The sequence below is a fragment of the Perca flavescens genome, chromosome 3, assembly GCF_004354835.1.
Source record: "Perca flavescens isolate YP-PL-M2 chromosome 3, PFLA_1.0, whole genome shotgun sequence".
In the NCBI taxonomy this organism is placed as follows: domain Eukaryota; kingdom Metazoa; phylum Chordata; class Actinopteri; order Perciformes; family Percidae; genus Perca; species Perca flavescens.
The window spans coordinates 7357727-7429815 of NC_041333.1; the positions used below are offsets into that span (position 1 = coordinate 7357727).

The window sequence follows — 72089 nt, forward strand, 5'->3', positions numbered from 1 at the left end:
GTTTGGTGCATATGCACAAACAACAGTCAGAGTTTTCCCCCCACAACCCGCAGGCGTGGGAGGCGACCCTCTCGTCCACCGGGTAAACTCCAACACAGCGGGCGCCAGCCGGGGCTTGTGAGTATCCCCACACCCGCCCGGCGCCTCACACCCTGGGCAACTCCGGAGAAGAAAAGAGTCCAACCCCTATCCAGGAGTATGGTTCCAGAACCGAGACTGTGCGTAGAGGTAAGCCCCACCAGATCTAACCGGTAGCGCTCCACCTCCCGCACCAGTTCCGGCTCCTTCCCCCACAGAGAGGTGACGTTCCACGTCCCCAGAGCCAGCGTCTGCCGCCCGGGTCTGGTCCGTCGAGGCCCCTGACCTTCACTGCCACCCATGTGGCATCGCACCCGACCCCAACGGTTCCTCCCACAGGTGGTGGGCCCATGGGCCCACCACCTGTGGGATGCACAATTCAGAGATTAGCCTTGATTATTCTTATCTATGGATGGAAATATTTGTGCTGTAGCCTGAACTATTTTAACACTTTACCATGCACACACAGGGGGAATAGTTTTTTCTTCATATTTTTGCATTAAAGTCACTAGGAAGCATACCAGTAGAATTATATATTCATATTTGTAGGTGGGATATATATATATATAGTACAGGCCAAAAGTTTGGACACACCTTCTCATTCAATGCGTTTCCTTTATTTTCATGACTATTTACATTGTAGATTCTCACTGAAGGCATCAAAACTATGAATGAACACATATGGAATTATGTACTTAACAAAAAAGTGTGAAATAACTGAAAACATGTCTTATATTTTAGATTCCTCAAAGTAGCCACCCTTTGCTTTTTTGATAGTGCTGCAAACCCTTGGTGTTCTCTCAATGAGCTTCATGAGGTAGTCACCTGAAATGGTTTTCACTTCACAGGTGTGCCTTGTCAGGGTTAATTAGTGGAATTTATTCCCTTATTAATGGGATTGGGACCATCAGTTGTGCTGTGCAGAAGTCAGGTTGATACACAGCCGACAGCCCTATTGGACAACTGTTAGAATTCATATTATGGCAAGAACCAATCAGCTAAGCAAAGAGAAACAAATTACTTTAACAAATGAAGGTCAGTCAGTCCAGAAAATTGCGAAAACTTTGAATATGTCCCCAAGTGCAGTCGCAAAAACCATCAAGCACTACAACGAAACTGGCTCACATGAGGACCGCCCCAGGAAAGGAAGACCAAGAGTCACCTCTGCTGCTGAGGATAAGTTTATCCGAGTCACCAGCCTCAGAAATCTCAAGTTAACAACAGCTCAGATTAGAGACAAGATGAATGCCACACAGAGTTCTAGCAGCAGACACATCTCTAGAACAGCTGTTAAGAGGAGACTGTGCAAATCAAGCCTTCATGGTCAAGTACAGTGGGGGAAATAAGTATTTGACCCCTTGCTGATTTTGCAGGTTTGCCCACTTACAAAGAATGCAAAAATCTACAATTTTAATCATATGTACATTCTAACAGTGAAAGACAGAATCCCAAAGAAAAATCCAGAAAATCACATCATATGAATTTATTAAAATTGATAACCATCTGATGAGGAAAAACAAGTATTTGACCCCCTGGACAAACAACATGTTAATATTTTGTAGAAAAGCCATTATTGGCCAGCACAGATGTCAAACGGTTTTTATAGTTGGTGACAAAGTTTGTGCACATTTCGGCAGGGATGTTGGCCCACTCCTCCCTGCAGACAGCCTCCAAATCATTCAGGTTCCGAGGTTGTCGCCTGGCAACTCGAATTTTAAGCTCCCTCCAAAGATTTTCAATCAGATTCAGGTCTGGAGACTGGCTAGGCCACTCCAGAACCTTGATGTGCTTCTTCTTCAGCCACTCTTTTGTTGCTTTGGTGGTGTGCTTAGGGTCGTTGTCGTGCTGAAACACCCATCCTCGACCCATCTTCAGCTCTCTCACTGAGGGAAGGAGATGTCAGTCCAGAATTCCACGATACATGGCCCCGTCCATCCTCCCCTCAATACGATGGAGTTGTCCCGTCCCCTTGGCTGAAAAACATCCCCAAAGCATGATGTTGCCACCACCATGCTTGACGGTGGGGATGGTGTTCTTTGGGTTGTACTCGGTGTTCTTTGCCCTCCAAACACGACGAGTTGAGTTGAGGCCAAAAAGTTCTATTTTGGTCTCATCTGACCACATCACCTTCTTCCAGGCCTCTTCTGAGTCGTCCAGGTGGTGAATGGCGAACTTCATGCGGGCCTGTACATGTTTCTTCTTGAGCAGGGGGACCTTGCGTGCGCTGCAGGATTTCAATCCATGACGGCGTAGTGTGTTACCAACCGTTTCTTTTGTAACTGTGGTCCCAGCTGCCTTCAGTTGATTCATCAGTTCCCCCTTGTGGTTTTGGGATGATTCCTCACCGTTCGCATGATCAGGGACACCCCACGAGGCAAGATCTTGTGTGGAGGCCCAGACCGAGGGAGGTTGGCGGTGGTGTGGTGCTTCTTCCATTTCCTGATAACTGCACCGACAGTTTATCTTTTCTCTCCAAGTTGCTTTCCGATTCTCTTGTAGCCCATCCCAGCCTTGTGCAGATCAACAATCTTGTCCCTGATGTCCGTAGAAAGCTCTTTGGTCTTGCCCATGGTAGTGATGTTGGATGCTGGTTGTTTGGGTGTTCACAGGTGTCTTTTATACAGGTAACGAGGTGAGGCAGGTATATTTGATGTAGATAATTGGTTCGGATTGGGACTGTGTCTTAAAGAAAGACTAACTGGCTTGTAGGAGCCAGAATACTTGCTGTTTGTCCAGGGGGTCAAATACTTGTTTTTCCTCATCAGATGGTTATCAATTTTAATAAATTCATATGATGTGATTTTCTGGAATTTTCTTTGGGATTCTGTCTTTCACTGTTAGAATGTACATATGATTAAAATTGTAGATTTTTGCATTCTTTGTAAGTGGGCAAACCTGCAAAATCCGCAAGGGGTCAAATACTTATTTCCCCCACTGTAGCTGCTAGGAAACCACTGCTAAGGAGAGGCAACAAGCAGAAGAGATTTTTTTGGGCCAAGAAACACAAGGAATGGACATTAGACCAGTGGAAATCTGTGCTTTGGTCTGATGAGTCCAAATTTGAGATCTTTGGTTCCAACCGCCGTGTCTTTGTCACAGAAAAGGTGAACGGATGGATTTTACATTCGTGGTTCCCACTGTGAAGCATGGAGGAGGAGGTGTGATGGTGTGGGGGTGCTTTGCTGGTGACACTGTTGGGGATTTATTCAAAATTGAAGGCATACTGCAACCAGCATGGTTACCACAGCATCCTACAGCGACATGCCATCCCATCCGGTTTGCGTTTAGTTGGACCATCATTTATTTTTCAACAGGACAATGACCTCAAACACACCTCCAGGCTGTGTAAGGGCTATTTGACCAAGAAGGAGAGTGATGGAGTGCTGCGGCAGATGACCTGGCCTCCACAGTCACCGGACCTGAACCCAATCAAGATGGTTTGGGGTGAGCTGGACCGCAGAGTGAAGGCAAACGGGCCAACAAGTGCTAAGCATCTCTGGGAACTCCTTCAAGACTGTTGGAAAACCATTTCAGGTGACTAACTCTTGAAGCTCATCAAGAGAATGCCAAGAGTGTGCAAAGCAGTAATCAAAGCAAAAGGGTGGCTACTTTGAGGAATCTAAAATATAGGACATTTTTTCAGTTATTTCACACTTTTTTGTTAAGTACATAATTCCATATGTGTTCCTTCATAGTTCTGATGCCTTCTATGTAAATAGTCATGAAAATAAAGGAAACGCATTGAATGAGAAGGTTTGTCCAAACTTTTGGCTTGTACTATATATATATATATATATATATAAGTGGGATTGCCTGGAATCTGGCAATATAATAACCATGGTGGGATACACTAGCTAAGCTGTGCTAACATAAATAGTTCACATGAGAATACATTATAATTTTGGTCCTTTGGCTGAATCTCTATCTGTCAGAGGGACAGCAGGAGTGCAGTTGTGAAGAAGTAGGTAATTTCATGGTGCAGATTAACACTTTTGCAAGCACTATATCCGTGTCACATTTTTATTAGGGGCTGAGCCCCCCTAAAGGTCTGATCCTAGAATCGCCCCTGCTGCTACTTCATAAGTACTCCACTACGCCTCAGAGGGAAATGTTGTAATGTTTACTGCACTACATTCATCTAACAGCTTTTGCTTTATTGCTTCACACTGGGCTTGTTTCTGCAACAGCTCATTCATTGAGTATCGGATCCAATTAAAACTATTGATAATATTTTCCTTTGACATTGGTCCAGTATTAAACGAGATCGCTGCAGTCGGCAACGGTGAAACAAGCTACAATGTAAGTTAATAGGACGTCAATTGTCCAGCTTGTATTTACGTTCATAAAAGTGCTTGTTTTGCCACTGGCAGGCTCAGATTAATATGTGATCTTATAATATATGATTAAAGTGTCTGACAACATTATGGAAAGGATTTCTAAGGAGGTCGATCTTTCTGTTAAAGAGTAAGATCCTTTTTTAAAACATAAAAAGTCAGTGAAATTGCGTTCGCTAAACCCACCAGACTCCATGTAAATAAACAGTAATTTTAGCATCGTAAAATGGGCATTCTAGAACATCTTTGAACGGAAACCGGGGACGTCTGGTCATCCTACTTAAAAGGGAGTTGTTCCTCACCACTGTTGCACTAAATGCTTGCACTTGGAGGATTTACTAGAATTGTTGGGTCCTTTTATGTTATACAGTGTGGTCTAGACATACTCTATCTGTAAAGCGTCTTGACATAACTCTTGTTATGATTTGATACAATAAAAAAAATTTAATTTAATTTAATTGAAATGGAGGGAGGAAAATGTGCCAAATGTAAAGCTCAGAGATATTAGAGAATTACTGGAAGCAGACAAGACTCTCGATATCACTAATGGAGAAACTATGCCGTATGCTGGCTGGGTTGAAGTCACTTTCAAATTAGCCTCTGAGTGAGCTCCAACAGCAGATGTGATTGTTCCTCCATTTGTCATGAAAGGTGCCAGTCTTGCCCGACCCATCATTGGCTCTAATGTAATAGGACTCATTGTTGATACAGAGCTAAAACAGTCCAATACAACCGACAAACACAACTGATCCAGACTGTTACTGCAGCTTTTCCTGGCAATGAGACAGATGATGTTCAAGCCTGTGTGGAACAAGTGAATACTGGCCAGAACCAAGAGTACATGGTTAGAACTACAAAAGAGAAATTAAAGGTACCAAAGCACACATCTGTTAAAGTAGAATGCCGTCTATAAGCATCCTCCTTTCAAGAAGACACCACTCTGATATTTGAGCCCAATGTAAACCCACAGTGGGCAGAGGGGCTAGAGTTCTGTGACACCCTTGTAAAACTGAGAAAGGGAGTAAAGGCATTTATTGTTGTCGATGTACAGAACCCCACAGACCATGATATTGTGCTAGCTGGGAAAACAATTATTGGAACAGTACAACCCATCCAAGCTGTTTACCCCGCCTCAGTCCTTCAACAGACTAAAGCTGACTCGTTAGCCACAGTGAGCACTGTACATGTGGACACAGAAGTCTCCAGTGATGTTTGGGATCCTACAGTTAACTTGAGCCATCTCTCTGAGTCTGAAAGTAAAGTGGTACGAACAATGTTAAGAGATAAATCAGCTTCCTTCTCAAAATCAGAAAATTATATTGGATGTGTTGAAAAGTTGCAGCTTTCCATCTCATTAAAAGAGACTGTTGCAAAAACGTACCTGTTTGTGCCCAAACCATTATACAGGGAAATGAAAGACTATCTGCACAACCTCATCGCACAAGGCTGGGTGAAAAAGTCAAACTCATACCCGGGGAGTATTGTATCAGAAGAGGGCAGTAGGATGGACCCAGCTGACACCATAGCAGTGAGGGCTCTTAAAGAGAAAAAAACACTAGGCTTCTCTACCACCTCCTGAGAACCTTGCCTGATAAACAGCAGCCTAAACACCAAGCACTAAAAACCAAAAAACTGAAAGGAAAATGCGTTGGGGTTCCCTAACCATCAGCCCCTTATATGGACCGAATCCCACCAACAGATACTTGAGAAGTTGATTGCCTGGTAGAGCCACCAATCCTTGCATTCCCAGACTTCAGTAAACCTTTCATCCTACACACTGATGCCTTGACTCAGGGCCTCGCTGCAGTTTTATATCAGGAGCAAGGAGGAAAAATGCGAGTCATTGCATATGCATCATGCACACTCACTGAGTCTGAGAAGAACTATCACCTACATTCTGGAAAACTGGAGTTTGGGGCTTTAAAGTGGGCTGTTTGAGAGAAATTCAGAGACTATCTGATTGGCTCTTCGTGTACTGTGTACACAGACAATAATCCACTTACTTATGTTCTGTCAACAGCAAAACTTAATGCTACTGGGTGTCGGTGGGTAGCTGAGCTGGCAGATTTCCACATCACTATCAAGTACCGTCCAGTTAGGGAGAATGGGGACGGCTGACGGCCTTTCCAGAATGCCTGTTGATATTGAGACTATGATGGAGGAGTGCACAGAGGAATTGTCATCGTGATCAGTTCAAGCCACAGTAGTTTATTGAAGTGCAGGATTCAAACTTTGTATGATCTATGGCCCTGTCAGCTCAGTGTGCATTGACAATTGAATCAGAGTCAACCTATCCCCTCTGAAGAGATCTGTCTCACATAAAGAGAGGATCAGTTCACTGGTCCTGTGGTGGAGTGTTTGCTATCAGGTGGGAGTCAACAACTGAAATCATTTAGCATGCAGAGTAGACGGCTGTTGCGTGAATGGGAGAAACTGATGCTGAATGATGATGGTGTTTTGCAGCGCAAAACAGCTGTCTAAAAAGCAAAAAGCCCAGCAGAGAAACCAGAGCACCCCTCACCAGCATCATCACGACTCAGCCCTTTGAATTGGTATCTGTTGATTTCCTGCATGTGGACAGGTGCTCTGGAGGTTATGAATACATAGTGGTCATAATAGATCATTTCACATGATTTGCACAAGCCTACGCCACAACAGCAAAATCAGGCAAGACATTGGCTGACAAGATTTTTTAATGACTGTGCCTTAAAGTTTGGGTTTCGGATATACCATGACTAAGGGGGTGAATTTGATAATCAGTTGTTTGCTTTGTTGGCAAAGAACTGTGGCATTGCAGGCTTGAGGACGACGCCATACCAACCAGAGGGCAACGGGCAAGTTGAGCGCGTCAACACTGCAAATGCTAATAACGCTCACAGAGAGTGAGAAAGTCAACTGGAAGGAGTCATTAAACAAGCTGATTAATGCCTATAACTGCACAAGAAGTGAGGTCACAGGGTTCTCCCCTTTCTACCTCCTGTTCGGGAGAGCTCCCCGACTTCCTATTCCGGCTAACACCAGAGACTGGAACCGCAGACCACCAGCAATACATGAAAAACTGGAAAGACAAAATGACATTGCCAGAAAAAATGCTAAAAAATATGCAGAGAGAGGAAAGAGGAGTTATGACAACAAAGTCAGAAGTTCTGTGTTGGAAGAGGGTGACCAGAAACAAGTCAGAAACAAGATTCCCAGGGGTGGAACAGGCAAGCACCGCAGCCACTGGGAAGACTGCATTTACAAAGTGGTGTGTCAGGTAAATAAAGACCGTTCAATCTATGAAGTTGTGCCTGAACAGGAAAAAAGGAGAGATAGCAGAATCTTACACTGGAATCTTCTGCTTCCATGCAACCACTTGCCATTAGAGATTCCACTTAAAGTAGCCAAGCAGCCAACGAGAAAGAGCATCAGAAAAGAAAAAGTAGGTGACAGTGCAACACAATCTGAGAGCAGCAGTGACGATGAAGATGACTGGCACAGCACAACCTTTACTAGTAATTCAGTTTCAGACAGATGAAAACACAGACCCAACTGAAAGAGAGTATGATAATGAAGCAGTCAATGTCCATGGAGGAACCAGCACCACAAATGGATGAAAGACAAAGCAAATCTCTCTTGCTTGACCAAAGGGGCACACCAAATCAAGTGGAAAATGTTCCAGATAAGGTTGCTTTGGAGGTCAGCATGGTGACAGCCTCATCACCTGGGCAAAGTGGAAATTACTATGAGGCAGTGCAGACCCCCGCAAGTCCAAGGAGAAAGAGAAGTGCACCAAAAGTCTTCACCTACAATGAACTTGGTGAACCAGCTTGTTACAGCATTGGACCATCAGCCCATCAAACATTCTGGTACCAGCCTCTGCCATATGGACAACAAACAGCAGAGAATCAATGGAGAAATGCTGTGTTGTTTTTTCCGTGTCAACCAGTGCCTTTACTTGGGTGCTAACCACAGAACAGCAGAACACACATATTTATTGGACTGTTTGCAGAACATCATAAAACATACACTATTTTATAGACTTTTGAAAAAGAATGAACAGAAGACAATCACTCACACGTCTTACGGACTTTTGAAGAATCCATCCATCCATCCATCTTCGTCCGCTTATCCGGTGTAGGGTCGCGGGGGGAGCAGCTCCAGCAGGGGACCCCAAACTTCCCTTTCCCGAGCAACATTAACCAGCTCCGACTGGGGGATCCTGACGCGTTCCCAGGCCAGGTTGGAGATATAATCCCTCCACCTAGTCCTGGGTCTTCCCCGAGGCCTCCTCCCAGCTGGACGTGCCTGGAACACCTCCCTAGGGAGGCGCCCAGGGGGCATCCTTACCAGATGCCCGAACCACCTCAACTGGCTCCTTTCGACGCAAAGGAGCAGCGGCTCTACTCCGAGCTCCTCACGGATGACTGAGCTTCTCACCCTTTCTCTAAGGGAGACGCCAGCCACCCTCCTGAGGAAACCCATTTCGGCCGCTTGTACCCTGGATCTCGTTCTTTCGGTCATGACCCAGCCTTCATGACCATAGGTGAGGGTAGGAACGAAAACTGACCGGTAGATCGAGAGCTTTGCCTTCTGGCTCAGCTCTCTTTTCGTCTGGCGGTGCGATAGATTGAATGTAATACTGCACCCGCTGCGCCCGATTCTCCGACCAATCTCCCGCTCCATTGTCCCTCACTCGCGAACAAAACCCCAAGGTACTTGAACTCCTTCACTTGGGGTAAGGACTCATTCCCTACCTGGAGAAGGCATTCCATCGGTTTCCTGCTGAGAACCATGGCCTCCGATTTAGAGGTGCTGATCCTCATCCCAACCGCTTCACACTCGGTTGCAAACCGACCCAGTGAGTGCTGAAGGTCACAGGCCGATGATGCCATCAGGACCACATCATCTGCAAAGAGCAGCGATGAGATCCCCAGCCCACCGAACTGCAACCCCTCCCCACCCTGACTACGCCTCGATATCCTGTCCATAAATATTACAAACAAGATTGGTGACAAAGCGCAGCCCTGGCGGAGGCCAACCCTCACCTGAAACAAGTCCGACTTACTACCGAGAACCCGGACACAGCTCTCACTTTGGTTGTACAGAGATTGGATGGCCCTGAGTAGAGACCCCCTCACCCCATACTCCCGCAGCACCTCCCACAGTATCTCCCGGGGGACCCGGTCATACGCCTTCTCCAAATCCACAGAACACATGTAGACCGGTTGGGCATACTCCCAGGCTCCCTCCAGGATCCTTGCGAGAGTGAAGAGCTGGTCCGTTTTTCCACGACCAGGACGGAATCCGCATTGTTCCTCCTCAACCCGAGGTTTGACTATCGGCCGAACCCTCCTTTCCAGCACCTTGGAGTAGACTTTACCAGGGAGGCTGAGAAGTGTGATACCCCTGTAAATGGCACACACCTTCTGGTCCCCCTTTTTAAAAAGGGGAACCACCACCCCAGTCTGCCACTCCTTTGGCACTGTTCCAGACTTCCACGCAATGTTGAAGAGTCGTGTCAACCAGGACAGCCCCTCCACACCCAGAGCCTTGAGCATTTCTGGACGGATCTCATCAATTCCCGGGGCTTTGCCACTGTGGAGTTGTTTCACTACATCAGTGACTTCCGCCTGGGAAATCGACGACAATCCCCCGTTATCCTCCAGCTCTGCCTCTAACAGTTGTCGGATTCAGGAGTTCCTCAAAGTGCTCCTTCCACTGCCCTATTACCTCCTCAGTTGAGGTCAACAGTGTCCCATCCTTACTGTACACAGCTTGGATGGTTCCAGAAGCACTTTGGTGCCGACCGAAAGTCCTTCTCCATGTCTTCTCCAAACTTCTCCCACACCCGCTGCTTTGCCTCTTTAACGGCAGAGGCTGCTTCATTGTTTGAGATATTGAGTATGAGAGCTTACAATTTATGAACTGTTAAGTAGGGATGCACCAAATTCAGGATTCGGGTTCGGATTCGGCCGAATATTGGGCTTTTTGACAGGGTTCGGTTTTTGCCGAACCGTAGAATTTTTTCCATCGAACCGAACCCTATGCTTGCACTACGCACGACCATTCAATGCAGTAGGCTGTGAGAAAGTGAAAATGGAACTTGTGAGCAGAAAACGTGTTGTTTGGCAGTACTTTCAGTCAAAAGAAGGCGATTCAAGTCAAGCTTTCATTCAATAAAATGATGGTACAAAAGGAGCACTATTGCCACAGGTCTTATGTTGACAACATGGACGCAGATATAGGAAACTCCGAAGGCAGTGTAATATTTACTTAGCAGGCTGGGCTAATGCTGTTGCGCTAACGTTAGCAAACATCGACGTAGCTGTCTAAACTTGTGAAAAGCCGAACAACATCCCTGTCCAACCTGTGTTACACTTTCCCTCCAATATTATTATGAACATAATAAAGACACCTGTATTCGGTCGAGACCAAAAGCCATATGACTATGGCAAGATCACAAGCATTTAGGTCAGTGGTTCTCAAACTTTTTCGGTCATTCCCCACTTTGGACAAGGTGGAATTTTCAAGCCCCACCTGCCCCCATCTGCCCAACACAATGCTAATGAAATACGCAACAAGCTTAAACTGTTCCAATTTATTGAACAACTAGTATCTGTCAGGGTCCCACCGTCACCAGCTCTCACTCCTCCCCCGTCACTCACTCCCCTCATCCGCTCACAATCTCCTCAGTACTGAATGCACACACCTGCACTTCATTACACCACATCATCAGTTCACCACCTGCACCTCATTAGTCCACCACCTTTATAAGCAGCACACACACACTCACTCCTTGTCTGGTCTTGTTTGTAGCATGACTCACAGACTCGCTCTCGCCAAACTACCTGTTATCCTACGAAGTACTTACCTGTTGAAGATCTGCCAGTTTGTCCCTGCCTCTGTGTTCCTCCTGTTGGATTTTGCAATAAAAGTCAAACTTCACTCACCTTCAGTCTGACTCCTGGTCTATCCGTGACAGAAGACCAGACCAGCATGCAAAACCCAACGGAACCCGTGGAGAATCCAGGTCGAGATCCATTCGCCGAGCTGGTGCCGGCGGTGCGTCAGTCACTCCTTCCTTCTCCGCCTGTTAATCCACCCACCGTTCCCGAACAGATTCTCGTCTCAGCACAGCGGCATCTACTTCCGCAAACACCCGCTGCTTCGGCTGCTGCTGCTGCTGCTGCTGCCGCGGTGAGTCCCATTGCTTCTGGAGAAGCGGAGGATTGCAGCGGCTTCCTGCTCCAAGTGTCGCTGTATTTCCAGATGCAAGCTCATCTATTCAACAACGATACGGCCCAAGTGACTTCCGTGATCTCTCTGTTCTCTCGGGCAGAGCTCTCCAGTGGGCCCAGTCGCTGTGGAATTCGAAATCCCATGTGGTGACATCCTTGTCGAACTTTATTCAACACTTCAAAGAAGTTTTCGGGCAGGTGGCGGCAGATCTCACCGTTCATGACCAACTCTATCGGCTTCGCCAAGGACAATCTTCAGTGAGTACCTATGCTCTTCAGTTTCGCACTCTGGGCGGCAGCTAGTGGATGGAATGAGATCCCTCTTATCACCGCCTTTAGACATGGACTCAACCCTGATGTCCGCCAGCTAGTGGTGGTATGCGATGACACAATGGGACTGGAAAGCCTGATTCAAAAGACTGTTCGTGTCTCCCAACGTTTGTCTGCCTGCGAAGATTCTGCCACTGCTGTTTCTCCTTCACCCATGGTACCGACTGCCGTTTTCCCAGCCACCGAGCCCATGCAGATTGATTCCAACCGTCTGTCACCTACTGAGCATCAGCGCCGTAGACGACTCAGGCTCTGTTTATACTGCACTTCATCGGAAACTGCCCCGTTCGACCCCAGCGCCCTACGGTGAGTTCCATTCAACTCCCACCAAGGATAGAAACTCTGATTCATACTCAAGTATAAGTGTTGACTGCGCGTATCTGTGTTACAGCGCAAGATCTCATTGACTCTGGCTCAGCGGGGAACTTCATCTCCACTCCACTCCTACAAACGTTAGGGGTCCGAAGACGTCGGAGCAGTCAGGAATTGAGAGTTCACACCATCCAAGGAAAACCGCTAGGCAAGGGACGGATTCGCCACTTCTCCCCCACTCTGACACTCCGTATAGGCAGCCTACACTCCGAAGAAATCACGTTTATGGTACTGGAGGACTCCACTGCTGAGCTCATCTTGGGAAGGCCATGGTTAGTGCAACATCAACCCACCATTGACTGGACAACCGGTGAGATCATACCTGTGTCACACCACTGCAGAGGATTCCCCAGTCCAGCCCTGTCATAAAACCCTGGTTTCCCGTTTGCTCCACCTCCATTGAAAGTCCCAAGGTCCAACACCAAGTGGAACTACCCGTTGACTACGAGGATTACGAGGATGTGTTCAGTAAACAGCTGGCTACTAAGCTACCTCCTCATCGGCCTTGGGACTGCGCCATCGACCTACAACCTGGAGCCATTCCTCCTAGGGGCCGGGTCTATCCCCTCTCCATTCCAGAACAGAGAGCCATGGAGGAGTATGTGAAGGAAGCATTTCAGCAGCAGTTCATTCGCCCGTCTACCTCTCCTGCCGCTTCCAGCTTCTTCTTTGTGGCCAAAAAGGATGGGGGCTTAAGGCCGTGCATAGACTACAGATCCCTCAACTCACAAACAGTGAAGTTCAGATATCCCCTTCCTCTAGTCCCTGCCGCACTGGAGCAGCTGCGTGGAGCCCGCATCTTCACCAAACTAGACCTACGCAGTGCATACAATCTGGTCCGCATTCGTAAAGGAGACGAATGGAAGACGGCATTTGTCACACCCTCTGGACACTATGAATACCAGGTCATGCCCTTCGGACTGGCCAACGCTCCAGCTGTCTTCCAGGGGTTCATGAATGAAGTTCTCCGGGAGTTCCTCAACAACTTCGTTGTGGTCTACATAGATGACATTCTCGTGTATTCCTCCTCCCTCTCTGAACATCGACGACACGTCCGTCTGGTTCTGGAGAAACTCAGAGAATACGAACTGTACCTGAAACTGGAGAAATGTGAGTTCCACACCCCCTCGGTGCAGTTCCTGGGCTACATCATCGACCAACAAGGTGTCCAGATGGATCAGAGGAAGGTGGACACCATTCAAAACTGGCCTCATCCCTCTACTGTAAAGGACCTTCAGCGGTTTCTCGGCTTCGCCAACTTCTATAGGAGATTCATCAACAACTACAGTCTCATCAGCGCTCCTCTAACCTCGGCCTTCAAGGGGCAGCCCAAAACCCTGTCCCTGTCTCCAGATGCCCTCTCCGCCTTTACACACCTTAAGGATGCCTTTGCTACTGCCCCAATCCTGGCTCATCCCAAACCAGAACTACCTTTTGTTGTCGAGGTCGACACATCCTCCACCGGTGTTGGTGCGGTGCTTTCTCAGCGCCAGGGGACAACTCCCAGACTCCATCCATGTGCCTTCTTTTCCAAGAAGCTTTCCATGGCAGAGCAGAACTACAATATCGGAAATCGGGAGCTGCTGGCCCTAGAAGAATGGAGGCATTGGTTGGAGGGAGCCAATCACCAGTTTGAAGTCATAACTGATCATCGCAACCTGGAATACATCAGAGAGGCAAAACGGTTAAATCCCCGCCAAGCTCGTTGGGCCCTTTTCTTCACTCGCTTCGACTTCCACATTACCTACCGACCGGGCAGTAAGAACGGCAAGGCGGATGCTCTCTCTCGTCTTCACCAGTCAGCATCAGAGGAGCTCCAACCTGAACCCATCCTCCCTCCAACCATGTTCGTCAGCCCGATCATCTGGGACATTGATGAGCAGATCACTCAGGCGAACCTTCTCCATCCCGCCCTGCCGAGTGGCCCCGAAGGAGTAACCTTCGTCCCTCGTCAGTTTCGGACCACTCTGCTAGACTCTGCTCACACTGCTCTGGGTTCAGGACATCCAGGTAGCAGGCGTACCCTCTCGCTCCTCAGCCAACGGTACTGGTGGCGTCTATCTCCCAGGATGTATCTCGGTATGTCTCAGGCTGCTCAGTTTGCGCCATAACCAACACTCCCAGACGGCTACCAGCAGGCAAGCTCATGCCGCTTCCTGTTCCACGGCGCCCATGGTCCCATCTGGGAATCGATTTCATGACCGACCTTCCCCGATCCAACGGCCACACCTGTATCCTTGTTGTAGTGGACAGATTCTCCAAGGGGTGTAAGTTTATTCCCCTACCCGGACTCCCTACTGCTCTCGTGACTGCAGAGGCTCTCTTCGGCCATGTGTTTCGGAACTTTGGCATTCCTGAGGACATCGTATCGGACAGAGGACCGCAATTCATCTCCTGTCTTCAGGATATCATCCCCAGACTAATGAACAAGCTGAACGGAAGATCCAGGAAATCGGATGGTATCTACGGACATACTGCCACCAGAACCAGGACAGCTGGAGTCGTTTCCTCCCCTGGGCAGAATATGCCCAAAACTCCCTTCATCAGACCACTACAGGACTCACCCCATTCCAGTGAATCCTGGGATACCAACCACCTCTCTTTCCCTGGTCGGGTGAGCCCTCAGAGGTGCCTGCCGTTAACTACTGGTTCCAGAACAGTGGAAAGGTGTGGGATTCGGCCCACGTACATCTCCAACAAGCAGTACGCCAGCATAAGACACAAGCAGACCGACGTCGGTCCGAAACCCCTCAATATCAACCTGGCCAAAAAGTGTGGCTTTCTACTCGGGACCTCCGCCTACCTTGCCGTAAGCTGAGTCCACGATACATCGGACCCTTCACTATACAGAGGCAGCTGAACGACGTCACCTACAGGCTAAACCTTGCACCTCATTACAGAATCTCACCATCATTTCATGTCTCTCTTTTGAAGCCCTTCACTGACCCTGTCTCTCCTCCTTCCACAGACCCTGACACCGAGGTGCCTCCTCCCGTTCCCGTCGACGAGGAGGCGATCTATTGAGTCTGCACCATCATGGACTCTCGGCGCGAGGTCCTCGCCTGAGGAGAGGTCGTGGGTACCGCGGTGCGACATCTTGGACCCCGTTCTCGTCGTCCAGTTCCATGCTGACCATCCTGATCGCCCCAGGGGTCGGGGCAGACCTCGTCGCCGTGTTCGCCCCTCTTCTCAGTCGTCGGGAGCCTCCTTGGGAAGGGGGGGTACTGTAAGGGTCCCACCGTCACCAGCACTCACTCCTCCCCCGTCACTCACTCCCCTCATCCGCTCACAATCTCCTCAGTACTGATTGCACACACCTGCACTTCATTACACCACATCATCAGTTCACCACCTGCACCTCATTAGTCCACCACCTTTTATAAGCAGCACATACACACTCACTCCTTGTCTGGTCTCGTGGTGTCGTAGCATGACTCACAGACTCGCTCTCGCCAAACTACCTGTTATCCTACGAAGTACTTACCTGTTGAAGATCTGCCAGTTTGTTCCTGCCCCTGTGTTCCTCCTGTTGGATTTTGCAATAAAAGTCAAACTTCACTCACCTTCAGTCTGACTCCTGGTCTATCCATGACAGTATCAGTATAGTAACACGTTGTATCTAAATACAATCTAACAATTTACATCCAATAACAGCAAGTTCAAAAATAAAGGAAATAAAAGTACAGCTGTGTCAAAATTTGTATCAAGTTCAAAAATAGAAAATAAATAAAAGTGCCACTTTGCAATCTGTTAAAAAAAGAAAAGAAGAGAAATCCATTTGGCAAGACAGGTCTATCTATCCCTGCATTAGTTCATTAATGAGCCTGTTTTGCATTGCACAATTTCTCAAACTGGGGTTGCAGGCTTGATACTGCCACTCTCAAGTCATGCTCAATGTTCAGCTGAGATCTGTACTTTGTTTTCAGTGAAGCAACAGCTGAAATCCCAGAGCCCATCTCACAGAGATATGATGTGGCATAATATAATATAATCCAATAATATAAGATATATTACACTGTATAATGAGCACTTTTACTTTTGGTAATTTAAGTACAGTATATTTTACTTAAGGACAATGTTGAATGCAGGGGTTGTAACTGACAAGTAATTTGTAACTCTACAACACTGTTTTTTCTACTTTTACTGAAATACATGATCTGAGTAAGTCTTCCACCTCTGGAAATCACCAATAACAGTTGTGCATGAATAGCTGCAGCAGTGTTTAACACTGAAAACACACAGCTCAGTTCAGCGTTTACTCAGGGCTCTTAAGTTTTAAGGACAGGCAGTGACAACGTTTGTTGAGGAAGTAAACTCCATAAATGTGCATATGACAATTATTCACCTCAATGATAAATTCATTCATTTTAATGAATTAATACACCCCTGGACTGTAATATTTCAGATGTGTTTTGAGCAAGATTTCTGCTCATGTTCAAAACTTTCAACATTCAAAATATATCTGTGTTCTCTGAGATTTGGGGGAGTCAATATATTTTGAGAAACATAAAATACCTAAAAAGAACCTATAAAATAATCTACCTGCTGTGCATTACGTGATTGCTGTGCTGATACGGTAGATCTCTGACCTTCTGACAGACACAGAGCCCTGTTTGGGAACGTTTAGGGAACTGTCTGTACGCTCCTCTATGCTTTTTTTCTCATTGGTTGTTGCGTTAAATCTTACCCAGATACAATAGTGCTATTTTCTGATTGGCTATTGTATAGCCCCTTTCTTTTTTTTTGATTGGCTGATAAGTGGCAGGCTTGACTAAGAACTCCAGGGGAGACACGCTTGATTCCTGTCAATTCCATAGTGAGAGCGGCGCACCAGAAAACTTATGGGCGCTGCAGAATATTAAATATGTTATAAATAGTTTTTCCGCGTGAGAAATACAATGTGTGGCGGGAGTGCGTGACAGTCACGCTCAATGTGTGACACTTGAGAGCCCTGGTTTACTTGCAGCTCTGCTATAGTAGCATCGAACCTTTAACTTTACCTAACGGTCACATTGTCTCTAAACAGTCCGCTCACAGTGAAGTCCTGTACGGATCAACAGCTGTTAAGAGTCTGGCAGCTGCTCGCTCTGTTAATCGCACCGAGCAGATTAATGGCGCCGCTCGGTGTTTGGCTAGCTAATAAGCCGTTAGCCTGTTATCTTGAGCTTTGTCTGAATATGCAGAGTGAAAGAAGAAAACTAAAATTGTCCGACAACGCCACTTGGGATAGGCCCAAGACCTTTAAGGCACACAGATCCGTTCACCAAAATCCGGGGTCAGAGACAATAAAGTAATTATAAAAGTGTACAGTTTTATTTAGTTAAATATTCTTTTTTTTTTAAATGGCAATATGTTCTCTGTTAAAAGTGAATAGATAAGTAATATTAGAAAACAAAATCAAAGAAAATAACAAGAACAAAAACCCACATGCAATATGTACAACAGTTAATATAATATATCCAGACCACTTTTTGCACTAGTATTCAGACCAGGGTTACTGGAATCCACAACAGTTTTACCGGAATCCACAACAGTTTCACCGGAATCCAGAACAGTTTCACGGAAACAGTTTTAGGGGAAGAACGCGCTGGGGAATACTGGCCCTTTAATTAGTTGTGGCACCACGATAGCCCCACAGTAGCATGTATAAGGCTGCAGCCCGGTCCAGCGAATTACAGGACAGGCCGCCCTCAGACTCCGGCGGAGGCACCCACCTCACGCACACACACAGCGGCCCACACACACAGGCTTAAATAATGTCCCTGCCTCTCCCAATCAATCGGAATGAGCCCCAGGTATGCTGATCCACACTCCTGTGTGCAGGTAAGAGGGAGGGGAAAACCTCATCCGGTCACATCTACCCCTCGCTTTTGTATCGTCGTCCCGACGGTAAAGAAGGCCTTTTTAGGTCACAACCAAGGCCGAAAAATGACCGATTGAAGATTTAATGTTGGGTCTGGAGGGCTCCCAACCAGACCACCCGCCGTACTACTCGCAGGCTGAGGAAGCCGATGAACATTCGAATGATGACCGGCAGTAGGGCGGGTGGTGCGACGCATAGCTTGCCCACTCGTACCAGGCTGCTCCGAGGCCAAGGACAATGGCACTTGCGACTGAGACTGAAAAGATGGAAGCAACAGGCCCGGATTTGGCCTAGTTGCTGTCGAAGGTTCCGAGGGACCAGGAGCTGGAGCACTTTGTGTAGTACTGGACACCAATAGCCACAAGTCACTATTTGATGATTCGTCCAGCTGAGCCACACCCAAAGGTGATGATGACTTAGTTGGAAGAGAATCAACCTCAACTGGCTGTACCACAGCCTTCAACATGTCGTGATGCACATTCCTTACTTTGTGCAGTGCGCTCACCGGTGCCACCGCATAAACTGCCCCTCCCGATGAAGCGCTCACCACCTGATGAACCTCCGAGCTCCACAGGTCTCGCAGCTTATGACGGCCCCTGGCACCATGATCCCTCACATACACCGGCTGGCCCACCAGCAGCGGCACATCTCTCACATGCTGATCATGCCGCTCCTTCCGACGACTTGCCACTGTGAGCAGCCGCTCACGAGCACAATCAAAGGCAACCCTCAACCTTTCCTGGTGCTCCGCCACCCATCCTTGCACCTCACCCGGCCTTGGTTCTTCCACACACCCCAAAAGGAAGTCAATGGGCAGCCTTGGTTCTTGACCAAACATCAAGTAATAGGGGGACTCCCCAGTACCCTGATGAGGTGTTGTATTATAACAGAAGAGGACATAAGGTAGACAAGATGCCCAATTCCGCTTCTGTGGCAAGGGCAATGTTCGAAGAAGGTTGTGCAGCGTATGATTGAAGCGCTCACACTGCCCATTTCCCGCCGGATGGTAAGGAGTAGTACGAGATTTGGTTACCCCATACATCAAGCAAAGTTGTTGGCTCAAAGTGCTTTCAAAACTCCTCCCTTGATCAGAGTGCAAGCAACTTGGCACACCAAACTTATAGAACCACTCGGCCACAAGAACCTGGCCCACAGTAGAGGCCGTCTGATCATGTGTAGGCACAGCTACTGTGAACTTGCTAAACACGTCTGTCATGACCAACACGTTTTCAAACCCATTTTGAGAAGGCTCCAACAATGTAAAATCAATGGGCAATATTTCATTTGGTCAAGAGGCAAGCAGATGGCCCATAAAACTATGTGGCACCTGTCGAGAGTCCTTAGCGACCTGACACCGCTCGCACTCTCGCACCCAATTGCGAATGTCAGCAGACGTCCCGGGCCAGTAACAACGCTACCGGACCAACTCTGTGGTCCTTTTGATACCTTGCTGATGAAGCAGACTCAGGGTTTCCCGCTTGAGAACTGCAGGCAGCAAAAATTGGAGGAATTCCTCCCCACCATCTGAGCGAAGGACCCGGCGGAACAAGACCCCATCCCGCTCCACCAGGCGCCCCCACTGGGTTAACATCTTCAAAGCTGGTTTAGAAAGATGCTGCCGTTCAACTGTGGTAGGTGGAGATTTATGGTGTTCGCCAGAACACCATAATCTCCTTCAACAAGGGATCATTCTGTTATAACAACCGGAGGTCAGAAGCTGGCCAAAGTGGCTACTACAGGCTGCTCCAACGGTTGACCATGCTGCAGGTCAAGAAGGGCTTGGCCTCCCGGCAACAACGGGACAACAGAATCTGAACCCGAAGCATACGGTCTTGAAAGGGCATCAGCATTCCGATTACTACGACCGGATCTGTACTTGATCTCAAAATCAAAAACTGCAAGCTGAGCCGCCCACCTATGTTCCGTAGCCCCCAGTTTAGCAGACTGGAAATGGCTTAACGGATTATTATCTGTGTACACTGTGCACTTGTGACCCAACAAGTAGTCTCGAAACTTTTCCGTCATACCCCACTTAAGAGCTAAGAACTCCAACTTCATGGAGCTGTAAGTCGCCTTATTGTGCTCCGTCGGCCAAAGTCCTCTGCTGGCGGAAGCCACGGGTCTTATCCCACTGTCAGTCTCCTGGGAGAGAACAGCTCCCAGGCCACTATAGCTAGTGTCTACCTCTAAAATGAAGGGACACGAAAAGTCTGCAAATGCCAACACAGGAGCAGAGACAAGCCGGTCTTTCAGCCCCTCAAAACTCTGCTCACATTGCGGAGTCCATACAGCCTCCAGAGCCTTACTGGCACCCTTCTTGGACTTCTTGCCCGACATCTCAGCCACCAAGCGATGCAATGGTCCCGCCAGCGGGGCAAACCCCTCGACAAATCGACGATAATAGCTGGCATACCCCAAAAATGAGCGCAGCTCAGACGCGTTCTGTGGTCGCCTACACTCAGCCACAGCCTCACACTTCTTGGGGTCAGTAGACACTCCCTGTGATGAGATGACATGACCTAAGTACCCCACTTCTTGTTGGAAAAAGGAACATTTCTCAAGTCTAGCCTTCAAGCCCTCGGTCTGAAGGCGCCTGAGCACCATCTTAAGACGCTGCAGATGTTGATCTACAGAGGATGAAAACATGATGATGTCGTCGAGATAAAGCAAGAGAGACTGACCCTGCTGATCGCCAAACATCCTCTGCATCAATCGCTGGAAGGTGCCCGGCGCATTACACCGGCTGAACGGCATACGATTGAACTCAAAAAGGCCGAAGGGGGTACAAAAGGCTGTTTTAGGCCTATCTTGCTCTGTAACAGGGACCTGATTGTAACCACTGGCAAGATTGAGAGTTGAAAACCAGCGGGCCCCTGACAGTGCATCAAGGCTTTCCTCTATTCGCGGAAAAAGAAATGCATCCTTCCGAGTCTTGCTGTTTAGCAAACGATAGTCCACACACAAGCGCAGACTTCCATCCTTTTTCTGCACTAACACAATTGGTGAAGCGTACGGACTACAGCTCTCCCGTATGACCTGGGACTCAAGCAGCTGATTGATATGAGTCTTCACTGCCTCATACTCAGAAGGCGGTATGCTGTAGGGCTGCTCGATTATGGAAAAAAATATAATCCCGATTATTTTTGGTCAATATTGAAATCACGATAATTTAACACGATTACTCGTTGAATTCTGGAAAGATTATTGAACTTAAAAAATCAGTGGAAAAAGTTACATAAATCAACAGTAAAAAAAACAACAACTGTGAAATTTGCCTTTTTAAACTTTATTTTTTCATTCAGAACAAAAGAAGAAATAAGAGTTTACTTGCAAAACGTAATGAGCTAAATTAATTGTTTTTCCTCGATTATTCTGTTTTTGTCATCATTATGAGCCAAAATCATAATCACGATTAAATTTTGATTAATTGCACGCGATCGCGACATCGTGAAATCCTGGAGGGACTGGCTAGACTGGTCCAATGCATACTGGGTATTTTTGATGATACAGATTTTGCTTTTGTTTGCATACTGCAGACAAGGCTACATTTCAGCCAAATCAGTACGTACTGCTAGTAGGCGGTTTCTAATACAATTTGCTGATTAGGCAGTGAAGCCACGGTATCCCACCAAATCAATGGCAAGTCAGTCACAGCCATAGTCACAGCTGTTAATCATTATGTCTCATCTCCTTTTTATAGCATCAAATAACTAATTAAAACCAAACCTATCAGAAAAATAAACACATACATCAGCGTGATAATAACTACCTAAAATGACAGAAACCATCTTTAGGAAAAATGTTTTTGATGTGTACTTTGATCTTTTAGTTTGGCCCATATGTCCTATGGCTCTGGAACAACCTGTCAGAGGAAATAAGGCTGGCTGATTTAGCAACATCTTTTAAATTTAGTTTATCCTAATTGTGTCTTTCTTTATTTGGAGTGTCTATTTGCACCCCCGGTACGAATAGCCTCAGCCACACAGCTGAGCTATTCACACCCTGTGACCTAACAACAAAAAAATGTTGCTCGCGTGCACCGAAATCATGGTGGACGTTCATCTTCCATGACCGCAGAAACTGATTTGGAAAGTTTTGTCTCTAAAGTTTGTAACAATTGAATTTCTAGCTTAAGATGGATACTACAGTTGCGCTTTCTGTCTTCAGTGAAAGCATACAACCGTTAGTTTGTTAGTTAGTACCTATTTTTTGTATACACTGTGCATTACTTTACACAGCTAAATTACTATATGGCAATGTTAGTTATCAATGGTCAGATAATTAACTAAAATAGAGTGGAGCTTTTTTCTCCTTTCGTCTGCTTTTTATGCATTTGTTAGCCATAGTGTTGAAGATTTTAAACAGTTTATTAAATACTTTTGATTTAGGCCCTGTTCAGCAGATATTACTAATTGATACAAAACTTGTATGATTGATGCTAATTATTAGTCATGGTTTTGTGTGGCATTGTAGGGGGGTCGATTAAATAGCTCATTTATGTGATGTCCTGTTGTGTTCAGGTTTGGTTGCGTTTCTCAAAAAAGTTACATCTGTCTCAACTTTAAGTGTTATTTTTCCAGGGCTTTAAATAAACGCCATCAATACTGAAACGTCTGTTGTCCGTGTACAGTTCGTATTCGGAAATGTCACAGGTTAAAGTGTATGTCCTTCTGGACAGGCGAATATGAGGCTGGGAGGGGAAAATCACAGTATACTCACTACAAAAAAATAGACTACACCACTGGTATACAGTATGGTTACCTAGCAACCGAGGCTTGAAGAGACAAATTGGTAGACAGTTGTACACCATTCTTTAAGGACTGCTAGGTGAGTGGTTAGAACACTGAACTTTGGTCTGGTAGTTTGGCGTTCGATTCTCTGGTGAAGTGATTTTGTTTTTTCATTTTGGATTGGATAATTTGCATGCAATTGCGCAAGTCAGAGCCCGCGAACGCGGAATTTTTTTTGCAGGGTGGTAAGGGAAGACTCATGAATATGCCTGCTCTGGTTGGGTTGGTTAGGTTTAGGCAAGAGGAGTGGGATTGGTTATGGTTAGGGTAAGAATGTCAGGGCAATACTATTCCAAAAAGGTGTAATACATGAGTAGTATGGATAACTGTGTGTAAATATATGCTGTAAATGCACAGGGGTGCAAATGGCATACATTGATATTTGTACCAGATGGGGTATTAATAGAACACATTGCTGTGTGCACCGGCGGGGTAAGAATAGCATTCATTTCTAATTTCACCAGGGTACGAATAGCACTTCTAATTGCACCTGGGTACAAATAGCATTACCAATAGTATACCATTTTATGGTAAGGTATGACTGTGTAATTACTTTTTCTCATTGTTTTCTGGTCCTGTCCAGTGAATATATTTTGTTACCTATAAGTTCTTCACTTCATTTTGATAATGTTGATTTTAATTCGTTGCCATGCGACCTGGGTTAAGAAAAGTGTTCTACAAACAAAGATGGTGATGAAGATGATTATTACACAGCACGCAGCGTTTTATTTTGGAGGGCAAGGCCGGAAGTTTTTATGTTTTCATGCTAGTAAACTTGAAAGCGGTATAAGCCTTTCCACTGACTGCCACGTCAAGGTCTGTGAGGAACAGCAGGTTTTTAACTTAACTGTACTTTATAATGTAACAAACCTGACGTCTGGGAGAAACACTGGAAGAGCGAGCCAAATCAAATTTCTCAGCGTGGAACCGCTGACAACTTGGAATCTGCCCGTAAGATAACGTTAACTCTCAATGACAGATTTATTGAATGGTCCGCAGTATTTTTTTCTGTGTTGTAACTTAACTAGCTCACATTTCCTAAAATTAGTACATGCTAACTAGCATTAGGAGCCACCGGATACAGGACCGTACTGTCCCTCAACAGCAGTATTATAACGTTACACATGACAAAAATGTGTATACATGTGGCTAACTGATTAACCTAACAGTAAAAGTTTAAACAAAATTAGCTAGCTAGCTAGGTTAACTCTGTAACGTTACTTAACGTAGTCACTGGCAAAGTCACTAAGTTAGCTACCTAATTTGTGTAGGGAGCAATGTTATGGCGTGTGTTATTAGCTTGACTGCTGCTGCTGGCGCCGCGGTAACGTTAGTTACTTTTCAGCAACGATTTGTCGACCAGCAACTGAGATTGGAAGTTAATGTTATGATACCGTTTTTTTGTTGTTGTATTTACAGTTTACTAGACTAACGTTAAGTTACGTTAGGTTATTTGTCTTGTCAACAGTATTTGCAATTTGTGTGGCACCAGTCAGTCGCAGCTTAAAATATACAGTAATATTAGTATTTGTATGGGTTGGAACTACAAATTTGACAGTAAACGTTAACTGCGTATACACCGTACAGAACCGCGGTGAAGATAGTTTAATATTTGACATTCGTCGGTTTTCGCAGATGTTACCTTCAATAGCTCCGTGTCAATACTTCGATTTCGCCCAGTTTCTGGGTATGTTGTAGAGCTTATTTACACAGACATTTCACACTTATTTTTAACTCAAAATCACCAAAAATATCGACACAGTTTTATAGCGCAAAGAACTGAATATCTGTCCAACGCGCCCATCACAATAGGCGTACTTAGGGGCCGTCGTAAAATTGCAACTCCACTAATTTTAATCTTCATTAACTTTTTTGTTTTACAACATAGACATCTCAAACCAAAGTTTGAGATAGTTGAAACTACCATATTTATTGGTAACTATAGCCTACATCTTTATTTACATTTATTTATTTTTACTAATTCACAAGTGTGAAATGTTTAATGGCTCTCCCTCTCTTTAATGGAAGTGGTTTGAGATTAGGGCTGCAACAACAAATCGATAAAATTGATAAAATTTGATTACTAAAAAAGTTGGCAACAAATTTCATTATCGATTCGTTGTGTCGCGCAACTATTACGCCACTCAGTCGCGGAGATAAAAAAAAATTGAGTTGAGCGCAGATCGGAGCAGCGCGGAGCGAAAGAAAAGAAAAAAGAGCAGAGTGGGGGTAGAGGAAATACAGAGAGAGACCGGAGAGACCCGTAACGTTGTTCTGAAACACACGGCGGAGGCAGAGAAATCAGTACGACCTAATTCATCCAAGGTGTGGGAGCATTTCACACTAAATAAATCAAAAACGTGTTAATTGCAAGATAAGCAAAAGCAACACGGCATGGCACAGGCGCACCACGGTGATGAGTCAGCACCTAAAACGTAAACATGTTGGAGTCCTTGATGAGGAGGAAGGGAGTTCAACAGCAGGGTAAAGTCACTACACTATCCTACTTCTGTTCCGTTCTGAAGTGAGGAACGTAACGTCCCTCCAGTAGCTCTTCTGGTGCTGCTGTTTACTCGTTATCCAGCTGACTAGCATGACAAGCTAGCGTTAGCTCGTTAATAACAGTAGTAAAGCAGGGGTGGTATAGTTTGCAAGACTAAAGACACGGTTTTATTCACCCGCCTTTTTTGGCCCATAATTTTTCAATCTGTTGTCATGTATATATTCTGTGCTTTGTCCCATATCAGTTACTATTGACAAATATATTAGCGTGTGGTGTATAAATGAACTTAACTTGCACTTACTACAATGATGGTAATAATTTAATGAATAAGTCTGTCTGTCTGTCTGTCTGTCTGTCTGTGTGTGTGTGTGTGTCTTGTCTGTATCTGCTATTTGGGTTACTTACCTTTACACAACTATTAACTAAAACAAGTATGTATTGAGTTGATGTAAATTAATGTTTTTTGTTTTTTTTATCCGATTCATCAATTAATCGAAAAAATAATTGACAGATTAATCGATTATTAAAATTATCGTTAGTTGCAGCCCTATTTGAGATGTCTATGTTGTGAAACAAAAAGTTAATGAAGATTAAAATTAGTGGAGTTGCAATTTTATGACGGTCCCTAAGTACGCCTATTGTGACGGGCGCGTTGGACAGACATTCAGTTCTTTGCGCTCTAAACTGTGTCGATATTTTTGGTGATTTTGAGTTAAAAATAAGTGTGAAATGTCTGTCTAAATAAACTCTACAACATACCCAGAAACTAGGGGAAATCGAAGTATTGACACGGAGCTATTGAAGGTAACATTTGCGAAAACAGACGAATGTCAAATATTAAACTATCTTCACTTCTTCTAGGTTAGGGACCGTTGTAAAATTGCAACTCCACTAATTTTAATCTTCATTAACTTTTTTGTTTTACAACATAGACATCTCAAACCACATTAAAGAGAGGGAGAGCCATTAAACATTTCACACTTGTGAATTAGTAAAAATAAATAAATGTAAATAAAGATGTAGGCTATAGTTACCAATAAATATGGTAGTTTCAACCATTTTCTAATTAATGAATATATTGACATCAAACCACCTGTAATACGTCTCAGACATCTTATCACAACTTTCACAGCTGTTAGTTTGTGAAAAAGTCTTTAGCAAATCCCGTAGCATCCTCATCAGTGACCTATAGTCTATAAATGCATATTTAAAGCTTTTCAATTCAATGGCTTGCTCATTTTTGACTATAATCACATCAAACCACCTGTAATATGTCTCTGGCATCCTATCACAAATTTCACAGCTGTTAGTTTGTGAAAAAGTCTTTCGCAAATCCCTTAGCATCCTCATCAGTGACCTATAGTCCATAAAATGCATATTTAGATTATCAATTTAACAAAAATGACTTGAAACAATATGTAAAAAAATATTTACAAAGAAAATTCACAGCACACCAAAGAGGCTAACCTGTTGTGCTTTTGGGACAAGACAACCTTGCCAGAGAGCCTCCTTGTGTACTGAGGCCACGCCCCTTCAGAATATAAAATTCTGTGTTCAGCAATAAACTGAACAGCGCAGACTGCCACGTCCCAGTGCCAGAATCCCCCACAGGGAAACACAGCCACACTCCACAGCTGCCAGCACCCCAACAACTGCGTCCAATCCAGCCACCAGCCAAAGGCAACGCAGCGCCCCGCGCATCGATGCCCCAGTCACCAAAACAAGGAAATGAAACCTCTGCCCCTATTTGGCCCTGCCACCACCGTCACCACACCCCGGCATATTACAAGTGTTTTGATGTCAATATATTAAAAAATGACCAACCTATTAAATTGATAATCTTTTTATATGCATTTTATAGACTGTAGGTCACCGATAAGGATGCTATGGGATTTGCTAAATACTTTTTCACAAACTAACCGCTGTGAAAGTTGTGGGAAGATATCTGAGAAATATCACAGGTGGTTTGATGTCAATACATTAATAAATGAGAAAACCATTGAATTTAAAAGCTTTAAATATGCATTTTAGAGACAATAGGTCACTGATGACGATTCTAAAGGATTTGCTAAAGACTTTTTCACAAACTAACAGCTGTGAAAGTTGTAAGAGGATGCCTGAGACATATTTCAGGTGGTTTGATGTGATTATATTCATAAATGAGAACGCAATTAAATTGAAAAGCTTTAAATATGCATTTCATAGACTATCGGTCCGTTAGGCAGATGCTAGGGGATTTGCTAAAGACTTTTTCATAAACTAACAGCTGTGAAAGTTGTGATAAGATGTCTGAGACATATTACAGGTGGTTTGATGTGATTATATCCATACATGACAAAGCCATTAAATTTAAAAGCTTTAAATATGCATTTTAGAGACGATAGGTCACTAATGAGGATACTACAGGATTTGCTAAATACTTTTTCACAAACTAACAGCTGTGAAATCTGTGAGGGGATGTCTGAGACATATTACAGGTGGTTTGATGTCAATATATTCATTAATCAGAAAGTGGTTGTAACTACCATCGTTATTGGTTACTATAGCCTACATCTTTATTCATCTTTATTTATTTTTACTAATTCACAAGTGTGAAATGTTTAATGGCTCTCCCTCTCTTTAATGGAAGTGGTTTGAGATGTCTATGTTGTAAAACAAAAAAGTTAATGAAGATTAAAATGAGTGGAGTTGCAATTTTACGACGGTCCCTAAGTATGCCTATTGTGACGGGCGCGTTGGACAGACATTCAGTTCTTTGCGCTCTAAACTGTGTCGTTATTTTTGTGGATTTTGAGTTAAAAATGAGTGTAAAACGTCTGTCTAAATAAGCTCTCCAACATACCCAGAAACTGGGGGAAATCAAAGTATTGACACGGAGCTATTGAAGGTAACATCCGCAAAAAACTTCTTTAAAATCTTCACCGCGGTCCGTACGGAGCATGGTGTAACGTTAGTGATTTACATTTTTAAAGTTTTTGTGTCTAAGAGCGTTTTCACTAGGGGTGCACTGATCCGATATTAGAATCGTATATCAGCCTGGAAAAAATAACAGATCTCCAGTTTTGTTTAGTTTTTTTCCTCCGTCGCAGTACGCCTGTTAACTGCGTACCCTTCTCACTCATGGTAGTAACTTTATAACACAACAATTAATAACCCACAACTAACTTTCTTTAAATGGATAAAACACCATAGCATATAGCAATTTGTGACTTAAACAGTTTCTAACACTAATAATTTTACATTTACAAACGTAGCTACACTGCCCAATGGCATGCTGGGTAACATTATAGCTGCTAAACTAGCTAGCCAGGTAGCATAACAGTCTGTTAAGCTGGGAGAGTCTCTGGTCACTACTGCAAATTCAAGAACCGAGAAGAAAGTTAGCTAGAATAGAATGAAGAATAGATGAAGAAAGACCGGCGATACACTAGAACAACGTGTGCTCAAGAGAGCAGAGTCCGTTGTTCCGAAGTTTTTTGTTTCTAAAAAATCGGACATAATTTAGCCACTGTTGTTGCCCGTCGCTCTAACGTTACTCGGCCGTGCTAACGTTACCGTGCTAACGTTAAAGACCTGTCACTTCAAGCATGCAGCAGAGCAACGTTATGAACGCAATCCACCTACGGTCCTTCTACAGACCGTTGAGAAAGACTGGTTGAGAGCAATGATTAAAACACTGGATTTAAGATACCTTGCCTCGCTAAAATACGTCCGCCAAACTACTAACATTATTCAAACAGCAAAGGAGGCTGACAGCGGAGCTACGTTCAGTCGCCCACTACAACCACACTAAAACCTAACTTACCGGTGGCCAAGGTAATGTTTATACAACTAGCTTACAACTATTGTTTTGAAAGGGAAACAATGTTAAAGTTGCATATGTAAGCTATTCATTCAATTTGAGTTTATTTTACTACTTTGCAGTTTGCATAATAAAAATAGTTTAGCTTCTGTAACTGTTTCATGGATTCTCTCCACATGGTGGAAGGAAGGTATAAGGTGGAAAGTATACAGTTTATTATTAATTCAGCAACGGTATCGGATCAGTATCGGGTATCGACAGATACACAAAGCCCTGGCATCGGTATCGGGACTGAAAAAGTCGGATCGGTGCATCCCTAGTTTTCACACCTGTAGTTCATTTGCTTTGGTCCAAATCAGTTGGTGAGTTTGTAAACTTGGAACAATTTGCCCTCGGTTCGGTTTGGTTTGGCTTTACACTTGGGGTCCGTTTCAGAAAGCAGGTTTAGTGAAAACTCTGAGTTTGTTAACCCTGAGATGAGGGGAACTCTGGGTTTTCTTTTTCAGAAAGGGAGGTAGCTTAAGCTTAAGTTACTATGGTAACTGGTCGGGAGCAGGTTTTCTTCAATAAACCTTGAGTTTCTCTCAGTCTCCTCCTCTTTCATTTCCTCATTCATTCATTCATTCATTCATTCATTCATTCATTCAGTCTGTATCAGGCGCAGTTTGTTTTTTGCATGAATGAAAAAAAACCTGTTGGTTTATGTGTGATGGTTCAGAATAATTTTACCCTAGGGTCCTTTGCACCATGACCTCGAGCCAAACACCCTCCCAGAAGCTTTTTTCACCTGCGTCGAACATTGGGAGAGTTAGCGTAGAGTAGCGCTATCAGCCGAATAGCTTAGCGCAGGGGCTAATGGATCCAGTCATGTATCTCGTAAATGACCCCACTAATAATGCCCGAAATGATACCAAACTTCTACACTAGTTCAAATAGGTTATGTACTCATAAAACAATGGATTGTAAAGTTTGTAAGTACACCAGAAGTTTATGTAAATAACACTTGCCTGCTGGCTTCTGCTCTCTGCTGTTGTTGTTGTTGCTGCCGGCATTTTTTCTCATAACATGGCATTTCCTTTTGTCGACAATCCCGTTGATGAAGAAGCTGTATTACTTCACAGGGAGTTAAACGTATGTCGGGAGATGATATTGAGGCCCCGACTATAGGTACATTTTCATTTCCAGATACTAGTCTACCTATTTGAGTGGCATCGTTTTTCTTCCTAGTCTATTGGTTATGTAGCCTACATAACCTTATCCGTCGTCCTATCCAGTGTTTCCTCTATGTTGATTTTGTAGTGGCGGCCCACCATGGCAAACTTTCTGCCACCACGGTATCAGAAATAGAGCTGTCCAAAAAATGTAGTTGCAGTTGCCTTTTAAATGATCCTGCCGACATAATGCCGCTCACATTGCAATTTAACAACAGTTAGAACTATTCAAAGGTTATTGGGCCCGTCCAATTTAACTCCACATACTGTTGTGTTGGTGTAGTTTATTGTCAAAATGTTCGCTTTCTTCTGAGTCGACTATTAAACGAACAGGCCTCCCCCCCCCCCCCTCCCAGTTCGTTGTTTGGACAGACCTGCCCCCACCGCTAAAAAAAAAATCCTAAAGGAAACACTGTGTCACTAACGTCACCCATCATAGACATGCTCTACATCCCAGCAGATTATTTGTGTCGCATTGCATTTTTTTGCAAACGGCAGTTTTCTTTACAACATTGGTGATGCGGAGCATATTAGTAAAGCCACTATTTCAAAGCGCGGTAAGAAGAGTGTGACTCACTCTGAAACGTGTTTTAAAAGTTTTTGTAGTGTTCTCTGGACACAAACCAGTAAGAGCCATTAAAAAGGAGTTCCACAGTATTGCAGGTGAATGATGTAAACCCTTTGAAATAAAAGATTATGAATTATAATTCTGTTAATGATGGTGCTGCAGCCTCAGAATGGGATTAGTAGGCCTAGTACTTTTTCGCCCGCAGGATTGCACCTAAATTAAATAATTATAGGTTCAATACCATTTACTTTACTTTTACTTTAGCAGCAATTTTCTCCCACGCAAATTCTCTCTCTTTTGCAGCAGCTGCTATGTTGCTTTTTTAACAAAATACATGTTGAAACTCGATGTGCACATGAGTATTTCTGCTGAACAATTTGTTTGTGGTTGTTACCATGGTGAATCTTAGTATCATGGGTCCATTCATGCTGACTTTTTATAGTGGTGGTGCACGCACTTATAACTTTTTACTATGCAGCCATACCCGACTCTAATAAAAAGGCAGAGTGCTCTCTCCCCGTGTGGCTGTTCCACTTAGCTGCTCCCTCTAGAGGCCTGGAGAACTTCCGTTGTGTAATCTGGATGCAGTGTTTTTTTTTGTTGCATTTGTTTTCGGGGTTTGTGTGCTTTTCTTTTTGAAAATCACTTTTTCTAACGTTTTTGTCTCTTTTGGCGCTTTTTTCAATGTTTTTGGCACTTTTTTGATTTTTAATGCTTCTTTTTACTACCACTAACACAAACTCATTACTAGATTTACACTTATTTTTGGAATTCATGGTCAACAAACCTCATTTAGAGGAAATTATACTTAATTCTTGAGTTAAAAAGCTGAAATTCTGAAGGATAATAATAATAATCACAGAATGGCATATGTCAACGTTCAGTCAAGAAAAAATTCTACAGTATTTCTTTTCAAATGCTAAATAATTGAACAAAATTCAATGAAAGTATAGATTTTTGTTGTACTTGTGATGCGCGTTGTATGGAATGATCCATGTTATTTTTGGGTAATCAAAATTAGATAGTTAAAAAGATATAGACATTTAGAAAACGGGTATTATTTTTCTAATTGTTCAGAACAATTTGTTTGCTAACTTTTGCTAAGTCCTAAGGGGTATGGCTGTTGATGGTTATTGTTGATTTCGTTTAGATGTGCCAAATTGTAATTATATAAGTGATTATTGGTTGGACTGTTGAGCTAAAGCTATGCTAGCGGCAGCTGTCACTTGTTGCGATAGTGGGAATAAATGTTCTATTTTAATTTTTTTGTTCATTTAAGCAAAAAATACAATGTTTTATTATATATAAATGATAATTGAGAGGTAGGGTTTACTTCGTAGGCTATGAACCTGCGTATCTGGGTCACACAACAGTAGGGTTGGGTACGAACCCGGTACTTTTACCGGTACCGACCGAATCACGTCTGTACTACCGAGTATTGGTTCACGTAAAGTCAAACAGTGACAAATTTCGGTACCTGAGAGTAAGCGCAAGCTTATCTGTCCTCTCTGCATGTTGACAGAGAGCAGAGGTCCGACATACGCGCGTGCAGAGGTGCGGACGGAGAAAACTACGTTGGCTCTGCAGTTTTGTTGAAGTCACAGTGAGTCACGGTGATGCCGATAAAGCGGTTTCAAGTGTGGTTACAGTTTTTAAAGACTTCACGGAGACACCTTTCACCGTGATATGATAATAATGGCGAGCCGAAAGTGGTCGCGGTGCTGTTGACATTACACTTCCTCTGACAAGAGCAGGCACAACGGCGGTTTCTTAGCCCTGGGGACTGACTGACAGGCTGAGTTTGCAAGGCAAGGCAACTTTACTTCTACAGCACCTTTCAGCAACAAGGCGATTCAAAATGCTTTACATGAAACATTAAAGAGCGATTACAAATGGTCATGATGAAAATAAAACACATAGAATAATATACAAATACAAGAATAAAAGTAGAATAATTATTCAATTTAATAGGTTGTAGGGACGGGTTTGGGAGGAGAGAGGGAGGGGTTTTATTTTTGTTTGCGTTTAATTTCTGTCAGTGTAAAATCCATCCATCCATCCATCTTCGTCCGCTTATCCGGTGTCGGGTCGCGGGGGGAGCAGCTCCAGCAGGGAACCCCAAACTTCCCTTTCCCGAGCAACATTAACCAGCTCCGACTGGGGATCGGCGTTCCCAGGCCAGGTTGGAGATATAATCCCTCCACCTAGTCCTGGGTCTTCCCCGAGGCCTCCTCCCAGCTGGACGTGCCTGGAACACCTCCCTAGGGAGGCGCCCAGGGGGCATCCTTACCAGATGCCCGAACCACCTCAACTGGCTCCTTTCGACGCAAAGGAGCACCGGCTCTACTCCGAGCTCCTCACGGATGACTGAGCTTCTCACCCTATCTCTAAGGGAGACGCCAGCCACCCTCCTGAGGAAACCCATTTCGGCCGCTTGTACCCTGGATCTCGTTCTTTCGGTCATGACCCAGCCTTCATGACCATAGGTGAGGGTAGGAACGAAAACTGACCGGTAGATCGAGAGCTTTGCCTTCTGGCTCAGCTCTCTTTTCGTCACAACGGTGCGATAGGTTGAATGTAATACCGCACCCGCTGCGCCCGATTCTCCGACCAATCTCCCGCTCCATTGTCCCCTCACTGCAAAACAAAACCCCAAGGTACTTGAACTCCTTCACTTGGGGTAAGGACTCATTCCCTACCTGGAGAAGGCATTCCATCGGTTTCCTGCTGAGAACCATGGTCTCCGATTTAGAGGTGCTGATCCTCATCCCAACCGCTTCACATTCGGCTGCGAACCGACCCAGTGAGTGCTGAAGGTCACAGGCCGATGATGCCATCAGGACCACATCATCTGCAAAGAGCAGCGATGAGATCCCCAGCCCACCGAACTGCAACCCCTCCCCACCCCGACTACGCCTCGATATCCTGTCCATAAATATTACAAACAGGATTGGTGACAAAGCGCAGCCCTGGCGGAGGCCAACCCTCACCTGAAACGAGTCCGACTTACTGCCGAGAACCCGGACACAGCTCTCGCTTTGGTCGTACAGAGCCCTGAGTAGAGACCCCTCACCCCATACTCCCGCAGCACCTCCCACAGTATCTCCCGGGGACCCGGTCATACGCCTTCTCCAAATCCACAAAACACATGTAGACCGGTTGGGCATACTCCCAGGCTCCCTCCAGGATCCTTGCGAGTGAAGAGCTGGTCCGTTGTTCCACGACCAGGACGGAATCCGCATTGCTCCTCCTCAACCCGAGGTTCGACTATCGGCCGAACCCTCCTTTCCAGCACCTTGGAGTAGACTTTACCAGGGAGGCTGAGAAGTGTGATACCCCTGTAATTGGCACACACCCTCTGGTCCCCCTTTTTAAAAAGGGGAACCACCACCCCAGTCTGCCACTCCTTTGGCACTGTTCCAGACTTCCACGCAATGTTGAAGAGTCGTGTCAACCAGGACAGCCCCTCCACACCCAGAGCCTTGAGCATTTCTGGACAGATCTCATCAATCCCCGGGGCTTTGCCACTGTGGAGTTGTTTGACTACATCAGTGACTTCCGCTTGGGAAATCGACGACAATCCCCCGTCATCCTCTAGCTCTGCCTCTAACATAGAGAGCGTATTAGTCGGATTCAGGAGTTCCTCAAAGTGCTCCTTCCACCGCCCTATTACCTCCTCAGTTGAGGTCAACAGTGTCCCATCCTTACTGTACACAGCTTGGATGGTTCCCCGCTTCCCCCTCCTGAGGTGGAGAACAGTTTTCCAGCAGCACTTTGGTGCCGACCGAAAGTCCTTCTCCATGTCTTCTCCAAACTTCTCCCACACCCGCTGCTTTGCCTCTTTCACGGCAGAGGCTGCAGCCGTTCGGGCCCTTCGGTACCCTGCAACTGCCTCCGGAGTCCTCCGAAATAACATATCCCGGAAGGACTCCTTCTTCAGTCGGACGGCTTCCCTGACCACCGGTGTCCACCACGGTGTTCGTGGGTTACCGCCCCTTGAGGCACCTAAGACCCTAAGACCACAGCTCCTCGCTGCAGCTTCAGCAATGGAAACTTTGAACATTGTCCACTCGGGTTCAATGCCCCCAGCCTCCACAGGGATGCACGAAAAGCTCCGCCGGAGGTGTGAGTTGAAAGTCTGTCGGACAGGGGCCTCCTCCAGACGTTCCCAATTTACCCGCACTACACGTTTGGGCTTACCAGGTCTGTCCAGAGTCTTCCCCCACCCCCTGACCCAACTCACCACCAGATGGTGATCGGTTGACAGCTCTGCCCCTCTCTTCACCCGAGTGTCCAAAACATACGGCCTCAGATCAGATGAAACGATTACAAAATCAATCATTGACCTTCGGCCTAGGGTGCTCTGGTACCAGGTACACTTATGAGCATCCCTATGTTCGAACATGGTGTTCGTTATAGACATTCCATGACTAGCACGGAAGTCCAACAACAAACAACCACTCTGGTTTAGATCAGGGAGGCCGTTCCTCCCAATCACGCCTCTCCAGTTGTCTCCATCATTGCCCACGTGTGCGTTGAAGTCCCCCAGCAGTACAATGGAGTCCCCCACTGGCGCCCCATGCAGGACTCCACTCAAGATCTCCAAGAAGGCCGAATATTCCGAACTCCTGTTTGGTGCATATGCACAAACAACAGTCAGAGTTTTCCCCCCCCTCAACCCGCAGGCGAGGGGAGGCGACCCTCTTGTCCACGGGGTAAACTCCAACGTGGCGCCAGCCGGGGCTTGTTAGTATCCCCACACCGCCCGGCGCCTCACACCCTGGGCAACTCCGGAGAAGAAAAGAGTCCAAGCCCTATCCAGGAGTACGGTTCCAGAACCGAGACTGTGCGTAGAGGTAAGGCCCACCAGATCTAACGGTAGCGCTCCACCTCCCGCACTAGTTCGGCTCCTTCCCCACAGAGAGGTGACGTTCCACGTCCCCAGAGCCAGCGTCTGCCGCCCGGGTCTGGTCCGTCGAGGCCCCTGACCTTCACTGCCACCCATGCGGCAGCGCACCCGACCCCAGCAGTTCCTCCCACAGGTGGTGGGCCCATGGGCTGGAGAGATGGGAGCCACGTAGCTTGTTCGGGCTGTGCCCGGCCGGGCTCCGTGGCAAACCCGGCCACCAGGCGCTCGCCGACGAGCCCACCGTCTGGGTCTGGCTCCAGACGGGGGCTCCGGGCTTCCTCCGGGCAGGGACACTCCATCTCTACCTCAATCACTCATAGGGTTTTTGAACCATTCTTTGTCTGGCCCCTCACCTGAGACCACTTTGCCTTGGGAGACCCTACCAGGAGCACAAAGCTCCAGACACAGCCCTCAGGTTCACAGAGACACACAAACCTCTCCACCACGATAAGGTGATGGTTCACGGAGAAGTCAGTGTAAAATATTCTAAATAAATAATTTATACTGTTTATTGATCCCCAGTGGGGAAATTACAATTTACACTGTTTGTAAGAAATCACTACACACAGACATGCTCAGGACCTATTCATGCACAAATGGAGAGATGTCAGAGTGAGTGGGCTGCCAGTGCTGGACCAGCACCCTGAGCGGTTGGAGGGGTTCGGTGCATTGCTCAAGAGCACCTGGCAGTGCCCAGTAGGTGAGCTACCAATCCACACTCTATACTTTGGTCCATACTGGGACTTGAACTAGCGACCCTCCGGTTCCCAACCCAGCGTGAGGGAAAAGAGATCACAAAGATGATGTAAAGTGAACAGTAAACACCAAGCTTCTAAAGACATGGACTTCATCTGTTAATACTGTCAGTAAAGTGAAGGGTGTTACAAAATGCAGACTGCAGTGTGAGTGTCTCACACAAACAGCAGACATTTTTTGTTTACTTTTAAATCGCACAGTGACATTGGCCCTCATTTATCAAAAGTGCGTACACCAACTTTCCAGCGTACACCCAAAACCACGGTGACTTTGAGATTTATTAATATGGACGTTGGCATACGGCACGCTCAAATCCTACGCCAGCTCAGGAGGTGGTGTACATGTACGCACGTTTTGAGTTCGTGCGGAAATGCGCAGAAAAACAATTCCTAACACCACAAAACGCACTGACAAACTAAAAGAAGACCTCTATGCGCCGGTATGCAACAGTGTTTTAGCCTGGGGGGGTTCTGTACAACATCTCTCAGGAAAACACGGTGCCATAAATGTAGCGATGGAGCCAGATGACCCGATGCCCGGAGAGCAGTGTCCAGAACAGCCCCAACTGTGGGCTATACGAAGGAGACAGGATATTATTCCTCGCTTTTAAAAAGGTAGCCTATAGTGTTATGTTTGGCAATGATATTCAATACAGGAAACATGACGATGCACAACATTTTTATTTATTCTACAGGTTTTTGTTTCTCTTTCAAGTGAATGATTTATTTCATTCATTTAAGTTATTTTGGCTTGTTTTCCCAGCCCCTCTGCTGTCAGGAGACAGGGTCCAGCACGGGGGGGCGGAGGACAAGCGCTCTCCCTCAGCTGTTGCCTCGTTCCGACTCATGAAAAAAAACACCAGTAAAATAAAAGACACTGTCTAAACTCCGCTACCGTGTGTTTATTTAAATACAAGTACACCTACATATGTAGGCCTAAGAGATTGCAATAGAAGCCTGTATATTACTATTAGGACTATAGAAAAATGTGTTGATGTATAAATTTAATAGGTTAAACTTCAGCTGGAGTCCGATTTACCACGGCAACACTGTTGACCGCATCAGTGATCTCCTTCCATTCCGCATTCTTTCTACAGCCTTTAATACCAGTCTCCAGGCTGCCAAATAGTACACACTTTAATGCAAATGAACCGGAGATATCAGGGTTTCAATCTCCACCTCTGTAAAGTGCCGCTTCTCAGCCGGATTACGTCTCGCCATGTTGTGAATTGTAGGGGCGAGGCCTCAAAACCGAGAATATATTGGGGCGTGTTATTCTAATGACGATCGTTTTCAGCCGCGGCATTTATCAAGGGCAAGTATTGCATACACCTGGATTTCAAAGGTACGCACAGCTTCATAAATCAGGCGGTGAGAGGAGTGTAAGCATAATCTTACGCCAACATATACGCCCGTTTCTACGCAAGAATGATAAATGAGGGCCATTGTGATTGCAATTAGATTAATCGTGCAGCCCTAGACAAAATACACACTGCGATAAACTGGTAAGAGCATATTACGTGTAACTATGTATCCAGCTTATTTATATAGCTCATGTTGTTTTTGAAAAGAAAAAAACTGATATATATCCTATATAATAAATACAAAATACAACCATTTAAAGTTGTATTTTACATACCACACAAAATAAAACTCCTCCCTACCTCCAAAACCTGTCCCTACAGCCTATTAAATGATTAATTTCTTACACTGTAACTTTTATTCTTTGTATCTTATTCTATTTTGGGGTGGCAGCAGTCCGTTCATAGGGAGTTATGTTGGGAACCGGAGGACCACTGGTTCAAGGCCCAGTACGGACCAAAGTATGGAGTGTGGACTGGTAGCTGGAGAGGTGCCCTTGAACAGGGCACCAAACCCCCAACTGCTCGGGGCGCACATCCATGGGCTCCATCCATTAGTGCATGTATAGGTCCTGAGCAGGTGTGTGAATTTTAGGCCTGTGTATAATGTGTGGAAAAACCTTTACCTAAAGAGTGAAAATGTGACTCTTTCATGACTGTTTTTGTTTGCCCTTTATTGTTATGTAAAGCATTTTGAATTGCCTTGTTGCTGAAATGTGCTATAGAAATATAAAGTTGCCTTACACATTATATTGCAGCTAGTGTTTTGGAAAGTGTAACCACACTCGTGGCCGCTTTTTTTGGCATTGCCATGACTCACTGACTTGCACTGCAGCTCTGTGTCGGAGCTGAGCTCTTCTCACTGTCAAACATGTAGAGGAGAGGACAGAGAAGCTTGCGCTTACATGCTCTCGGGTACCAAAATTTCAACAACAGCACAGATTGATTAAACGTGAATTGGTCCTCTGTAGTACCGATGTAATTTGGTCGGTACCCTAAAATGTACAGAATTCAGTACTCAACCCTAGTTGTCAGCAAACATGATGATGGTGTTGGAGTCAAAGTGACTAGTACAGTGGCTGGCACAGTTGTGTATGTACAGGAAGTACATGTACATGCCGGTTTATTGAAAAGGGAAAATGATGGGATTATTGTTTATTCACTTTCCAGTATGTATTTCACAAACTAGTTAGCAACTTACCATGGAGACCCCAATTGACTTCACAGTCGTGTACTCAGCTGTGATGCAATCTTCTACACGTGCTGCAGACAGTGCTGAGAGTATTGTAGACAGTATTCTTCCTTTTACTCTTTGGTGAAATTTTTGTGAATAAGACAATTTTGGTGCGTTGATTATTCTTACAATTATATTATTATTATTATTATAATTATAAATAATATTATATATATATATATATATATATATATATATATATATATATATATATATATATATATATATATATATATATATAATTTTTTTTTTTTTTTCTTTCTTACAAATGCAAACCTCCTCATTACCATGTGACATTCATTAGGCTGAAACTAACAATTTCTAACAAGTTTGTTTAGTTAAGAGAGATTAATAAATCTGACTTGGAATACGAAAATGTCCTGGTAGAGCGGTCCAATGTCTGATGTTCCAGGTAATGATGCTCAGCTGTCTACAACTTTACTTGAAAGTTGACTCATTGCGGTATGTTTCTGTCTCAGCCAGGTTCCTGTGAGCACAGCAAAGACACATTGAGCAGTCGTGGAGATATCATGAGGCAGCTCAAAGGCAAACCCAAAAAAGAAACGTCCAAGGACAAGAAGGAACGTAAGCAGGCCATGCAGGAAGCCCGACAGCAGGTGGCCACTATAGTACTGCCTACACTAGCTGTAGTGGTGCTGCTCATCGTTGTCTTTGTCTATGTGGCCACCAGGCCTGGTGCTATAGAGTAGACATTGAAGTTCTGCTAAGAAGACATGAACTCCTAAACTAACGGGCTTTGAAAACTGACAATGGCTATACCCAAAGGATTACCCCCATCATGTGACAACCTGTCTGAAAGCCGTCCCCAAAGTGTGTTTATTTTCTCTAAGAAGAATTCAAGCTGCAGAAAGAAGAAATCAAACTGAGCAGAGAAACAATTGCTCCTTAGTGCCTTCAGATAACATCATCATCAACATCCATTTAATTCTGTTCATTTTAGAGCAGCGCATGCATTAATGTTGTCTTACAAAATTATGCAATATCTTGCATAGCAAAGGACTCATGCACAGCTTGCCAAGTTTGACCAGAGGTGTTAAAAAAATGTCTAAACTTTTGACTCGGTGCTATTTTTAATATTTCAAGTCAATGCAACATGAGCCTGGTCTCTGACATGTACCACTCTTTGGACAGCACCCACGCCTATCTGTATGAATAGTATGTATGAAATGTTTTAGGGACAGGAGGATTCAGTCTGCTCCTGCATTGTTGAACATCTAAATGCAGCTCTAGAGTATCTTATTGAATGTAATTGTAAAATATGTTCTCTTAAGTCCAGTATGTTCAAACACACACAAATTTCTTCATCTTTAATGTGAATGTTACCCAATTTGTTTATATTAAGTTATTGACAACTATACCTTTTGAGTTACTCATGACATCTGTGCGGATGTAAAAAGGTGCCTTAACAGATTTGCAGCTATTATTTCAGTTAAATAAAAAAATAAAAATGTAATAATTTTGAGTTTGGTTAGTGTTTTAGAATTCTTGATAGATAAGCATTGAAGCCAGACCATACTCCAGCGTTGACACAGCACTGCTGAGATCTTGCGACACAAGACTAGGTAGTATTTAAATGTATTCACTGAGCTTTACTCTGGTTCTGATTACTTATATTTTTATTTGTAAGTACGTCCTGGTAAAATATGGTGTCTATCTGTTGCTTTAACTTATTCAGTCACATTTATGTGGGATTCAGTTGGTCCAGTGGAGGTGGGGTGTCAGAAGTGTTCGAATCTTAACACAGGGACTTTAAAAATGTCGTATTAACAGACAGGGTGGGATGACACAGGTAGTGCTTAGATACTACTAAGTATTGTACTGTGTACTTTTATTGTACTTCTGTTAAGTACAGCTATAAGCCTATTGGTTTACACTGAAGATGTACATTTTTTTAAAACAACAAAAGTATAGTTTAATTCTACTCCATTTTTTTCTGAAACAGCTGCCCACTGTAGAGTTTAACAAATGTTAACTTACTCAAACATTATAGTAATTGGGGCAGCAGGACAGTGTATGTGGGATTGAGTCAAAAATAAATTGTTGTTTCATGGCAATGAAGTTCAGTGGCTCATAAATGTGTTTTTGATATACACAACAAATTTTGTAATTAGGGGTGTAAGCATTAACGCGTTAATCGTTATGCGATTAAGGGCCGAGCATAACGCGTAAATTCTTTTTAATCTCATTAATCGCATGCCGCCATTTATTAATTTATTCGTGCCTAAAAGGCTACTATTTTGACCCTTTGCCGCACTTTGCCATACTTCCTCGTAACACACCCTGCTGCTGCAGGCTGCAGGGATGATGGAGAAAGACAGCAACAACACAATTCTGAATGGCGCCTTTTATTTTCCAAAACTTCCAGACGGGTCGACAGGGTTGGGTACCGAAATCCGGTGCTTATACGGCACCGGTGCCTTAACGACCGGTATCTACCGGACCGAATAGCAACATGGATTTTGGTGCCTCATTCCGGTTCCTACTGAGTACCAGGGACCAGTACCGTTTTAAAAGTACCGCTTTAGCACCGGTATCGAAAAAAAAAACAATACCCAACGCTAATATTGACTCTAGATTCAAATGTGTGACTACTTCACACATTTTTCTTTTGTTTACAGTAAATAAATAAATAATAAACAAATACAAACCTTAAAATCAAGTTCATAAAGTCACTTTTTTTGCATTCATTTGATTCCCAATCAAGATACACTGGTAAGAATTGCTTTTCATTGTTAATATGTACTTAAAAACAGTTCTGAAATGCAAAATAATAGAATTTTAATCATGTGATAAAACATGCGCTTAATCGCGATTAACTATAGAAATTCAGCGATTAATCGCGATAAAAATCGTTTGACAGCCCCTTGACCCTTTGCTAAGCCCCGCCCTCCTTAGTTACTGTTGCAACGCCTGACAAGCTTTCGTGCCTGGCACGTCTATTACAGTATGTATGCACCGGTGTCAGACATTCCCAAGGAGATAATTTGTATTTTTTGGCCAACAGGTGAAATATCTGAGAGAGCAAGACAAAAGGGACTGCAGTATGCATTCAAGGGATATATGCATGACATAATATGCAACCCATTAGCGAATAATGTCATCAAAATTGAATGTGTTTGTAGCTTGAAGCTAGCGCGACCGCTGATTAGCTTACAACGCTAGTATTCGGGGCACAGGGAAAGTAAAAACAAATCGCTATTTATACCACTAAAAAGGCTCAAATATCACCACACGTCAACGGTAGTATAATGAGGGTCCCTAGATGTTAACCGAAGCATTTAGGACATTGTAAGTGTACACTATACAGACAGTTTATTAAAAAGATAGATTAGAAAGACCATAGCTCCCAAGACGGCGGCCACCTGTATACGAGAACGCGACTGTCTTTATAATCTCTCTTTATTCAATCTATTTCTCAATGCTTCTGTTAACATTTAGGGACCCTCATTATGCTACCGTTGAAGTGTGGTGATATGTTGAGCCTTTTTAGTGGTATAAATAGCGATTCCCTGTGCCCCGAATACTAGCTAGCGTTATAAGCTAATCAGCGGTCCGCACTAGCTTGTTTCAAGCTACGAACACATTCGATTAGCATGAAAACATGTACCAGAGAGCGATCGAGTGGGTACACATCTGTTATTATCCCCTAGGTTCGTTTTGCGCCGGAATTGTCCTTTATTTTACGTTCAAATATATGCATTATGAACAAAGAACCGTAATTATTTCCAAGCAATGCTGTGCTGAGTTAGCTAGCTAGCTAACATTAGCGTGTTCTAGCCTTAGAGCAAACGTAGCTAGCTAGGTGTTTTTGTTAATCTTGTCGACATTTAGTTGAATGAATGGGGCCTCCCACACTGCTTGATACACGCCCGGCATTTCTCCCCTTGGGTTTCGGGAAGGGAACAAATTCCACCACCCTGTCCAAACTTTTAGGATACCGGGTATCGGTTTTGCACAACACTTCGGCGTGTTTCCCTCACTCGAAAGCTTGACAGACCTCCTGCGCCTAGTTACGGTTGCTAAGACACGATTGGCCTGTGGCGGTTTTCGGGCGTGGCTTAGCGAAGGGTCAATTATAATAGATCAATTTCTTCTGTGTGTGTGTGTGTGTGTGTGTGTGTGTGTGTGTGTGTGTGTGTCAATCATGCCGATGAGTGATGCAGTGTCGTCTGAGGGCCCGAAGACCACGGGCATCCAATAAAGGTCTCCGGCCTTGTCCCTTACGCACAGAGATTTCTCCAGTTTCTCTGAATCTTTTGATGATGTTATGCACTGTAGATGATGAGATTTGCAAAGCCTTTGCAATTTGACGTTGAGGAACATTGGCCCTCATTTATGAAACGTGCATACGACGTAAAACAGGCGTACGACGGGTGTACGCCGATTCCTACGCAAAGCTCGGCATTTATTAATTTGAACGTGAGCGTAGGCTGCGATCAAATCTCACGTCTGGTCTGAACTCGTGTACGCAAGTTTCTGAGTCAGTCTTGCGGTGCAGCATATAATCAGTTTAACAGGAGAAGGAGAAGTCATCAGTTGATCACTTATCAGCAATGGCAGATCTGGCTCTTTTAGAAGACCTCTATGAGCCGGTACAATAGTGCAGTACGCACACGTGCCACGGTGGAGCGCTCCATCGGATTGTTTAAGGGCAGATGGCTCGCATCAGTGGGGGGACCCAGTCACATGACCTTTTACGTCATCACACTCTTTTTCCAACTGAATGTCGCCATCTTGAGTACCTACCGGCCGGGCGGGGCCGTGGGCGGAGCGAGTACCAACCGTAACAACTGACAAGCTTGCTACAATTTACAGCTTCATACGGATACAGTGTACCTAAATGGCTACGAAAGGCAACATTTCGCACCTCGACTGCCATGAAAAGAAACGTTACTTTCAAAAAATATCCTCGTTAGGATGTGATCCCTACTCGATACTTGATACGTTCTTCCAGCCTCTGTCCGCTGCTACCGAACTACCAATCCTGGCATTCAATGACATATATATTTACCTTATACATAATCCGTCGCCATACACTGGTGAAAGCCTCAAAGCGTACAAGAGTACCGAGGCATATCGGTACTTTGTTGCGGGCTGGGTCCTTGACTCAAAGATATTCAATTCAATTTTATTTTCAATTCAATTTTATTTATAGTATCAAATCATAACAAGAGTTATCTCGAGACACTTTACAGATAGAGTAGGTCTAGACCACACTCTATAATTTACAAAGCCCCAACAATTCCAACAATTACAGTAATTCCCTCAAGAGCAAGCAGTGCGACAGTGGCGAGGAAAAACTCCCTCTTGGGAAGAAACCTCGGACAGACCCAGGCTCTTGGTAGGCGGTGTCTGACGGGCCGGTTGGGGGTGTGATATGGCACCTTCACAACAAGAAGATGTTTCTCGTGAAAGGAAAGGTAAGTGTTCTTTTAACCGAACTTTGTAAACAGCTGTTAGCAGCTAGCAAAACAACTCAAGGCTATCTAGACTAACTTCTAGCTGTTTTCTAGTGTATGTCAGCACAAGGGGTAGCTAAATCATCTTGTCATGGTTTCAAAACAAACTACAAGAACGAATGAAAAGCGTTGTGTTTTCATGTTTTGGGGAGGAAATAACAGGCATGGTCTTTTTTAAGAGCTCTCTCATAATTCAATTCAGGGTTGCTTTAACAAGTGTTTTTACTGTAACAATTAGACAGCATTAAGTGAAACAGTAACATGTAACATGAAATACACATACTCACTCTCTCTCTCTCCACTCCCTTAGTACACTATAAAAAAAACTGTTTTGTGTGTAACATGGCACTGTGTTGTAAATGCATTGATTGACAACTGAGTTGATTTTACTAGACTTTTTACTAGATTTTACTAGTCTGCTGTCTTCTCTTAAGGTGAACCACTCTCAGGCCGTCAACATGACCCCCACACAACCATGGATCGTGGTCCATGATGATGGGACAATTTTAATGGCCCACTGCACCTGCAAAGCAGGATTGGGTGAAGCATGCTCGCACTCAGCTGCTCTCATGTATGCTGTCTTAGCAGCGGTAAATCTTAAAGATGGACTGTCCAGTACAGAGATGCCCTGTGCCTGGGTTCTTCCGAGCAAAACTGGCAAGGTACAGTACGAGGAAATCTGCAACATCTCATTCATGAAGAAGAAGACTGTAACATACTCCCCACTACCCAGCATTCCTGTCCCTACAGAAGAGGAGTATATGGACTTCTACCAAAAGCTGTATGAATGTGATGTTCAGGAAGAAAGTACTAAGGGGACTGCTATCTTGTCTGTGATCGAGGGCCACTCTCACAGATACAAACCAAAGACCCTTCAACTGAATTTGCCAGGACCACTTTCTAAATTATATTCAAAGGCAAAGTTGCATGCTGATTTGTCGTCCTTACTAGTAGAGAGTGAAAGCATCTTTGACAATCTTCAGATAACAGAGCAACAGGTATGTACTGACAAATTGCAAGTCTTTAGTTTTAATGTTTACATTAATAGCTTTATTTTGTTGAAATAGAATTACATTTTTCAACTTTCAGTCCTTCAGTAGAAGAGGCAACCAGAGCACAGTCTGCCAGTAAGGTTTGGTTTGAGCAAAGAGCAGGCAGAGTAACAGCGTCAGTCTTCCACGAAGCAGGCAGGTCAGGCAGAGCTGCATCCTTGATTAAGAGGATTTGCTATCCCCGGTCCTGTCAGGTGTCTACAGGGGCAATGAGGTAACGATAGAAATGTACAAAGAGAGACTATCAAATCAAAGTATGCTGCCCAGGGCTGGTTTGCATTCTATTTGTCATAGCCATCTTTCAGAGGAACAATGATGTCCTTACAATCCCACTTAAAGGACTTAAATGATACAAGCTGAGAATATGATCCCAATCCTAAATATACAACGTTTCCATGTTTCTCAAAAGAGACTGCCATTACATGTACATAATGGTGTGTGCACTCCATAGAGAATAATGAATACATTATTCTGGATTTGCAGTGCATACTATATTGCTAATGTCCATCTTCGTCCGCTTATCCGGTGTCGGGTCGCGGGGGGAGCAGCTCCAGCATTGCTAATGTATTAAAGTATAAATTATTCTTTATTTTTCTAGATGGGGACATGTGAGTGAGCTAACAGCAAGGACACAGTACATCACAGCATTGCAAGATCATCACATTGATTTTCAAGTGCAGACAACAGGCCTAATCATCAACAAATCACTGCCATGGATCGGTGCATCGCCGGATGGAACTATTCATGTTTTAATGTTAAACATACATGTGGCACAGTGAATCCTTAGGATGAACTGTATCTGTGGATCTTAGTGGCTACCTTACTTATGGGTCAGTAAGCCTATCATCAGTGGGTTTTTTCACACTTTCAAAAAATTAACAATAATTTTGACCCCGTTGAAGATCTCTGATCTAGAGAATAAGACTTTATGCTTCAGATTGTATTAGTTCATTCCCTGTAGTCTTGACGGCACACACGCACGCACATACCTACACGGTATACTGTTACACTGTATCAAGTTTTCTGTGCATGATTCTCTTTGTTATTTTGCTTTCTTTGCTTTCTTTGATTTGTATATAGTTATTTTGGTGGGGAGGTTTCCTTTCAGCTGGTTTTGGAGTGTGCAAACTAGATTTGAGTGCCCTGTCTAGTTGTCTGGCAAATTGTAAATACTATTTATACGATTACTATATATACCATTTATATCTTGAAAATATATCCTATTTATCCAATTCCATATCCTGCTAAATTAATTAATAAGCAATGAGTTTTACTGATCTTGTTCTTCTGTTTTGAAGAAGTTTGACATTGAAATAAATATTTGTACTGTATCAGCCATTAACAGTTTCCTGTGTGTCTTATTAATGTCACATAAAAGACATAATAGACTAATGAATGACATGAAATGAATGTATTGACACAAATTTATTCACTCCTTTGGAACAACAGGGGGGCAAAGGTTACAGAGGGCACAGCACACTTTCACCATCTTGTCCAGAGGTGAGTAGCACAGAGTTATTGGTATAGTTCCTTGCAAAATGGTGTATTTATTCCGTACGAGGCCTATAACTCTCTCCACATGGACGCGCACTGCTGCCAGTCCCCGCGATGACTCAACTTCAGCTGGGTGAAGCTGCCGTTTTCCTTTAGTAAATGCTGGTATCTTGAGTCGAGCATTAACAAGACCCAAAGACTCTGCCACGTTAAACCCCCTGTCTGCGAGAACAACATCTCCAGGGGACAATAAGTCAAGAAATCCACTGTGCTCAGTCACATGCTTGTCACTTGTCCTCCCGCCCCAACCTTTCGAAACAAAGCTGATGTGGAGTTATGGAGATGAGGTATTTAACTGTGTTATGAGGCTTATACTGAGAATACGTTTGTGCTCTTGCTCTCATTTCCTTTGGTCTTTCGATACAAATTTCAAAGCAATCAATAATACTGGTACAATTTTCAAAGCCGTTTCTATAAACACATTGGGAGACTACAAAAGGATCTGATCTCTGCTTGGCCACTTTATGATATTACACAGCCTAACATTCATTACATTCAGTGTGTTGTTGAAAACCCGACCAGCAGTTGACATTGATACATGAAATACATGAGCTAAAAAGAAAAGTGGCAAGTTCATTCTCAGGCGCATTAATGTCAAAAGAAACTGCTGAAAAGGGGACAAACTGGATTTCAACTTTAGGAATGATGAGATAAAAGAGAAAACAACAATTAGTTTTACATATGAAGGAAGGCCAGTTAATTTATGTACTTTATAATCTTTGTCCTTCAAACTTTCTTGGTCGAAAGACAATGACTTTACTTGACCCTTGAGCTTCCAAATTTCTGTCTGTAATCTTACGCACTCCTCATTTAATTGTTTCATTGTGGCTTCACAAGAGGCATTTCCACAGGAACCTTGAGATAATCCTACATCACTGCTAGTCTCCATTCCAGGCTCCTCTCTGTCAATCTCCTGTCCCTCTTCTCCATCCAACTCATGTCCGTCTTCTCCACCCGACCTCTCTTCATCTCCCCCGTCAATTTCCTGTCCATCATCTTCATCTAACTCATGTCTGTCTTCTCTGTCAAACTCTTGCCTGTCATCTTTGTCCATCTCCACTCCCTCTTCTTCTTTTCCAGTCTCTTGTCTGTCCAAACTAACTGCTCTTTTTCTCTTCAGTTTTTGTGTTTGTTTGAATCTTGTCATTTGATTAATCCTCTTCCTCTTGTTGGGGGAGCTGAGATACGGAAATATTGTTGGGACAAAGTCAGGGTTCAGAGGGTTCTGGCTCTTCACACCTAGTGAGACAAATAATTCACAGTATAATTTAGATTATGAATAACTATCTCTAAACGTCAACAACGTGGAAGAAAGCTACAATGTCAGTGAAATAAACAATACTAGCTAGTATGTGAAGTTAATAAGGACTGAAGAACTCATATGTGCTATGCTTTGCAAAACGGTGACTCCAACAAATGCTCCAGGCTGCTAATGTTATGGTGTAAACAGATTAGCCAACCAGTTGGTAATGTCACCAGTTTTAGGACACACACACACACACACACACACACACACACACACACACACACACACACACACACACACACACACACTTCTAGACTACAATCTTAAACTGGTTCTAAGATTGAACGATTATCCTCAGTTTATGACTGATGTGATGTCTCTACCAGATATTGTAACAAGTTTGTATTAAAGGATAAACTGACCTTTGACGCTAAACTCATGCTGTTAGACAGTATATGAAACAATTTACCCTGACTGCTTAATACTGTTTGGAAAGATTCGTATGTTATTATCTTTAGGTTGGCAGTTGGCGATTAGCGACCGTTAGCCGTTAACAATATATTGACATCCACTTACCACAGACAAAATGAGCACTGCACAGACGAGTGTTTGAAGTTGGTGTCCAGTCTGTCCTCTTGATGGCTGCAAGCCACTGATGGCGTCTATTTTCGTCCTGAGGTAGTCTGTAAAAGGATATTTTGGGGTCTCCTTTGTTGTTGTTGCACCCTACCGCACAACATACTGAAGGCATAGCTAGTTCCTTTTATTTTTATTCTTCTTCTTCTCCTTCTTCTTTTTTCTTTTCTGCGTTAATGGCGGGTCGCAAACAACTTGTTTAGGTGCAAAGCGCCACCTATTGTACCGGAGTGTGTAATATCAAGGCTTAGCTAAGTACTTCACAAGTTCCTTCGGTCCAGCTGCGGCTTGCCTTCTCAGTTCCTTTTCGATCTCGCCGAATCAGGTACTCAATATGGCGGCCGACAAGTTTGAGATGTCCGTGACGTCAGTTGTGACATCATCTGATATTCATGAATACACAGCAGAAAAAGTCTGCATCATTGTTTTAGCCTGTGGGGTTCTGCACAACATCTCGCAGGGAAACTGGGTGCCATAAATGTAGCGATGGAGCCAGATGACCCGATGCCCAGAGAGCAGTGTCCAGCACAGCCCCAACTGGGGGCTATACGTAGGAGACAGGATATTATTATTCCTCGCTTTTAAAAGGTAGCCTATAGTGTTATGTTTGACAGTGATATTCATAGGCTACAGGAAACATGACGATGCACAACATTTTTATTTTTTATTCAGGTTTTCATTTCTATGTCGTGAACGATTTATTTCTGCAATTGACCAAGTTATTTCGGCTTGTTTTCCAAGCCCCTCTGCTGTCAGGAGACAGGGTCGTGGTGGTGGTCCAGCACGGGGGGGCGGAGGACACGCGCTCTCCCTCAGCTGTTGTCTCGTTCTGACTCATGAAAAAAAACACGAATAAAATAACACTGCATAAACTCCGCTACCGTGTGTTTATTTAAATATAGGTACACCATGTAGGCCTAAGAGATTGCAATAAGCCTGTATATTACTATTCGGACTATAGAAAATGCGTCAAGGATGTATAAATTAAATAGGCTAAACTTCAGCTGGAGTCCGATTTACTACGGCAACACTGTTGACCGCATCAGTGATATCTTTCCATTCCGCATTCTTTCTACAGCCTTTAATAACAGTTTTCAGGCTGCTAAATAGTACACACTAGTGCAAATGAACCAGAGATATCAGGGTTTCAATCGCCACCTCTGAAAAGTGCCGCTTCTCAGCCGGATTACGTCTCGCCATGTCGTAAATTGTAGGGGCGAGGCCTCAAAACCGAGAATATATTGGGGTGTGATATTTAAATTAAGATCGTTTCCAGCAGCTGCATTTATCAATGTACGACCATTCTTACGCTCTGATTGGTGTGATACGAACGTTTCATAAATCACACGTGAAGCCTGTCGTAAGATGATTTCTGCGCTCATATCTGCGCTGGTTTCTACGTTAGGTTGATAAATGAGGGCCTAGATGTTCTCCCAGCTGAATCTTTTCAAAACTGCTTGATTTTTAGCCATTTGTTGCCCCCGTGCCAACTTTTTTGAGACCTGTAGCAGGCATTACATTTTAAATGAGCTAATTAAGTGGATAAAATTGTAAGATTTCTCAGTTTAAACATTTGCTATGATTTGCTATGTTCTATTGTCAATAAAATATTGGCTCATGTGATTTGAAAGTCTTTTAGTTTTCATTTTATTAAAATTTAAAAAACGTCCCAACTTTTCTGGAATTTGGGTTGTACATGAAGCTTCTTTAGGACCTCCTGAATGATTTCAGTCTAGGAGCTGAAATATTGAAATTTAGTGTCAAATCACTTAAAAAACAATATTCATGAAAAACGTTTTTTTTTTCTTTCAAGTAAAAACTTTCAGGGTAATGGCCTTTTAAGACCACTTAATAAGCTTCATTTTGTTAATTTGTGCTCAGGCCACTAGATCTTCCAAATTATAAGTGTAAAATAGAGTGTCAAGACACCTTATACCTAAAAAAAACCTCAAAAAGCCCTGTATAATATAGGCAGAATTATTAAAAAAGGCAGCAAAAATGCTTAAATGTTAAGTGATCTTGGGTTTCTCTTTTATTTTTCAATTCAACTAGGTCATTTATATATCAGCATATGAATCAGCATTCACAGTATTGTTATTTTATTCTTTATTTTTATTATTCCGTTTGTTTTTTGGTCGTCTCTAACTTCTGCATACGTTCAGCTACAAAAAAACATTCAAATATCAAAATGTTCAGCTCTTTAAGCACATGATGGGACTTCTTCAACATTTATTCTGCTATTTATACTTTTTTAAATATTAAGCTTTTTTTTTACAATTAAAGTCAATGGCCCTAATTTATGAAACGTGCGTACGACCTAAAACAGATTCCTAGGCTAAGCTCGGCATTTATCAATTTGGACGTAAGCGTAGGCTGCGATCAAATCTCACGTCTGGTCTGAACTCGTGTACGCAAGTTTTTGAGTCAGTGTGGACTTGCAGTGCAGCATATACTCAGTTTAACAGGAGAAGGAGAAGTCATCAGTTGATCACGTATCAGTAATGGCAGATCTGTCTCTTTTAGAAGACCTCTATGCGCCGGTCTGCAACATTGTTTTAGCCTGTGGGGTTCTGCACAACATCGCACAGGAAGACACGGTGCCATAAATGTAGCGATGGAGCCAGATGACCCGATGCCCAGAGAGCAGTGTCCAGAACAGCCACCAACTGAGGGCTATATGAAGGAGACAGGATATTATTCCTCACTTTTAAAAGGTAGCCTATAGTGTTATGTTAGGCAATGATATTCAATACAGGAAACATGACGATGCACAACATTTTTATTTATTCTTCAGGTTTTTGTTTCTCTTTCAAGTGAATGATTTATTTCTGCCATTGACCAAGTTATTTTGGCTTGTTTTTTTTTCCAGCCCCTCTGCTGTCAGGAGACAGGGTCCAGCACGGGGGGGCGGAGGACACGCGCTCTCCCTCAGCTGTTTGCTTCGTTCCGACGAACACGAGTAAAATAAAAGACACTGCTAAGAAACTCCGCTACCGTGTGTTTATTTAATTATAGGTACACCTACATGTAGGCCTAATAGATTGCAATAGAAGCCTGTATATTACTATTAGGACTATAGAAAATGTGTCAAGGATGTATAAATTGAATAGGCTAAACTTCAGCTGGAGTCCGATTTACTACGGCAACACTTTTGACCGCATCAGTGATCTCTTTTCATCCCGCATTCTTTCTACAGCATTTAATAACAGTTTTCAGGCTGCCAAATAGTACACACATTAGTGCAAATGAACCAGAGATATCAGGGTTTCAATCTCCACCTCTGAAAAGTGCCGCTTCTCAGCCGGATTACGTCTCGCCATGTCGTAAATTGTAGGGGCGAGGCCTCAAAACCCAGAATATATTGGGCGTGATATTTAAATGACGATCGTTTCCAGCCGCCGCATTTATCAATGTACGACCATTCTTGCGCTCGGATTGGTGTGATACAAACTTTTCATGAATCCCACGTGAAGCCTGTCGTAAGATGATTTCTGCGCTCATATCTGCGCACAAAAAGCCTTTAGTTATCAGGCTGCTCTCCTATGGAACCAGCTCCCGATCTGGGTTCGGGGGGCAGAAACTGTAATTGCTTTCAAGAATGAACTTAAAACTCTTCTATTTGATAAAGCTTATAGTTAGGGAGTGAGGAGTTGCAGTGTTCACCTAACTGGCCCACCTGCTTCTCTTCATAATTGTTAGATTAATAATACATAACAAAGTAGAGGGAGGCAGGCCAGCCAAGCCCGATCCGGCAGGGGGAGAGTTCTAAGCCCGAAAAAGCTACCTCTCCTTATGACCTGTCTCTCTTAGTTACGCTGTTATAGTTACGCTGTTATAGTTCTAGACTGCCAGGGGACTTCCTTCCTTTGACACACTGAGCTGCTCTCTCCTCTCCCTTTCTATTACTATTACTATTTGTGTGTATCCAGTCCCAGCAATGCTTGTTACTAATCCTAGCTTCTGGGGAGTTTACTCCCCGGAGTCCTTATGTTTTTTCCCCCAGCGTATTTCCTTGGAGAACGTTGGCACCAAGATCCTGGTTCCAGCTGTCGCCGTGGTCCTGCTGCACTCCCTGCTGAGCTCAGCGGTGCCCTGCAATGTCATGCAGCTTCCTGTTGAACCCTGCTGCTTCCTGCTGAACCCTGCAGCTTCCTGCTACATCCAGTCACTGTTCCATTATTAATGTGACTATTATCGCCACTGTTCATCACACCCCCAACCGGCCCGTCAGACACCGCCTACCAAGAGCCTGGGTCTGTCCGAGGTTTCTTCCCAAGAGGGAGTTTTTCCTCGCCACTGTCGCACTGCTTGCTCTTGAGGGAATTACTGTAGTTGTTGGAATTGTTGGGGCTTTGTAAATTATAGAGTGTGGTCTAGACCTACTATATCTGTAAAGTGTCTCGAGATAACTCTTGTTATGATTTGATACTATAAATAAAATTGAATTGAATTGAATATCTGTGCTGGTTTCTATGTTAGGTTGATAAATGAGGGCCAATGAGAGCAGGCTTCAAATTCTTCAAATCCTCTTCTACTTCAAAATCTATCTTCTCCTTCATACTTTCACCTACAGACGTCATCCAAACTTTAAACCATTCAAGACAAATATCGGTTACTCAGGGTCTATTAAGCGTTTTGATATCTTTTACAGTTTTTGTGAAAAAACTGTTTAAGTTTAGTGTTCCTTTCAGGCATTTTCATCGATTATAATGGGTGTGTGATTTACAGTGGGTGATGCTAAAGCACGGAGCCTTAAAAAAATCATCTTAGTCTCTTCTATAAATTGCTCCCACAATTTTTACTTGTCATACATGATTTATATGTTAAAACATAGATATTATTGTCTATTGTCAGCAAATGTATTCATTTAAGCGATATGAGTTATAGTTTTTGAATTATCACAGCTGACATGGTTGTTAGCTGATTACAGAGATCAAAGGGATCTCAGCTGTGTTTAAAACCTGAAACCCAAAGTTACAAACATGAGTTTCAGCTGCTTTTTTTATGATAAATCTTTTTATTTTTTCATTTTAAAGAACAATAGAACAGACACACTTGAACCAGAACAACCACCCACTCCCACCCCCCACACTCCGCGGTCTCAAGGAAAAAAAAGCAAAAACAAACAAACAAAAACAAAAACAAAAATCACACCTTGCCTAGTCGCCCTCCTCTACTTCCTGTGATGCTGAGGTCATTAGGACTGATACCTGTGCTGCTGCACCTTTCCATAGGTCTATAGTAGATGATTTGGCTTTGTTAATTGTTAAGCATAACTGTCCAGAAAATACGCCTACAATAAAAAAAGCGAGCTAACCAAACTTTCTCCCAAGCAGATGTAATTTAGAGTTGTCATTAAGTAACAAAACAATCGGGTCAGTAGGAATTCGACATCCTATCACATCAGATATTATTGATGTTGTTTTATTCCAAAACTCATGCACCTGTTCACACTCCCAGACAATATGCAGGAAAGTTCCAGTTTGTTCAGGTTGACAGAAATGTGCAATAAGGAGTGGGAATGACTTTAGAGACCCATCTCTTCTGAGGTGTCCAATATGTCCTATGACATGCGTTGAAGTGGATCTGCTGGTGATTTGGGTTCTTGGAACAGTGGGAAATGTCCCAAACTGTCTCCCAATTAATTACGTTCCCCTCCGGGCTCAGCTTTCTTTACTATTGGGAGTTCTCCTACACATGCTTGCATGTATCATTTAATAATTGGGTGCATCTCAAGACTGTTCCCCCATCGTACTCCATAACATTTTAGGGCTGACCTTAAGCGAAGATAAAGGAAAAAGGATGTCCTAGGGATCTCAAAGCTAGTTCTCAGGTCCTCAAAACTCAACATACTTTCCCCATTGAATAACTTGTCTAGAGTATAAATACCTCTGTCACTCCACTGGTTACAAACAAAAGGTTTGTTACCAGACATTAAGTGCATGTTGTGCCAAATTGGGGTGCTCAAATGCCACTTATTGATGTAGTTGCTCCTCCACTTGTTTAAAGTCGGTCAATGATAATAGGGCCATAGGCAGTCTTAGTCTTCCGGTGAGGTTTTGCTCTATTTCTCTCCATGGGACTGTAGATGAGGGGTCCATCCACACTCTAAGGGCCCGTAGCTTAAAGGTTCTGTAGTACACTTTAAAGGGGTGATAGAATGCAAAACCGATTTTACCTTGTCATAGTTGAAAAACGACAGTTTGGAGGGTAAATAGGACATACATAGAACCTCAAAATTTCATTGACACCTCTTTCCTCTGCAAATCTCACAATTTGAAACTGCCTCTGAAAATGGGCGAATCTCAACAAAGCTAAAAGTTAACATCAACTCCTCAACTCCTACCTTTGTCACGCCCCAAAATTTACATCAGGTAGTGTTCTGAATCTAGGTTGCGCAGATCTCTCATCTGCTATTCCATCACGAAATTCACTTCTAAGACTTTTTTATGCAAGAAAACTTCAAGAAAACTTCGATGCATGTGATCCATCACATGCATTGAAGTACTCCACTGCATAAAAATCATGGTCTTCTTGAAAGATGCAGACTTTTTCCTGTACCACTGCTTGAAGAATATACCTTCTAAAAACTGGCAGTAGGTTTGGGAGTTCATTTTTTTTTTTTTTTTTTTTTTTATACTTTATTTTTTCCAGGTTTTTATACAGCGCACGGGTAGCAGCAAAACAGAAAATGCCAGTAAGTATGGTTACAATATGATGAGACAATATAAATCAAATGTTAGCCACATAGTACCTTTACTGGAGTAAAAGAAACGACAAAAAAAGGGAAAAGCGGGAAACAAAAACAGAAAAACAGAAAAGGCACACAAATGCATGCACATGAACACAGGCGGACACGTGTTCACTTACGCCGTATGCCCAAAAAATCTAAACATACTTCTATTTGCACACACGCACTTGCGCACATATACAGGAATGAAACATGAGAGAACTGTGGGGATGCGAGTAGATCGCCATTGATTACAGCTATATGGTCAATGTTTTTCTTAGCCAGAAAAAAATAAAAAAAATAATAAATACAAAGCATCAAGGCAGGCTATCCCCCCATCTTGTAACATAGACGTTCCATTTTTCCCAGAGGGCATCACTTTTGTCCCTTTGTAGTCTGAGGCTAAAAGTCAGTAGTTCCATAGTCTGGATGTCTTTAATTATGACTCTCCACTGGTTAACTGTGGGAGGGTCCGTGCTGAGCCATTTTCTTGTTATGGCTTTTTTGCTCGCAGCCATGAAGATTTTTAGGAGGTATTGGTCTTTCTTTGGTAATTTAGTGTCCATGTTACCCAGGTAGAATGATAAGCAAGTCAAGTTAAAATTATACTGAAAGACTTCTCTAATTATGCTTACCACTCCTCCCCAGAAGGGTTTAAGGATGGGACAGCCCCAAAATGTGTGTGTATGATCCGCCATACCATGTCCACATCCTCTCCAACATGTAGGTGGTAGTCCTGTCTGCCTAGATTTTTGCTTTGGTGTTATAAAGAATCTGATACAGTTTTTCCAGGAGAAGTTTCTCCACAATTGTGAGGCCGTAGTGGTGATTTGTGTGTTAATTATATTTGTCCAGTTGTCAGAAGTAATTACAGTTCTCAATTCTTTTTCCCATTTCGCCTTGATATAGTATGTTGAGTGGCCTCTTAATTTAGCTATATGTCTGTATAGTTCCCCAATGATCTTTCTGGGCAGTTTTGTATTATAGGCTTTGATGAACATTTTGGTAATGCCTGATGTATTTTCCTGTGTAAGTCCTTTAATGTTCTTATCGAAGTAGTGCCAGAGTTGGAGATACCTATAAAAATCCTGCCGAGCAAGGCCATATCTGTCTGAGATGGTTTTAAAGTCTAAGAAACTCATACCTGGTTTGAAATCCGAGTTGTGGGTTGGCCACATTAAAACTCGGATTTCTTTCTGAATGTTAAGTTGTTTCACCAGGTCAAACCAGGTTTTTATAGAGAATCGAACCCACTGGCTCGGGATATCATATTGTTTAGCCAACTTTGGGCATCCTAATAACCCCTGTATAGGTTTGTCTGACAGTGATAACTCCATCTCCTTCCATTTTGCAAAGTAGTCTTTATTGCACCAAAGCAAAAGTGGTCTTATTTGTGCTGCTAAATAATAATCTTTGAGTCTTGGTAAGCCCATCCCCCACTGCACTTTGGCAGTTGTAAAGTCTTATATCTCACCCTGGGGGCTTTGCCATTCCAAATAAAACGGGATATCATCTTATCCCATTCTCTAAACTGACCATCGGGGACACAAATTGGTAGGGACTGGAACAGATAAAGTAATCTGGGAAAGACATTTGTCTTTATTGTCAGGATTCTGTTGCCAAGTTCCAGGGGAAGGGAGGCCCATCCATCTAGGTCTTCCCTTATCCGTGAGTTAATACCGCTATAATTTTCCAAGAATAACTGTGATATGTCCTTTGTTAAGTTAACACCCAAGTATTTAATAGAGGTAGTGTCCCAGCTGAACTTGTACTTATCCTTAAGATCTAATTATGGTATAAAATTGAGCGTCAAGGCTTGCGTTTTATCAACATTAAGGTTGTAGCCTGACAGGGTTCCATACATCCGCAGGAAATCCATTAATCTCGGTATTCCCGACTCTGGATTCTTTAGGCTGACCAAGACGTCGTCCGCATAGAGGCATATTTTGTATTCTCTACCTTTTATTGTGATGCCCTCCAGGTCGGGGTTCTGCCTTACGGCTTGAGCAAGGGGTTCGATAAGAAGATTAAAAAGCGTTGGGCTGGCTGGGCAGCCCTGGCGGCAGCCACGTTGCAGGTGAATAAATCTTGACAGGCCTCCATTTACCTTGATTCTGGCTATGGGGGACGTATACAGTGTTTCGATGCCTTTAATGAATTTATCATGGAAGCCAAATTTTCCCATAACTGTATAAAGAAACTCCCACCCCACCGAATCAAATGCCTTTTCCGCGTCCATACTAAGTAGGATAGCTCCAACTTTCTCCTTTTTTATATATTCAATAGTGAGGAGGGTCCTCCTTATATTGTCCTGAGTCTGTCTACCTTTAATAAAACCGGTTTGGTCTTCATCGATTAGGAAAGGCATCACTTCCTCCATTCTTTTAGTTAAAATAGCTGCATATAATTTGTAATCTTGGTTTAAGGCGCTGATGGGTCTATATGATCCGCATTCCTTCGGGTCCTTACCCTCTTTTGGGATCACTGAAATAGTAGCCTCCCTCCAAGATGGGGGGAGGACCCCCTCCCTCAAGGTATAATTGAAGCTTCTATGTAGCATTGGTATCAACTGCTCCCTCAGTGATTTGTACCATTCTCCTGGAAATCCGTCTGTCCCAGGAGACTTAGAGGACTTCAGGGAGGAGATCGCCTTATCAATTTCTTCCACTGATATTTCTTTTATTAAGTTTTCATTTTGCAATTTCCCCAGGGAGGGCAGGTCCAATTGGCTCAGGAACTCTTCTACTCTAGCGGGATCAAACAGTGTGGGTTGGGTATAGAGGGTCTGGTAAAAATTCTCGAATGCTTTTTGTATACCCTCTAGTTTATGTGTAACTTTTTTAGTGGTAGGATCCCTAATCTTATAGACTGTGCTCTCTGATTGCTGTTTTCGCAGCCTCCAGGCTAGCAGCTTAGATGCTTTGGAGCCCGCCTCGTAGTATCTCTGTTTTGTAAACCTGAGATTTTTCTCTACTTCATCACAGTAAATCTTGTCTATTTCTTGTTTGAGTGGTCTCACCATTATGAGTAATTGAGGGTCTTTGCTCCTACTATGCTGTTGTTCCAATTCTGTTAGCTGTTTCTGCAGGTCTAAGAGTTTCTGAGTTTTCATCTTTTTAATGAATGCAGATTCTGATATGATCTTCCCCCGAAGGACTGCTTTGGCAGCGTCCCACAGCATCACTGGATTCACGTTCCCATCGTCGTTATAGTCCAAATATGTTTTTAGTTCCTTCTTTATTTTCTCTTTAAACTCAGGGCAATTTAGCCTGCTTACATTTAATCTCCACATTGTCAATTTAGGTCTAGTATCTAGATGTAATTTTAAGTGGACACTGTGTTCTGATCTGATATGTCTCTCTGACTTATCTCGCATTCCTTTAACCTGTGCCTCTCCGAGTTATGTATAAATAGATAGTCAATTCTTGAATATGCATTGTGACGGTTTGAGTAGAAGGTATACTGTCTATCTTGGTGGTGGAAGTCCCTCCAAACATCCATCAGACCAAGGTCTTGAATTCTCCTTCTGATCCACCTTTCAGTGGGGGTGATTTTCCTTTTTTGATTAGTTGTGTCCAATTCCGGGTTCATGATCATGTTGAAGTCTCCTGCACAGATTGAGACTCCAACAGATTGGAATGCTATCAAATCAAATATTATCTTGTAAAATGTTTTGTTGCTACCCGGGGGGGCATACACGTTCAACAGGGTCACATCCTTACCATCTAATTTGCCCTTTACCATGATAAACCTACCCTCTTTGTCTTTAATCTCTGAGTGGAGTTCAAAATGAGCTTGATTTGGCATCAAAATAGCCACGCCCCTCTTGCGTCCTGTTTTAGAGGACGAATAATAGGTATGTCTAAAACCCATTTTCTTTAACTTTTCGTGTTCCTGATCCGTTAAGTGGGTTTCTTGACAGAATATAATTTGTGCCTTTTCCCTCTTTATTTTTGCTATGACTTTACTTCTCTTGACTGGGGTTGACAGGCCATTGACATTTAGGGTGATAACCTTAAACATTTTGTTACTCAACTATAGACTGGCATTCTCCTAGATACGCACTCGCATCCCCTATGAACAGTAAAAAAGAACCATGAACAGTAAAAACAGAACAGTCACAGCAATAAAACGTGACAATGAACAGAGAATGGTCTTCCATGGAGGAGGCTATTCTTGGACCTCCTATGTAGGGGGATGCTTCAGCCGCTGAGTTGCGGGGCCCCCTCAAGTCATTTGTGTGGATGGCTGTCATTCAAACACCACCGACCGACTGCCTTATACCGTTATTAAAGATGAACTAAAAATCTTGGCCTATGAAAAGCAACCAGTATGCTGTATTATGATAAAGAGTACTGCGTGTAAAATAAACCTTTAAGGGGTGAGGTAGGTCCAGTCCGTTATGACACCGATATCATCAGGGTGATATCCCGTGGGTAATCTACCCTCTTTGAAAAGAAATGAGCTATATTGTATACTTAATCTACTTGCAACACTCACATATAGCTTTAAGGCAATACAGAAGCGCATTTCAATATGTATAAGGCACTAAGTTGTAGCACACCAATCAGAAGAGATAGCGGAGTGAAAATTGGTCAGATGATCTGAGAGATGTAGCCTACGGATAGAGACGGTCTCTATCCAGTGTAAGATAGTAAAGACGGAAATGTCACGCTGTGCTCAGAGAAGCTGGTGTTATGTCAAGGCGGTGTGGATTAACAGTTCTCTGCGTGCGTTCCGGTCTCAGGTTGAAATCCGCGGAGCTTGTCTCGGATCCTTTGTTGATATTCCCTGCCGTCTCTACGGCGGGGGTGTTTCACCTGTTCCCAGCTAGAGCGGGGCCGCGCCATCTCCCTCGGTCCGCCCACGGGTCTCGGTGGGATCGGGAACCCCTTTGCTCGGAGATCATCTCCGGCCTGATCCGCGTTATCATATGTAACTGTCCCAGAGTCTAGGAAGACACGCATTTTTGTCATCGGTGTGCGGAACTTGATTCCTTTTTCTTTTAGCACTTTCTTGATCGGGAGGTATTCCCTCCTCTTATCCATAACAGCTGATGCGTAATCGTGGTCGAAAAACACCTTATTCCCATCCACTGTGATGGTCTTTTTCCACGCCGCGCTGATAATCCTCTCTTTGGTTGAGTATTTTAGGAACCTAACGATCGTCGATCTCGGGGGACCATTGTCAGCTGATTTGGGCCCGAGAGCTCTGTGTGCCCGTTCAATACCAAGATCATGTGGACCGGTGCCCTCACCCAGTTCAGCTTGAATAAGGTTCTCCACGAAGCGGATCATGGATGTGCCCTCGACTCCTTCTTTAATGCCGTAGATCCGTATGTTATTACGGCGGGAATGCCCTTCGAGTTCGGTTAGTTTTGATTTCAGGTGGAGTTGAGTTTTCCGCATCTGGTTTAAGGTTTCATTAATTTCCATACTGAAAGTCTCCACCTCTCCTACCCGTTGCTCAGCTTCCCCCAGTCTCTGCGACACCGCCTCAATTTTCTTCACGGTCTCCTCCATCTTCAGATTAATATCCGATCTCATTTCGCCAGGTTGTTTTTTAATATCTTCTTGAACGTTGCTCCGGAAATCTGAGAGCTGTTTAGAGATATTATTCTCCAGCTCAGATGTAGCATTAGCCATGGCTTCACTTATGGCGTTCCGGATGGAAGCTAACGAGACCGTCTCACCTAGCATAGCCTCATCGCCACCGTCTGCATTTTCCGTGTCAGATTCCTTCTTGCTGTTCCTCAACGACATACTGGGGCCACGTTTGTCTCCCTCCGACATTAGAATCTACTACTTAACCAACGTAGGGCAAATATCCTGTATTATACGGGGGTTCACGGCAGTTCGGTCAGGAGCACAGTTCTCACGCAGTCATCCCCACCCTTGAGCTCACCGGAAGTCCGGGAGTTCATTTTGACTCCATTTTCAACCCGAAAAGGTCCAACTAGCTCATCTTTAATAATGCCAGCCCATACCATCACCCCACCTCAACCTTGCTCTTGTCTGAGTTGCAGTGGAGCTCTGTGCCCATTACTGATCCAGCCACGGGTCCATCCATCTAGTCCGTCAAGAGTCACTCTCATCTCATCAGTCCATAAAACCTTTGAAAAATCTGTCTTCAGATATTTCCTCACCCAGTCTTGACGTTTCAACTTGTGTTTCTTGTTCAGTGGTGGTCGGATTTCAGCCTTCCTTACCTTGGCCATTTCTCTGAGCACTGAACACCTTGTACTTCTGGGCACTCCAGGTAGGTTGCAATTCTGGAATATGACAGCACAAGAGGATAATGGGTTCCTGGTAGCTTCTCAACAAGTTTCTTGCGACTTTTTTGAGTATTTGCTACAAAACGTTTGATAGTTCTGTGATCACGCCCCAATATCTTAGCAATTTCAAGAGTGCTGCATCCCTCTGAAAGACTCTTTAAAATTTTTGACTTTTCGGAGTCAGTTAAATCTCTTTTTCTGCCCAATTTGCCTGAGGAGAAGAAGCTGCCTAATAATTATGCACACCTTGATATAGGGTGTTGATGTCCTTAAGCCACACCCTCCCTCATTAAACAAAAACACATCACCTGAAATGCTTAACTCCAATAAGCATTAAAGTTTATATAGCTTGGAGTTGGAAAAAATGTATAAAAATTATGATATGGGCCAAATACTCATTTGCCTAATAATTCTGCACACAGTGGCCCTCATTTATCAACCTAACGTAGAAACCAGCGCACATATGAGCGCAGAAATCATCTTACGACAGGCTTCACGTGTGATTTATGAAACGTTTGTCACACCAATCAGAGCGTTAGAATGGTCGTGCATTGATAAATGCAGCGGCTGGAAACGATCGTAATTTAAATATCACGCCCCAATATATTCTCGGTTTTGAGGCCTCGCCCCTACAATTTACGACATGGCGAGACGTAATCCGGCTGAGAAGCGGCACTTTTCAGAGGTGGAGATTGAAACCCTGATATCTCTAGTTCATTTGCACTAACGTGTGTACTTTTTGGCAGCCTGAAAACTGTTATTAAAGGCTGTAGAAAGAATGCTGAATGGAAAGAGATCACTGATGCGGTCAACAGTGTTGCCGTAGTAAATCAGACTCCAGCTGAAGTTTAGCCTATTTAATTTATACATCCTTGACGCGTTTTCTATAGTCCTAATAGTAATATACAGGCTTATATTGCAATCTCTTAGGCCTACATGGTGTACCTACATTTAAATAAACACACGGTAGCGGAGTTTTTGCAGCGTCTTTTATTTTACTCGTGTTTTTTTTTCGAGACACCTGACGGAGAGTGCGTGTCCTCCGCTCCCCCGTGCTGGACCACCACTTTGACCCTGTCTTCTGAACAGAGGGGCTGGAAAAACAAGCTGAAATAACTCGGTCAATGGCAGAAATAAATCGTTCACGACAGAGAAATGAAAACCTGAATAATAAATAAAAATGTTGTGCATCGTCATGTTTCCTGTATTGAATATCATTGCCAAACATAACACTATAGGCTACCTTTTAAAAGCGAGGAATAATAATATCCTGTCTCCTACGTATAGCCCCCAGTTGGGGCTGTGCTGGACACTGCTCTCTGGGCATCGGGTCATCTGGCTCCATTACTACATTTATGGCACCCAGTTTCCCTGCGAGATGTTGTGCAGAACCCCACAGGCTAAAACAATGTTGCAGACTTTTTCTGCCGTGTATAGGGTCCCCCCCACTGATGTGAGCCATCTGCCCTTAAACAATCCGATGGAGCGCTCCACCATGGCACGTGCGCGTACGTGTGCACTTAATTGTACCGGCTCATAGAGGTCTTCTAAAAGAGCCAGATCTGCCATTGCTGATAAGTGATCAACTGATGACTTCTCCTTCTCCTGTTAAACTGATTATATGCTGCACCGCAAGGCCACGCTGACTCAGAACCTTGCGTACACGAATTCAGACCAGATGTGAGATTTGATCGCAGCCTACGCTCACGTCCAAATTGATGAATGCCGAGCTTTGCGTAGGAATCGAGGTACGCCCGTCGTACGCCTGTTTTAGGTCGTACGCACGTTTCATAAATGAGGGCCCGTGTAATTATGAGGTCCAGCAGATTGCTGCATTATTTTGGAGTTGAGAAAGGCATTACGCATGTGTTAAACCAGATAGACCCTCTCCCAAAGTCCATTCATTTACAAGTGAATATTGATGGACTACCTTTGTTCAAAAGCAGCAATCAGAAGTTCTGGCCCATTCTAGGCTTGGTAGAGGAAGCCAAAACAAAGCAACCATTCATCATCGCTTTATATCTAAATCTAAAAAACCAGAGAATGTCAATCTATTCCTGGAAACATTTGTGAATAAATATGGAAAGCTTAAATTTCTAGGGTGTGGATGTAATTGGCAAATGTGTAGATATTTAAACTTCAAACTTGTTCGCAATGCAAGTGCAAGTGCTTTCGTAAAAAACATTAAAGCCCACTATGCATACCACGGCTGTGAAAAATGCACACAGGAGGGAAAATGGGCAGAAAATCGCATGACTTTTCCTGAAGTCGATTCACCTTTACGGACAGATACATCTTTTATTAATAAAGACGATGAGTTTCACCATAAAGGGACCAGTGTGTTGACAGGGGTTGGAATTGGTATGGTCTCCCAATTTTCATTAGATGTTATGCACCTGGTTTTTATTGGGGTTATGAGAAAGTTTATAGGGTTTTGGATAAGGGAACCACTTCCAACTTGTTTAGGTGCTCATCAGATAGGCCTAATTTCTGCAGCTCTTATGTCCTTTGCCATGATACTCCCCAGAGAGTTTCCCCGGAGATCACTTGTTGAGGTACATAGGTGGAAAGCAACAGAGTTCAGAACTTTTCTCCTGTATACTGGTCCAGTGACACTGAAAGACAATCTCCCGAATGTTCTATACCATGTAGCCATTCTAATTTTATGCTGCCCCTCACTGTGCCTCCAGTACTGTGATTTTGCTGAAAAGTTACTGATCACATTTATCGAGCATTTTCAATCTGTTTATGGTAATTACGTTGGGTATAACATACACGGGCTGACACATCTTGCCAATGATGCAAGGCGGTTTGGTGTGTTGCATAATTTCTCATATTTCCCATTTAAGAACTTCCTCTACACATTAAAAAAATGATTAGGACCCCTACCCAGCCCCTTTAACAGATCATCAGGAGATTGTCAGAAAAAGCAAGTGTCAGAACTAAAAGGATGTTTTTTGCACTAATGTGTTTTGTTTGTTTTCTCAAAGGGGGACCAGTCCAATCACTGTTTTCTACCATTATTTTACCATTTTGTTTCTTTTGTTTATTTGCCTTGGTCGATTCATTTTTGTGATTGCATTTATAAGTGGTCTGTAGAGAGATATTGTTGATGGAAGTTTTAACATAGGTTGCTCTCTTCGATTTGTGTATATTCACAGCTTGATCCTGTACAAGGTTGGGTCTGTGTCAACACACTGCCTACTCGTGGTGAGACTGCACTGGGTGACACTCTGTTGCAGTGTGTATGTAGCCTCGACATTGTATATTTTGTAGTGACTTGCGTGATATTTTGTATTGAATCTTGCATGATATTTTGTAGTGAATCTTGCATGATATATCGTGTAGAAATAAGTGTGTAGAGCATGTCCTTGTCGGTGCTGGGCCTTCTGTCTCCCACAATCATCTCCTGGAGTGGTGTGTGCGTGCTGACCCGACCTTCCTACTTTGAGGTGAGTAAGACCAAATGTATCTGCCATCTAATTTATTATTTTATTAATCTACCCTTGCTATTTTAATTGGGATTCTTTTAAAGAGTGGTTTTGTGTAGAATGTCCTATCCATAGGCAGCTAATACTACATAACTGGCAAACCATTGTTGATGGGTTTTGTACATTCCGCCATATGAGTCAGTGACCCTTACGGATGGGAAGTAAAATGTTTCTCTTTGTGCCTCTGAGCCAGCAGAGACATGATGTTTTTATGTTGTGCGTTCGTATGTCCCATTTTTGTCAATGTAATATCTCAGAAACACCTTGAACATTTGGCACAAACCCACTTGGACTCAAGGATGAACTAATTTGATTTTGGTGCTCCGAGGTAAAGGTCACTGTGACCTCACAACCTGTTTTTGGCCGAGAATTCATTCGTTAATTATGACAAAATTTCTCACAAATGTTTAATAAGATAAAATGAACTAATGACATGGCAATATAGTGATAACTTTAATTGTTGTTAAATTCCTTTACTACATATATTATGAGTCTGAAGTAGAACTATCGCCTCGCCGTTGTTTGCCAACCAGTCAAGTTGCAGTTTACATCCATGTCAGTCCAATTTGTTATCTATAATACTGTCTTGTGATGCAGATGTTCTTACAGACAATATTATGATCCTGCTTTCAGGGCGTTATGATCTTCATGTGCCACAAGAAACGTGCAGCCACTGTGAGTCAGTGGACTCCTGATGTGGCTGACTTTGTAATGAGTGGCTACTGGCCAACCACAATGCAGGCACAAACACTGTTTCAACAGGACCTGTAGATGAAGACAATAGCCAAAGGGATGTCCTGACATGCATTCACTGCAATGCTGGACCAGAGGACAAAGCACTTTGGAAGAGTGAGTCAAAAGTTACATTACAATCAATATTTATTACAACACTGTGTAACATTTGGATGTAATTAATGAAGAATATATTAAGTAAGGAAAGGAAGTGATCAAGAAACCAATATCTGTTTTATCAGTTATATGACTCATGGTTGATTTAATGTGTAACCAATACAGTAAAAGCGTTCACATTAGTTTCAAACTTGAATGTCAAATATCCTACAATTAATCACAACTTTGTTGTTGTGAATGAAATGGGACACAGACACCTCAGCATATTTTGTATAGTCTTATTTTATTTTTTTAAATGCATCTACTAAAATTAGAGCTGCAAAGATTAAGCGATTAGTTGTCAACTATTAAATTAATCGGCAACTATTTTTTATAAAAAACAGGTAAACTTGTGTGATGTCAGCTTGTTGATTGTGAATATGTTCTAGTTTCTTCTCTCCTCTTTGACAGTAAACTGAATATCTTTGAGTTGTGGACAAAACAAGATATTTGAGGACGTCATCTTGGGCTTTGGGAAACACTGATCCACATTTTTCATAATATTCTGACATTTTAGAGACCAAACCACTCATCCATTCATCTACAAAAAGAATCTAATCATTAATCAACAATGAAAATAATAGGTAATTACAGCCCTTATTAAAAAAAAAAAACTCTACTATTTTATTTGTATATTGCAAAAAGGCAAGGTTAATTCAGATGCCGTCCAAAGGAGCTTTTTGCAGTACATTTACTGCAAATTTGAAGAAAGGCAACTGATGGGATTTGTTGTGTGGGAGACAGAATTGACCCAAACGCTAGGCTCAGCACAAACAGGTTTATTAGGGAAAAAGAGGGATGAGTGGGGAGGCGGATGCCGAGGGTAGGAGTGAGGGCTTCTAGGATGGGAGGGAGCTAGCTGGTGACAGGATGACGAGGGAGCTAGGGGAGTGTGGGGAAACCGGGGCCGGGGAAGCCGAGGAGGAGGCACTGGAGTCCGGGGAATATGTGAGCCGAGGGAGGGACGTCTGGGAGAGGAGGCAGGGTGGAGCAGGGAGCAGTGAGGAGGGAACCGAATGGTGAAGCCAGCTGACTGGAGGTAACTGAGGGAGATGGAGGAGATAACTGCACAGGAGAAACACAGACAGGGTTAGCAACAGACAAGAACGGGTAAGTACAAAGTACCTTTTTTAGAGAGCTTGTATTGCCTGTCACCAAGGTGGCTGAAGCAACGATCAAGCGAAGATGATGAGTGGATCCGGTGTTCATATTAGTTATGCACCATCCGACTTTTTCAGTCCCGATACTGATGCCAGGGCTTTGTGTATCTGTCGATCGGCCGATACCGACCCGATACCGTTGTTGAATAATAATAATAAACTGTATACCTTCCACCTTATACCTTCCTTCCACCATGTGGAAGAGACTAAAGGCACCAGACTTTCCTAACTAAACATTACTTTCCTAACTAAGACAAAATAACATAGATGTAATGTATTGAATTCTTATTTATTTGTTATTTAAAAAACAATTGTGTATTCAAATCAATAAATAACAATAATGGGCCTTTATATAGGTTTATAATGGCCTTTTCTACTGTCAGTAGTATGTAGAATATCACAAAAACATGTTAATGTCATCATGTTTATTAATTTTTAGAAAATAGTCACACTACAACAAAACAACAAATAATACAGGTGCAAATCAGAACTGTCACAGTAAGGCTCATCGTCAATAAAATAAACAAACATGCCAGGGCTGAAAAAAGCGATAATCGGTACAGTAAATCAGCATATATCATCCTTAAGAATCACCGGTGGTCCAAATGTTAACTTATCCCGAAAAGAAAAGCACTTCAAATATAACGAAGCAAAGACAGACGTATATTAAATACATAGCAATATTCAATTGTTGATGGTTGACACACACAGAGAGCATGCCTCCAATGCTTTCCTCCCCTCTAAGAACACCATAAAGGATCTCCACATATTGTCAAAGATGAGATATTTACCCTTTAATGTAAAAGTGAGTTTTTCCAGCGCAAGACATTCAGACAGTCCTGCAAGCCAGACATTAACACCTGGTTTGATAGTGGATTTCCAAGGTTTGGCTATGGTATATTTAGCTTGTAAGATGCAGAAAGTGATCATAGATTTATCTACCTTGCTGAGATTATGATTTACGGGAAAGACGCCAAAGATACACAGTTTGGCATCTAATAATAGCTTTATACCTGTGACATGTAAAATCATATGCATCACTTCCCTCCAAAAAGCCTGGATTTGTGGGCAGTCCCATAGGCAGTGATATAATGTGCCCTTTCTACCACATTTGTAGCACATGTCGGGATTATTGGGGCTGAATTTATTTAGCTGAGTTGGTGTTACATATGTTCTCATTATCCACTTATACTGAAGTAATTTAAAATGGGTATTTATTGTTTGTGTTTGAGATTTTAAGCAAATCTTCTGCCATTCCTCAGTTGAGATTACAGAATTTAAATCTTCACACCATGCCAATCTCTTACTCTCTGAAGAAACCTTTGATCCATCCACGATTATTGCATAGAAACTTGATGTCAATCCCCTCTTAGGGTGTTGATTTGTTGCTATTTCTTCTACGCGGCTAAGAGTAAGTAGAAACAAAGATTTCTGTATCTTAAATATATAGCTTCTTATCTGCAGATATTTAAAAAAAAAAATTGGTTGGATGTCATACTTTTGCCTCAAATCTTCAAACGACATGAGAATGTTATTGTTAAAAATCCGCAATTTTACTTAAGCTTTTGTTTGCCCAAATTTTGAAGCCCATATCTTGTTTGCCAGGTGCAAAAGTGCTGTTACCCCATATTGGTGTAAATTGAGATAACACAGGTATCTCACCTGTATGTTTATGAACCTCATACCATACCATAATCGAGTTTTTAACAAAGGGATTATGTGTTAATGTATTTAATCCTTTTACTTTAGCTGAATATAAATATAAATTGAGAGGTAGAGGGGATGTCATGCTTCTTTCCAAACTCATCCAGGAACGTGGCGTTTCTTGTGAGAACCAACAAGAGGCAGTTGTAAGTTGGGCAGCCCAATAATACCATTGGAGGTTTGGGAGTTTCAAGCCTCCTCTATCATAGGGGAGATAAAGCAAAGATAAGCGAAGTCTAGCCCTTCTGTTGTTCCAAATGAAATTACAGAACATTCTTTTCATCCTTGAAAAAAAATGAACAGGAGGACCAAGAGGAATGGAATGAAAGAGGTAGAGAAATTTCGGGATATAATTTGCCTCTACTAAATCGTCAAATTTAGGAGTAATTCTAATACCAAGATAAATTAAGCTATCTCTAACTATTTTGAATGGTGTTTGAACTGGGGGATTTACTCTTTCAGAATGCTTAAGGAAAAGAATAGCAGATTTGCCTTCATTAATTTTGTAACCGGAAAGCTTACTAAAAGAAGTAATGGTATTAATCAAGTGATGTAGTGACTGTTCTAAGTGGGATAAAAAAAATCACAACATCATCCGCGAATAAGCCTATTTTGTTGTCATTCCAATTTATTTTAATGCCAGTAATATTCTGATTGCTCCTAATGGCAGTAGCCAAGGGCTCAATTGACAACACAAACAGAAGAGGTGAAATGGGACAACCTTGGCGTGTGCCTCTCAAAAGTTCGAAAGGTTCGGATATAGTATTGTTAGTTAATACTGAAGCGACCGAGTTATTATATAAAACTTTAATCCAATTGGAAAAATAATTACCAAAGCCAAAACGTGCAAGTACTTTGTGGAGATATCGATGCTCAACTCGATTGAACGCTTTCTCTGCATCCAGCGAGAGAACCCTACGGACACAGTGGAAAGCTTGACGTCCCTTAACAAATCCATTTTGGTCTGGATCAGAGAGAGAAGGCAGGTATTTTTCAAGTCTCTGTGCCAATATTTTAGCAAGTATTTTAGCATCAGAATTAATCAATGAAATTGGTCGATATGAATCACATTTTGTTGCTGATTTCCCAGGTTTCAGTATCAGAATTATAAGTGCATTACGCAAAGATGATGGGAGTTTGCCGGAGTTTAAGCTTTCTACAAACATATCTAACAGTGGTGTTGAAAGCTTATTCTTAAAATATTTATAGATGTCAATAGGCAGCTCATCTGGGCCAGGGGCCTTTCCCGCTTTCAATTTGTCAATTGCTTCAAATATTTTGGCTGAAGTGATAGGGGAATCTAAATCAGCTTTAGCTTCTTCACTAAGTGAGGGGAGCGTTAATTGATAAAAAAAATCTTGAAAAGATTCATTAGTAACTAAGCACTCCGATGATACTATGATTTAAAAATTAAATCATTATTTGATAATTATTTGAGGGTCCGATGATGTGTCTCCATTAGCAGTCACAATCTCTGTGATAGTTTGTTCATTTTGTTGTGCTTTTAAGCGCCATGCAAGTAGTTTCCCTGCCTTCTCTCCCTGATCATAATAGGTCTGCTTCAGTCTAATTAAGCCTATCAACGCTTTATTGGTAGATAACCTGTTATACTTTGCTTTTAGAATTGCTAATTCTCGTTGTTTTTCTCTACTGTTATCACCAATTGTTTCTAATTCAAGTTCCTTTATATCCCTTTCCAGCTTCAAAATCTCTAAATATTGTTTATTTGATTTATTTCTTGTATATCCCATCATTTGACCCCTCATAAAAGCTTTGAAAGCTTCCCATCTTATTGAGGCGGATGTTTCTGTTGTGTTCAACTGAAAATAGTCATCAATATTTTGCCCGACGTATTCAAGGAATTTGGGATTTTGTAGCCACTGTGGCTTTAGGCGCCAAAGGGTTTTTCTTTGGACAGCAGGTGAAGCTGAGTAATTAAGCAGAAGTAGAGCATGGTCGGAAATTAGAATACTCTTATAGGTACAGCCACTAACATTAGGAGCAAGCGATTTGGACATAAGAAAGTAATCAATGCGGCTATAAGTATCATGTGTAGCAGAATGACAGGAGAACTCTTTCTTTGCAGGGTTCTCTGCTCTCCAAATATCAATTCGGTTAAGCTCCTGCATAAACTGGTGAATTATTTTCCTGCTCCTTGCATGAGTTAAATCTATGCCCGAAGAGCGATCAAGTTTTGGGTCAAGGGTGCAGTTAAAATCACCCCCAATTATTATGGCCCCCTGTAGAGAAGCAATAAGTAAAAATACATTATTATAAAAGTTTGGGTCGTCATTATTAGGACCATATAAATTCACAAGGATCAAGTCTTGGTCTAATAACGAGGCTTGTATAATAATGAATCTGCCCGCTGGATCCAAAACAGACTTTTGTATATGAAGAGGAACAGACTTATGAACAAGCACTGCCATTCCCCTGGAATGTGATTTTCATTAGAAAGCAATTAAATTATGTTCGGATTATATTGCTTGAGCCTATCCATAACTTGCTTTACTTTAACCAGTTTCCTTAGGCCTCTAACATTCC

At 43.2% G+C, this 72089-nt stretch overlaps 2 protein-coding genes across 5 annotated transcripts; one reads left to right on the forward strand and one right to left on the reverse strand.

The window, feature by feature from the left end:
* The first annotated feature begins 23688 nt into the window (after window positions 1-23688).
* smco4 (single-pass membrane protein with coiled-coil domains 4) lies at window positions 23689-41409 on the forward strand. Of its 4 annotated transcripts, none has more exons than XR_003692220.1 (2): window positions 23689-23938; window positions 38491-38619. XR_003692220.1 is itself a non-coding variant. In XM_028573779.1 (2 exons), the coding sequence occupies exon 2, from the start codon at window positions 39861-39863 to the stop codon at window positions 40038-40040; it is 180 nt and encodes a 59-aa protein (XP_028429580.1). In that variant the 5' UTR covers window positions 23689-23938; window positions 39810-39860; the 3' UTR covers window positions 40041-41409. The 4 variants fall into 4 exon arrangements, 3 of the variants coding, with proteins under 3 accessions (XP_028429580.1, XP_028429579.1, XP_028429581.1); XM_028573779.1 differs by lacking the exon at window positions 38491-38619 and adding an exon at window positions 39810-41409; XM_028573778.1 differs by lacking the exon at window positions 38491-38619 and adding an exon at window positions 39814-41409.
* A 5859-nt stretch (window positions 41410-47268) lies between these two features.
* LOC114553069 (THAP domain-containing protein 4-like) lies at window positions 47269-49474 on the reverse strand. The gene is made up of 2 exons (XM_028574164.1): window positions 49239-49474; window positions 47269-48655 (listed from the first exon to the last, which is right to left on the reverse strand). The coding sequence occupies exons 1-2, from the start codon at window positions 49411-49413 to the stop codon at window positions 47847-47849; spliced, it is 984 nt and encodes a 327-aa protein (XP_028429965.1). The 5' UTR covers window positions 49414-49474; the 3' UTR covers window positions 47269-47846.
* Window positions 49475-72089: the final 22615 nt, after the last annotated feature.

Excerpts from the sequence above, each read along its gene's own strand:
- LOC114553069 (XM_028574164.1), bottom strand. The coding sequence starts at position 49,413 with ATGCCTTCAGTATGTTGTGCGGTAGGGTGCAACAACAACAAAGGAGAC. Across the intron at positions 48,656-49,238 it reads CAGTGCTCATTTTGTCTGTG|GTGTGAAGAGCCAGAACCCT; the intron begins GTAAGTGGATGT and ends TTGTCTCACTAG.
- smco4 (XM_028573779.1), top strand. The coding sequence starts at position 39,861 with ATGAGGCAGCTCAAAGGCAAACCCAAAAAAGAAACGTCCAAGGACAAG.